General features: G+C 34.9%; 5 protein-coding genes and 1 pseudogene across 5 annotated transcripts; 3 read left to right on the plus strand and 3 right to left on the minus strand.

Moving 5' to 3' along the window:
• Nucleotides 1-8,607: 8,607 nt before the first annotated feature.
• LOC114196246 (palmitoyl-acyl carrier protein thioesterase, chloroplastic-like) lies at nucleotides 8,608-12,716 on the plus strand. Its single transcript, XM_028086829.2, has 7 exons — nucleotides 8,608-8,864; nucleotides 9,404-9,909; nucleotides 10,153-10,286; nucleotides 10,889-11,002; nucleotides 11,369-11,537; nucleotides 11,622-11,690; nucleotides 12,125-12,716. Exons 2-7 carry the CDS (start codon nucleotides 9,421-9,423, stop codon nucleotides 12,392-12,394), a joined length of 1,245 nt encoding a protein of 414 aa, XP_027942630.1. The 5' UTR covers nucleotides 8,608-8,864; nucleotides 9,404-9,420; the 3' UTR covers nucleotides 12,395-12,716.
• A 930-nt stretch (nucleotides 12,717-13,646) lies between these two features.
• On the plus strand, nucleotides 13,647-17,526 carry LOC114163807 (serine/threonine protein phosphatase 2A 57 kDa regulatory subunit B' kappa isoform-like). The gene is made up of 3 exons (XM_028048143.1): nucleotides 13,647-13,927; nucleotides 14,730-15,893; nucleotides 16,703-17,526. Exons 2-3 carry the CDS (start codon nucleotides 14,748-14,750, stop codon nucleotides 17,060-17,062), a joined length of 1,506 nt encoding a protein of 501 aa, XP_027903944.1. The 5' UTR covers nucleotides 13,647-13,927; nucleotides 14,730-14,747; the 3' UTR covers nucleotides 17,063-17,526.
• Nucleotides 17,527-19,355: 1,829 nt separating this feature from the next.
• LOC114164212 (tudor domain protein (DUF1767)) lies at nucleotides 19,356-22,914 on the minus strand. Its single transcript, XM_028048790.2, has 6 exons — nucleotides 22,509-22,914; nucleotides 22,188-22,355; nucleotides 21,515-21,731; nucleotides 20,607-20,873; nucleotides 19,926-20,194; nucleotides 19,356-19,808 (listed from the first exon to the last, which is right to left on the minus strand). The coding sequence occupies exons 1-6, from the start codon at nucleotides 22,770-22,772 to the stop codon at nucleotides 19,638-19,640; spliced, it is 1,356 nt and encodes a 451-aa protein (XP_027904591.1). The 5' UTR covers nucleotides 22,773-22,914; the 3' UTR covers nucleotides 19,356-19,637.
• An 8,160-nt stretch (nucleotides 22,915-31,074) lies between these two features.
• Nucleotides 31,075-33,861, minus strand: CRR21 (Tetratricopeptide repeat (TPR)-like superfamily protein). The gene has a single exon (XM_028046511.2). The coding sequence runs from the start codon at nucleotides 33,698-33,700 to the stop codon at nucleotides 31,244-31,246; it is 2,457 nt and encodes an 818-aa protein (XP_027902312.1). The 5' UTR covers nucleotides 33,701-33,861; the 3' UTR covers nucleotides 31,075-31,243.
• Nucleotides 33,862-34,658: 797 nt separating this feature from the next.
• LOC146883482 (WUSCHEL-related homeobox 4-like) lies at nucleotides 34,659-35,204 on the minus strand (annotated as a pseudogene).
• A 16,533-nt stretch (nucleotides 35,205-51,737) lies between these two features.
• Nucleotides 51,738-54,436, plus strand: LOC114196296 (myb family transcription factor EFM-like). Its single transcript, XM_028086895.2, has 4 exons — nucleotides 51,738-52,156; nucleotides 52,619-53,215; nucleotides 53,434-53,510; nucleotides 53,711-54,436. The coding sequence occupies exons 1-4, from the start codon at nucleotides 51,967-51,969 to the stop codon at nucleotides 54,173-54,175; spliced, it is 1,329 nt and encodes a 442-aa protein (XP_027942696.1). The 5' UTR covers nucleotides 51,738-51,966; the 3' UTR covers nucleotides 54,176-54,436.
• The last annotated feature ends 17,653 nt before the right edge of the window (nucleotides 54,437-72,089 follow it).

Genomic DNA, 72,089 nt, shown 5'->3' on the forward strand with positions numbered 1-72,089 from the left:
AATGATTATCAAAAGTGTTTACATATGTTTGTGATGCAAGTATATATAGCCTAGGTATCACAAAAGATGGCTCAAAGACGTTGGGCCCATAACAAACGTGAGAATTCAATGTTGCAAACACAGACTCTTCACCCAACGAGTATACAAAAAGTAAAATAGAACGTACAAAAAATAAAACTCAAAATATTTTTAAAAGCTAAAAACTATTATATAAGTGGGCTCCAAGCCATGATCTTCATCTTCTTTGAGTTCTAAGCTTCATGGAACATCAAGAGCTTTAAGGAGATTTGTTCTTTCAAGCTTTTGGCCTTTGACTTTGTCATAGGTCCTTTGAATTGCAATGATTCCTTCTTAAGTTCTTCTTGTATTGGATCAATGGATAGTCCTCTACATTCCCTCCTTATTGAAAAGATCTCATCATTATCCCTTTCTTGGAAATAATTTGACCATGAATTCTAGAAGATTCTAGAAACAAACCCAAATATAAGTCAAAGAACACAAATATAAAATAATCCAAAATAGAAATTCTAGCTAAAATGATATTTGAATCTGGGAAGAGACAAATCTCTTATTATCAAAGGATTTAGGTTTGCCTCCAAGATCAAATACCTACATGCAAAATATACCAAAAAGTTTTAAATCAAGGATGTTGTGCTCAAAGAAAAACAAAATAATATTGTGTAGACAAACAACCAAACTATAGGTATGACTTTGGGTGCCTATAGGTTTATTAGGGATGGACAAAAACGCTAAGTCATGCGCATCTTTCCAAGCTTGTGTCCTCCTTCTCGATCATCCTTTCTTCTTTCCATTGTTGATGTCATTGTTCCTTGATGAACAAGTCTTCCCTAGGCAACAAAACAAGAAGATATGAGTTAGTATATCTTTCTAATGAGAAGTCAAGACGTTGTTCTTTATTTTCTACTTCTTCTCTTTTTCGCTTTTCCTCTCTCTCTCTCTCTCCTTCTTCTTCTTCTTATTTCTCTCTTTTCTTTCTCTTCTCTCTCTTAATTCCTTCTTCTCTTTTTCTCATAGCATTTTCTCCTTTTTTTTCTCTCATCATGTTTGTGTTTTCTTCTAAGCTCACATATTTAGCCATTTAGATGTATTATTTGTGTCATAAATGCATTGACTGTCACAATATCACGGTATGTGAAAACATACTTCAATCCAATACTTCAAGATTGTATTTCAGAATGACTTGTCTTTGATTCTGCAACACCCTTTTCTTAAATAGGCACTGCAGAATATCTTTACATTAATATTCAATAAAGGGGGAGGGATTATAGGAGATTTCCTATTTACATGGAGTAATTGAGGATCCCTAACAGCTAGGTGTTACATGTATAGAATAATCTATTAAATACATAATCAATTATATTTATACACACTAACATCCCCCCTCAAATTGATGCTGGTAAATCAACCAGCAACAATTTGCCAACAAGAAACTGATGGCGCTGTCGAGTCATAGCTTTGGTAAAGATATCTGCAACTTGAAAATCAATAGAGATGTAAGGAAGAGAGATGACATTGTTGGTCAAGGCCTCTCGAATATAATGACAATCCACTTCAATATGCTTGGTACGTTCATGGAACACTGGATTTGCAGCAATCTGAATAGCACTTGTATTGTCTGCATGAAGAGGTGTAGAGGTAGGTTGGGAAAACCCAAGCTGGTCCAAAAGACTACGTAACCATATAACTTCAGCACAAGCAGCTGACATTGAACGATATTCAGCCTCAATAGAAGATTTAGAAACACGATCTTGCTTCTTACATTTCCAAGAAATTAAGGCATCACCAAGAAACATACACCAACCAGTAGTAGACCTACGAGTATCCGAACATCCTGCCCAATCAGCATCACTATAGGCCATAAGCTGTAAAGATGAGGCTTTGGGAAAGAATAACCCACGTGCAGATGAACCTTTAAGATAGCGGATAATACGACGAACCGCAGCAAAATGAAGATGACGAGGAGAAGACATAAATTGGCTGACCTGGTGAACAGCATACGAAATGTCAGGTCTAGTAGTGGTGAGATAAATAAGACTGCCTACCAAACGCCAATAGAGAGTGGGATCAGGCAAGAGATCTCCTTCATCTTTCCTGTACTTGACATTTACTTCCATAGGAGTATCAACTGAAGTAGTTCCAACTAAACCCGCCAATTTGATTAAATCTTGAATATACTTTTGTTGGTTTAAAAAAATGCCATTGGATCGATGATGAACCTCCAATCCCAGAAAATATGTGAGTTGTCCAAGATCTTTCATGCGAAATGTTGCATGGAGCGCAGTTTGCAACTTAATAATTAACTCATGATCAGTTCCCGTAATAATGAGATCATCCATATAAACCAACAGGAGAACGATACCGATAGTAGACTTGTGAAAGAAGAGAGAATAGTCATATTCACTCTGCGTAAAGGAGAACTTAAGCAGAGTAGTACGAAACTTCTCAAACCAAGCCCGAGGAGCCTGTTTAAGCCCATACAAGGAACGTCGAAGTTTACAAACATCAGAAGAGGAAGAAGGAAGCATACCAGAAGGAAGTTTCATATAGATTTCTTCTTTGAGATCACCGTGAAGAAAAGCATTCTTCACATCCATTTGATGCAATGGGCAAGATTGAGAAGCAGCAATAGCAAGGATAGTCCGAATTGTAGTCATCTTAGCAACAGGAGCGAATGTCTCCTCATAATCAATCCCATACTCTTGTCTATTACCAAGAGCGACCAGTCGAGCTTTATAGCGATCTAAAGAGCCATCAGATCGAAGTTTGATAGAGAACACCCATTTACTTCCAATAGGTTTTACCGTGGGAGGACAAGACACAATATCCCATGTGTGATTTTCTTGAAGTGCTTGTAGTTCTTCTTGCATTGCCTTTTTCCAACAGTCATGTTCCATAGCCTGGGTATAACTAGAAGGAATAGAAATAGACGACAATGTAGTGAATAAAGAAATAGGTGTAAAGAAGCCATACCAATCAGGAGGTTTTGATGATCGAGTGGACCGACGAAGAGGTAGAACAGAGGTGACAGGATCAAGTGCCGGCGGAGGGACAAAATCAAGTGTCGGAGCAGAATCAGGAAGGGTACCAGAAGGAAGACGACGTCTTGTATACACCAAACCAGGCTTGAACCGTTCCATAGTGTGAGAAGAGTCTAAAAATTGTGGCATAAAGGAAAAAGATGAAGATGATGGTGCAACATAAGAGGGAAAGAAAAACTGATTTTCAAAGAAGACTACATTCCTAGAAACTCTAATGCGACGAAGCTGCGGATTATAGCAAACATAACCTTTTTGATTAATAGCATAACCTAGAAAAGCACACTTAACAGATTGATTAGTGAGTTTGTGACGTTCATGGAGCAAGATGTACAAAACAAACACAACCAAAAGTACGGAGATTAAAGTAAGAAGGAGAATACCCAAACAACTTATAGAAAGGAGAAACATTATGGAGAGTAGGAGAAGGTAACCGATTTATTAAATGAACAGCAGTGGAGAGAGCTTCACACCAAAAACGAAGAGGAACAGACGATTCTAGCAAAAGAGTGCGAACAACATCAAGAAGATGACGGTTCTTTCTTTCAGCAACACCATTTTGTTGTGGTGTAGAAGGACAAGAACGCTGAGATAGAATTCCCTCATTTTGAAGAAAACTTTGAAATGTGTTAGACATATATTCACCTCCAGAATCTGATCTTAAAATTTTTATGTGAGCAGAGAATTGAGTTTTAAGGAACGAAACAAAACGTTGAAAAACAGAGAAAACTTCTGCTTTAGACCGAAGAAAATATACCCAAGTAAATCGGCTGTAGTCATCTATGAACGTGACAAAATACTTATAACCTGCATGAGATACAATAGGAGAAATCCCCCAAACATCACTATGAATAATGTCAAAACAATGATTTGCCCGAGATGCATTATGAGGAAATGGTAAAGTTTTACTTTTACCAAGTTTGCAGGTAGTACAATCAAATGAAACATGGGAGTTTTTATAGCCCAAAGAACCAGATTTAAACAAGGTACTAAGTACATGAGAATTTGGATGGCCTAAACGATTATGCCACATTTTATTTAGTTGTCTATCATCAACACAAACTAGAGAAAAAACAGGACAATATGTGGAAGGTGGGATGCATAGCGGAAAGAGTCGTCCTACTTTAGGTCCCTTCAGAATGATCTTCCCTGACACTTGATCCTGCACAACACAACCAGAACGAGAAAATTGGACATTATAATCATGATCAACTAATTGGCCAACGGATATGAGATTTGTGGAAAGATTAGGAGACACAAAGACATTAGGCAAAGAAGGAGAAATATCACCAATAGCACTAATAGGTAAGGAGGTTCCATTAGCTGTGTAAATTTGTTGATTGCCATCATAAGATTTCACATTGGATAGGGACACAACATAATTTGTCATATGGTTAGACGCTCCAGAATCAAGATACCAAGGTTGAGAAGAAATAGGAGTATTACCTGAAAGACCAAGGGCAGAAAAGGCTGACACAATCATTTGTTGTACCATTTCTGGAGTAAGAGTGTTGACAGGAGGTGTAGGAACAGAAGTTGGAGCAGGCAAAGCAGTAGAACTCGAAGCACCAACTGAGACATGATAAGCAGTGTCTTGTTTCTTTGCAGGGCGAATAGGACAAGCGGAGATAATATGCCCCTTTTTCTTGCAATAATTACAAAATTTTTGTGAACAATCCTTTGCAAGATGACCAAATCCCTTACAACTGTAGCATTGGACAGAACGCATATCTCTGGGCTTATTCTTTCCTTGGGCAGCATAGGCCACACTAACTGGAGCAGAAGAATTCATATTTTGTTCCATAACTGTGTGCGTTTTGATTCGTTGTTCTTCTCGGAGAAGCTCACTCAAGCAAGCATCCAACGTAGGCACAGGGTCACGATTCATCAGATTGGATCGAGTAGCGTCAAAATCAGATCGTAGCTTCATCAAAAATTGATCTCGCTTGCTAATCTCGTGCACCGTTTGGACAGCTGATAGGGCTTCACCAGAAATACCCGCATAAATAATATTTGAGTATTCAACCCAAAGATTTTGAAAACTAGAATAATATTCCTCAATCGATAGACTTCCTTGTGTGAAATTAGCCATCTCATACTCCAATTGAAACCTTCGAGCTGCATTGGCTTGATGATAAACCTTTTTCAAATAATCCCACATATCCTTAGCAGTGTTGTAAGGCCGAAGATTCATGATAAAATGAGGCTCAACAGAGCTAAGAATCCAGGTCATGATTTGGGCATCTTTCGTTTCCCACTTCGCGAAATCTGCTTCAGCCGTCGGTGCGGGAATTTTTCCATCAATATGACCCCATAATTCTTTGCCTTTGACAAAGAGCTTAAATTGGAACTCCCAAGCAGCATAATTCTTTCCATTAAATCGAACCAGAAAAGTGTTGACTTTGTCTGAGGCCATGACGAACAGGGATGCAAAGAATGGGTTTTCGAAATCAAAACCAGAGAAGACAAGGGTCTGACGAACGTCAAACCAGAATGAATCGAAGAGTGTAAACGAGCAATAACAAGAACCAACCGTGAATCGAAGCGAACATGATAATCACAGTGACGAGAACGAGATTCACGAACCACCACCGCCTGCGAACCGAACCGACCAAGAAGCGCAAAATCGCGAACAAGAATAGATTCACGAACCACCACTACTCGCGAACCCAAACGACCAAGAAGCGAACAGGTTGAAGAACTCCCACCGATTGCGAACGTCAATCACAAGTTCGAACCAGCGACTGCGAACAACAGTGTGCGGAAAATGGATTCCGAACAGTGTGCGGAAAAATGGATTCCGAATAGTGTGACGAAGATGGAGGCAGCGGAGCTCGATAATAGCGTATCAAAAAAGAAGACCCGGCAGCGGAGCTCGATAACAGGTCGAAGAAGAAGCGGGATGGAGAACAAGAGTGACCCACGGTTCAGAGCGGGATGGAGAACAAGAGTGACCCACGGTTCAGAGTTGTAGCTCTGATACCATGTCACAATATCACGGTATGTGAAAACATACTTCAATCCAATACTTCAAGATTGTATTTCAGAATGACTTGTCTTTGATTCTGCAACACCCTTTTCTTAAATAGGCACTGCAGAATATCTTTACATTAATATTCAATAAAGGGGGAGGGATTATAGGAGATTTCCTATTTACATGGAGTAATTGAGGATCCCTAACAGCTAGGTGTTACATGTATAGAATAATATATTAAATACATAATCAATTATATTTATACACACTAACATTGACATCCTCCCCCAAGGACAAACAAACACTAGGTGCATCCCTTTGTATCACTTTCTCTGTACTTTCAAGTTCTCTAACCCATATCTAAAATCACTTCTAGAAGAATGTTTCTATTGGAACATGTTAAATTGCTCAATATTTTTTAGCAAAGAGTTATAAAAACAACAATTGACACAAAACAAAGTAAATGGTTAGCTCAAGTAATATAGACAAAAGATTTAAAATGGACCTCATCTTTCATTAAGTGTTTACACTCAAACCACTCATGTTTTACTCAAAAGTTCACTCATGTATCGCACTTGCGAACTCCTTTTTGAAAGTACTCTCTTTGCCTTTTCCACTTAAATCCTCTTTAACACTTGACAAAGAACTCAGTAGCTTAAGCAAAGAGTGACAAATATCAATGTGAAAATGTTGCGAGATTTAAATCTTGACTCAAGAGGTCACATGTAAAAGAAAACTCTAGACAAAATGTCAAGAAATTTTAAAAGACAAAAACAATAAAGCTAGAAAGAAATTGGACTACCAAATAAAACTAATTGAAAAAATGCAGAGACTCTAAGGAAAGATTGAATGCAATTCATAGATCAAACCTTGGAAATTAGGATTCAAACTTAGATGACTGAAAATCTGCCACTGGTTATTATGTTTATCTTGGATCAAACCTTGTTTCATGGGTCTCTTAAGAAAATAGTTGTTTCTCGAAGCAATATTGAAATTGAGTACCATGTTATTCCATCACTCTGACTGAATCACTTGAATCACCACCCTTCTTCTTGAACTTCACATGCCTTCATCCTTACCCAAGATATATTTTGATGACCTTGAAGTTCTTCTCATCACAAATCCTATCATGTACTCCAAATCAAAATATTTTTAGCTTGATCAACATTTCGTTTGTGTTTGCGTACAATTGATTCATTTACTTACAAGATTTCAAGTTGTTAATATCCTCACCAAACCAATTTCTGCAACCATACATGAGGGATATTACATAAAATTCATGTATTGCGTGTTCCGCATGCATATCCTTCTCTTATATTTTTCCTTTGTGTACATATATAAGAGGAGGCTTGCTCTCTCTCTCTCTCTCTCTCTAAAAAATGATTTTACAGTCTCATAAAATTGTTTGACAATTGTACCTACTCGGTCCATATTTACAATATTATTATTGTTGTTAGGCCCAAAACAACCCAATAAGCATAAAATCGGAGTGTGAGATCCATATGATATATTAACCTCCCTAAAAAGAGGGAAAGGTAATAATATCTATGTGATAGATGATATTATTTATGATATAAACTAAATCCATTAACAGTAACATAATCCATGAACCATGTACTCATAATCCTAAAAAGGCTATAAATACATGACATAACAGGAAGTATCTCATCTTATAATTGTTTTTACTCACAAATACTCATCTAAAATCTCTTACTAACTTGAACATAAAAGAACCTTTGTAGGTGAACTTTTTTCTTGTGGTGATTTGAAGTTCAATCACATGTTAACAATATGGTCAATCCACTCCAAAGACTATTTTGCCAAATGCGAGAAGAACAACAACGATAATACAAAAAGTTTCTCTCTTTTTTACTCATTTTCTCTCTTTCATCTATCTTCACATATTTGCACCTATTTAAGCTATAAATTATTTTTTTTCTTATTAAATTGTGTATATGATACGTATAACTCGAACATGGTATTTCTATATATATTAGTATTACATATATACATAATTTTTTTATCTTATTCAATTTCTTCTTTCCTATAAATTTACTCTGTTAGTTGAATTATGATGGATAAGAATAAAAAAGTTAAAAAATGAATATGAGAAGTCTTTATCACTTCTAGAGTAAAGATTGAAGATGAGAAAAAAGACTTTGAGGAAAGACCAAAACAGGTAGTTGGTACGTAGTGTTAGTTTGGTTTGATTGCAACATATTATAGAAGAGAATATATATAAACATATTAGTTGTGGTGAACATAATTAAGAAGCTACTAATAGCAATACGTAAAACTTCATTGAAAACTAAATTATTACAATTGAATCAGTTTCTTTAATTCGATGTCATAATAATTAAAATAAAATTATATGTTGCTGCTTACTAATATGTGGGTTAACTAAATCACTGAATATTTAGCAGAAAAAATACGAGGAAGTTTAATCTGTAAATTACTATTATTTTATTTATTATTTCGAACTTATTAAATTATTTGAAAAAAAAAAAGTTGGAAACAGAAGAGAGGCGGGCGGGAGGGCGAGTTGGTGTGTTGTATATAAGAAAGCGTTTGGAGTGTAATTGGGTTTCACTAACAATCGCTGGCCCTATCAGACACACGCCTTATTATTAATATTCTTTCTTTACCTTTTACTTTTGGAATTCAGAAAATACCACAACAACATCCATAATTTTTGGATTCCCTTCCCAAAACGAGAGAACAAGAAGAAGGAGAGAGAGAGATTGGAACGGGAAAACGAAGGAGTGCATTCTTTCTCTTTCTTCGCCATCCACTTCCTCTCCCCTCTCTTCTTTTCTCCCCTTTCATTCATCAAGGTATCAACATAAAACGCTGCGTTTCTTCCCGCCACCCTCCTCCCAACTTTCCATTCTTCGTTTTTTTTTCTTTCTTTTTTTCCTTTTTAATTTCGCTTCACAAATCAATGGAACATTCGGGTCTCTCAAATCCAATGTAACACACCCCGGGCTTTCTATCCATTCATCATTCTTTCAATCGCTTTCTCCTCGATTCTCATATGCATTGCCTTGCAACTCATCATTTTTCTGTCAATTATAATATACTAATACCAATGCTTTCTTAAAATTTTCTTTCAATAGCATCAATCTTGGTTTGTGGTGTTTCGTTTTCTATATTCAAACTCAGATCTGCACCGACTTTCGCATTTATTATACATTAATTCACCGATAAATTGGAGTCTGAAAAATCAGTCGTAACTTACACTTTATACTTTTTTTTTTTCTTTTTGTAACTGAAATTTCCGATTGATGTTGTTGTTTTCTTCAAATATTCTTGGCCTCACGATTTGGATGTTAACATGTTTCTGTTTGTAATGATGTTTCAACTTTCCATGCAGGCGTAGGAGTATTCACGATGGTTGCAACAGCCGTAACGGCGTCGTTTATCCCTGTTGTGCCTTCGCCGGACTCTGGAAAAGGGAAGCAGACGCAGTCGGGTGGTGGCTCTGCGAGCCTTAGAGGACTCCAACCGAGAAATGGTTTATGCGGTGGCTTGCAGGTGAAGGCAAACGCTCATGCCCCTCCCAAGGTTAACGACACCGTGAAGGTTGAGGATGATTTGCCATCTTCATCGCCACTCACTCATGCTCCCAGGACTTTCATTAACCAGTTACCGGACTGGAGCATGCTTCTCGCCGCCATCACCACCGCCTTCCTAGCTGCGGAGAAGCAGTGGATGATGCTCGATTGGAAGCCGCGCCGCCCCGACATGCTCGTTGACCCCTTTGGGATAGGAAAGATTGTGGAGGACGGGCTTGTGTTCAGGCAGAACTTCTCAATTCGGTCCTACGAAATTGGCGCTGACAAAACCGCGTCTATAGAGACGTTGATGAATCATTTGCAGGTCAGCTCATGAAAAAACAACTTACCAGCGGTGTTTCCCGTCAGAATTGGAAATCTGTATGATAAATATTCGCATGCGACTTCAAAGTTTAAACTGTAACTTTAATCCTATTTTATATAGATAATTGGTATACTAAATGTTTGTTTGCATGCATGCTACGAAATAAAACTCCAATTCTAAGTTTTGTCAAGTTGTATGTCGGTGTTTTTATTTTATTTTATTTTGTATCTGTCTTAACAACAGGAGACAGCTCTTAATCATGTTAAGACTGCGGGGCTTCTTGGTGATGGCTTTGGCTCCACGCCTGAAATGTGTAAGAAGAACTTGATTTGGGTGGTTACCAAGATGCAGGTTGTGGTTGATCGGTATCCTAAATGGTAAGTTGGTTTGACTTGGCTTTGTATAGAGTGAATTGCAAAAGCATCCATGCTCTCGTCTGTCGATATCTTCTTTTGTCTTTGTCGTCATCTTTTCTTTAAATTTTCATAATATCTGGTTGATTTTTAATTTATTTCTGCAGTTTTGTTGCTTGGGCATCCTGTTTTTGCAAAAAGTGGCATATGAGTTGGAAACTTGGGATTTAATGCGTGCTTGGAATGGATTATAGATCATATTGAAAATAATTTTATTTTTCGTTATCTGAAGTTGTGAATAAAATACTTCTGCCATGCACATGAAATTCTTCCTGGATGGTAGTAAATATAATAAACAAGTTTTATACATAGAGAGTTATGGGAAGTTGCCGTACCTCTGTTAGACTGGATATGAGAGGGCAATAAATAAACTACTATGTATAGATATTTTTACCTTTCATAGTAAAATTGTATATTTCGCTTTTATTATGGTAATAAATTCGGTGCATACACAGGTTTTCAAAAGAAGCAACTTATACCATGTGCCTATTTTTACATTTACTCTGTTCGACGATAAATAATGATTCTGTTTCATCTGAAGCTGACTGAATCTATGTTTGCTTCAGGGGTGATGTTGTTCAAGTCGACACTTGGGTTTCCGCATCAGGGAAGAATGGTATGCGTCGTGATTGGCTTGTGCGTGATGCCCAAACGGGTGAAATCTTGACAAGAGCCTCCAGGTACCAGTTTCAGGAATCCTTTTTTCTGTTGCATATATACATGTTTTGAAGTGTTTTTTCGGAGTCTGAATATTTCTCTAGTGATTCAGCTCTGCTTGTGAAGTTATGTGTTATCATATTTACTTAATCTTAATAAAATATTAACATTCAACTTGCTTTTTTCATGCCTTTAGAAATCTTGATAAAGTCGATCAATTGCAGTATTTAGATTTTTTGCCGATGAGAATTTCTGAATCCACAAACAGTATTTAATACAATCTTAATTTGCTATGAAGTACAAACAAACTCATCTATCTGCTGCACCTTGGTGCTAGGAGATTGTAACAGTTTTCTGATTGGTTGATTTTTTATTTTGACGTTCTACAGTGTTTGGGTCATGATGAATAAAGTGACAAGGAAACTGTCTAAAATTCCCGAAGAAGTCAGGGGAGAGATAGGCGCTTATTTTGTGGATTCTGCTCTAGTTGTGGAAGAGGATAAAAGAAAGCTATCCAAACTTGATGATTCAGCTAATTTCATTCGCACTGGTTTAAGTGTATGCGAACTCTTTGCTAACATTGATTTATTTTCTTAAGTATATCAGATGTTTTCCAATTCTGTTATTTATCTCTATTTACAGCCTAGATGGAGTGATCTAGATGTTAACCAGCATGTTAACAATGTGAAATACATTGGGTGGATTCTGGAGGTAATTGATCTTCTATTATTGAATTCTTATTTAATCGGTCCTTAATTTCTGGAGGTAGAGCTCGTTTGACCTTTTTTAAAGACAGGTTCAATGGTGATACATATACTGTTATTATGCAACACCCACAGTGTGCCAAAGCAACTGACAGTTCTTTTTTTTTTAGAGTAAACTGGGCTTGAGTCTCAATACTTTTGCAGGTTTAGCTTACAAAAGTATTGCATTCTCAGATTTCCTGTCCCATCAAGTGAAAGTCGTTCGAAAATATCAATTTTTTGTATTATAGTTTTGCCTCGTTTCATCTTTTCGTGTCCTACTTTAGAGTCCCCTTTTTTATTAGTGTTTTATTTGTAAGGGTAAACAATAATTTTTATTCGTTTAGTTTGGATTTTGTTGAATCCATTAAACCAAAAATATTTTGCTTTTGATTACTGCAGAGTGCTCCACAACCACTTTTGGAGAGTCATGAGTTGTGTGCCATGACTTTGGAGTACAGAAGGGAGTGTGGCAGGAACAGTGTGCTGGATTCCCTGACTGATATATCTGGTGCTAATGTAGGCAGTTTAGCTGACGGTGGACTTTTTGAGTGCAAACACTTGCTTCGGCTTGAAGATGGTGCTGAAATTGTGAGGGGTAGGACCGAATGGAGACCCAAGTCTGCAAACAACTTTGGAGTTGTGAGTCAGGTTTCAGCAGAAAGCACCTAAATATTGATTGTCAATAACTGGAGGAGTGGCATAACTCCCTTTCCCATGTGCAGATTGGATCAAACCTCGTCAGAGCTTCGTTTTTGTTTTTATCAAGATCTACATGTCTTAAATATATAAAATTTGTGTTACTTGTAAAGAAGGGAAAGGGGAAAGTTGAATTCCATTTCATTTATGGTCATGCTACTCTTAGGTGTCATCAATATTCAATTGTTCGTCAAAATGGCTAAGGCTGTATATTAGTATAATTTCTTTTTCCTTTCCCTTCAAAGGAAAGACGCAACATACCAAAACCAATAAATGTATCTATAGGTTGCAGGCTGACTTGGGTCTCTCATTTGCTGTTTTTATGGTAAGTTAAGCCATTTCTTCCGCTACTTCCATAATTTCAACCTGGACCTCCTTCAAATTTTGTATCCTAGAATATATGAATTGAAATATAATTTTTATGTTTCGGAGAATACAAAATATAAAAATTATATATTTTGAAATATAAAATTTACATTTTGATTGGAAAATACAAAAAAATTATTGGAGTACATATATGGAGGTGCATAAAGAAGCTGATGGGATGTTATGATTAGCTACGCTCGTGAACATAAAGTTAAATTCCAGCGAAGCCCCTTCATGTGCCTCTCTACTGGCGCCCCCATCTTCTTCCTGCACCTCCATTGAAGCAACATTGAAGCAACCAACAATAACACCTTCTTCAACCTCATCAACATGGGTATTGCAGTACTAAGATTGAAAAGAAAATAAAAGGGCAGTGTTGATTTGATGATCTATTCTTATGGGTTGGAAGTGTTGAGAAATTGTAAGTACCTGCATATGGATGATAAGGAATAATGAATGTGTATCATAAAAGGGTGATATTGTTACGTGTTATGTGAATGGGTCCTTGAGAGTTGTGGCATGGGTCACTACTACATTTGTCTGCTACCACCACACAGTTTTTTAATTCCCTTGAAATCAAAATATATTTTGGATTATATAATTAAAATGTAAAATAAGTTATATTTCGGGTGTACATTTTGAAAAGCAAAATCTTAGGAGGTGCCAAAATTCGGGGTATTAATCACAATACAATCACCGTTGTATTAATACACATGTTTTTCTCTTCATTGTGGGCTCAATATATAACATTAATAAAAAGAAGTTGTAAAAAAAAAGAAAAAAGACTAGTCTGAATAAACAGAAAATTAAAAGTTATAGCATGAGACGTTAATTATTTAGGGAGTGGGGTTAGGAAGCGGTAGAATTGTAAGTAACATGTCGCATCGGTTGTCCTCTTCAATCCAGGAATCGGTCATGGAAATCCCCAGATAGGGTCTCACCTCTCTCTATTCCCCAAACAAACCATAAACAAATCTCTCATTTTCTACGTCAAACTCTCTTTCTTTTTCTTCACCACCCAACAAATAAAACACCCTCTTTCTCTTTCTCTTTCTCTTTCTCTTTCTCTATAATGCTTCTTACTTCTTTGACTACTTCTCACTCTCTTCTCCCCAATTTTTTCTTTCCCAAACGAATCAGGTTGGTCGTTTCTGCTTCTCTCTCAATTACCACGTTTTCAGATTTTTAAATTCTTAAATGTACTGATTTCTGTGTTTTGTCTTGTTTGTTCGGGACTCTCTTTTAACTATTTTCTTAATGGATAAAATTGTCTGGTAATGGTCACGTAAGGTTCAAGGATTGTGCCGTGCTTTATTGCTTCCTCAAGTTCTTTGTAATTTTTTTAACTTACACCCCGATCTTGGTTTTTGCCATTCACTGTTGCTTAAAGTTTTTAAATTTGTATTAATTTACTGTTTGTTGATTCTTGCTCTTCTCGATTTTATTTAAATACTTGTTGAGATGAACTTCATCTGGCTTTAAAATAAAAATTATGAAACTCGTCCTTATCTACTGAATTCTGCAAAGGAGCCTTAGATCTGGTTAGAACTTGTTGCTCTTTGTAGTTAGTTCTTTAGAAGATACCCCGAATGCGTTTTTCGAATTACTGTTTATTACATCGACACATATTGTGCAAGGAGTGATGTCTCCCTATTGATTTTGTCTGTATTTGCTGCAGTACGTTCAAGATTGGTTGTGCTTCTGTATTTTTTTTTTAACTGGATTTTGTTTATTTTTTTTCTTTAGTTGTTATCCTTTTGTTCTTGGGTTTAATCTATAAATTGGTCCTCGATGCACTATGAACTCTCATATGCGGGTCTTAGTTTGCTTTTTTTAATATGATTGCACATTTTCGGGTGCTCTTGTGGTTCATTTCACCAATAAAAGGAGTGAGTAGGATTTCGGTTGACTGATAAACTCATACTGGTATTCTATCTGTTAGGTTTGCTGCATTGGCACCATGTTAAAGCAAATTCTTAGCAAATTGCCAAAGAAGTTGCCAAAATCTGACACATCGGATTCTGCCCAGAGTGATTCTGGGAGTGCTACTACTTTTGCAAATGTCTTTCAGTATTCGAATGTTGGGGTTGCCATTTCAAGTAAATTAAATGCAGTGAAGCGGGTATCATCTGTGGTATTTCCAGCTAGCTTGAGTGCTGGAGTGGAAGCAGTTGATCCCCATATATCTTTCAAAGATGTTTCAAATATACAGAAGCAAAACCTGTTTATCAGTAAGTTGAATCTTTGCTGCAGTGTTTATGATAAGAATTGCACAGAGCAAGATGTTAAACATCAAATATTAGTAGAGCTTGTTGATTTTGTTTCTTCTGGATCTGCGAAGTTCACAGAACCATCAATAGCTGCAATGTGTAAAATGTGTTCAAGTAATTTGTTCAGGGTTTTCCCACCTAAGTTTCGTCCTAGTGCTTCTGGTGTAGAAACAGAAGATGAAGAGCTTATGTTTGATCCTTCCTGGTCTCACCTGAAAATTGTTTATGATCTTCTCCTTCAATTCATAAATTATAACGCGCTTGATCTAAAGGTGGCAAAATTGCATATTGATAATGCGTTCATTGTTAGATTGCTTGACCTTTTTGATTCTGAGGACCCTAGAGAAAGAGATTGCCTGAAAGCAATTCTGCATAGAATCTATGGGAAATTCATGGTACACAGGCCTTTCATACGGAAATGTGTCAGCAATATCATCTACCGATTTGTTTTTGAGACTGAACGTCATAATGGAATTGCTGAGTTGCTGGAGATTTTTGGGAGTGTGATTTGTGGGTTTGCGTTGCCATTGAAGGAGGAGCACAAAATGTTTCTGTTTAGGGTTTTAATGCCTTTACACAAACCTAAATCTGTTGGTAGTTATCATCAGCAGTTAACATATTGTGTTTTACAGTTCATTGATAAGGATCCAACACTGGCTAGCACGGTGATAACGGGGCTATTGAAGTACTGGCCTGTAACAAATAGCCAAAAGGAGCTAATGTTCATAAGTGAGTTAGAAGAGGTTTTGGATGCCACAATCATGACTGAATTTCAGAAGGTTATGGTCCCACTGTTCCGACGAATAGCTTGCTGTCTCAACAGCTATCATTACCAGGTAATTTCGGTTAATCTGCTGCTCTTTTAGCATCATTTTCATATGAAAGAGTAAGCTTGTGTCGATTAAACTTAATACATATTCCTGTCACCTTATAGAGAGAACTTCCGTGTAAAATAGTAAGAAATTGGATTCAGCTTGTAAATACCATTATGTTGTCAATCCTTTTTTCTGGCTCTTTTGATATTAATTAGTTTTTCTGATATACTTGGATATATAAATTGATGTAGCCTTGGTGTCATGCAATGCAATTTCCAATTACATGGTTTTGGAGCTCTGGTGAGAATGGTGTGATGGATGAGTGTACATATGAGACAAGATTAAGACTAATGCATTAAATAGAAAAGTTGTAGAAACAATCTCACCTTGAATGATTTGAACATGTCACAAAACTGTAGCAGCAAACTATTGGAAACCATTAAGAAGGGTTTAGAGATCAATTGCTTGTTCTATAAACGTGATATATACTATGGCTTGTTTGATCAATGCAACCGATCCCAGCTTGCAGTAAAAGACTAGATTGTTGCATTGTTTCGGTGATGATAACTGTGATGAAACACTGTCTGACTGACCATATATTTTTCAACAAACTTTTTCTGATACGTTCTTTATTATTAGTTAGTTAAAAAATTTATCAGAAATCATGAATGTATCTCATTGAACACGAAGTGAGATGTAAACAACACAGTTTTGTGATTTTCAGTAAAATTTTCAACCTTAAATAGAAAGTGTATCAGAGGGCATGTAGTTAGTATTTCTATTATGAAGAGTATCTATCTATCAGTCTTCTTATTAGTATCTTTGTTCAGGTGGCTGAACGAGCTCACTTGCTATGGAACAACGAACACATCTTCGATGTTGTCTCCCAAAACCGGGAGGTGATTCTGCCTCTTGTGTTCACAGCACTTGTACATAACACCCAATATCACTGGAACCGAGCAGTGCTCAACCAGACCGAGAACATGAGGAAGATGCTGTCTCAGATGGACGAGGAACTGGTGCTTGCCTGCCAACTCAAGTTGAAGGAGGAAGATTCAAGGTCAAGTGCCGCAGCTGAGCAGCGAAGAGTGACATGGGAACGTCTTGAAGCTGCTGCCACTGCCAACATCCAACCTATAGCTGTAGCAGGTGATGTTTTAGCATCTCCTGCATGTTCGGTGGCATGTTAGTGTTAATGTTCCAAATTACTCAGCAACATGGTTCTTGCGTTTTTCCATGTTGTAAGATGAATTTGCAATGCCATTTAGGTTTGTAAATCCTAGATGTTTGTCTCCCAAAATGTGTTGCTTGTGTTGTGGGAATTGAATAGGTATTTGTTTGTGGTGTCGGTGCAGTCACGCATGCAATTATTTGGTGTGTCAGCACCATCCACTTCTCACTACCTAATGACCTGGCTGGCCCCCACTTTAGCACTTGTATTGGTTCAGTGGTATTGCACTGCACTGAGGAATCGATGTGGTGCCATTGCTGATATTCCTTCACCATACGCTAACACTATGTATGTAGATGGTAGATGTCTATGCATAATGCAGCCTTTTTCTACTGGAGATACCATTCTGTCGTTTTGGGAAAACTAGTAATGGTACTGTAGGTAATTTTATTTTTTATAAATTGCTGGGGTAATTTTCTTAAAGTTTAGTTTTCATGTTTGGTGAGAATTTTGTAGTGTGAACGAATTGGGGAAAATGGTTTCTAATATAATTTCTAGAGTAATTATTTTGAAGTTAATATTTTCATTATAAATCTACTTGATCCTTTTTGTCTGACGCCTTCTTCGTAAGTGCCTCCGCACTGAAGATAATTTCATATTTAGGGGATGCGTTGTAGTTTTATAAAAGAATTATGGTGCTGTTTATAATACACTTCTACAAAGATTCTACTAACTGACAATTCGTTTTAGAAAAGGGTGATGATGTTTTGATACCTGTATTTTTTTTTTTTTTCATACACTCAAGTTACAGCTTCATAAATTATTATTTTATTATAATTTTTTATATTTATTTTATTATTATTATTTTAATTTAATATTTTATTATGAAAAACAGTTTCAAATTGTCCAATGAATGTAAAGAAAATGTGAGTGTCAAATAATACTTTTTCTTTAGAAAATCAACAAATAATACTTTTTCTTTAGAAAATGTTAGCCTTTTCATAACATTCACAATTCACAGTGTTTCACATCAGGTTTCTATTACTCCTTCAACACCATCTAGTTAGAATGAGTCTCCATGTAATGATAATAATTCTTCTTCATTGTTCGTTCTTGGACATTTAATAGTTCGGCTACTGATCATTTATGTCCATCTTCATCTAATCTCACTTCTTTTAATTAAACATGCTTGTACGTATTAGGCTACCAAATGAAAATGAAGTCATAAAAAATTATTTTAATCTGTAACGAACCTTAACCAATAATTTTGATGTCCAATATTCAGGCAAGTTATTAAAATTCATTCTCTACATGTTGTGAGTAGCTTGAAAGTTTCTTTTGCTCCTACATACATTGCATCACTTGTACCTTACAAGTGAACAAATATATGGAACAAGTGCATTCTCCTTAATCACTATCTACACTTGTTTGCTTTCGTCCCTATAAAGCTTTGCCACTGATTTTTATTTTCTGCTCTTTTAATCTTACCGTTATCTGTGTTAAGATAGATATAGAAATAATTTGAAATGAAGCACTAATGAATTAATATTTCTTTACATATGACAAATTAAAGTAAAGTTGTGTTGTTAGAATTTGTCGTTAAAAAGTTAAGATGAATCTTTACTTTTAATCATAATAAAGCAAAACAAAAATAAAATAATATCTTTTTCAATAAAGATTGACTAGTATGCAAAAGAATTAATAACATTTCAACGACATTGAGACTCTAATAATTTCAACAACCATTCGCAGCCAATAGAATAGTATTTAATGAGAAAGTTTAATGAGAAAATTCGTCCTCCATACATTGTTGGGTCTTCTTTTCTTGACAAATAAGGAATATCTATAGCTTATCATTTAAGTTTCTTATGACAACTCAAGCCAAATCGATATAGAGAGAGAGGAGAGAAATAGAAAAAAAAATGTTTAAAGGTTGGATCATTATATAGTAAAAATAGAGATAAAATTATGAATAGACATATAAGAAAAATTATAGTGATTCCACAATTTTTTCCTTCTATCTTTATTATTTTTACCAAAATATACAGTATCTCACTCTTTAACTATTTCACTTATTAAATCCAGCGTCTCCTTATTTGTATATTATTTATTTTGTTTTGGTGAAACAAATTTCTTGTAATTAGGGAATATAAACTCTAAAACACTTGCAACGACTGATTCAAACCTTGTCATTCATATGTTATATCTTCATTCCAGAATTTCTTTAAGTTGCACATTTCTCTTTACTAATGCAAGTATACAAGAGAATTCGGTTGGGTTCGGGTTCAGAATATCAGCGAGGCTAAAGGAGATAAGACTCATGGCTCAACTACATTCAAAATAAGAAACCTGATGATAAATTCACTGATCAATCTATGTGGAAAAAAAATGCAATAAAATAACCAACAAACTATGATACATGTAACAAAGAAAACCTAAAGGTTTGTCACAATTTTTTTCAGGATTCATCACCTTGAAAACTGAACCCAATGCTATAGTTGGTCTGGTCATTGGATTTTACCATGGAACCATTACCACTATGAACCACGATTTCCATCTCCACAAGAAAAAGAAGAGGAAAAAGAATATTTTAGTCAACCATATCTTCCTCTCCCCCTTCCTCTTCCCCTTCCTCTACCCCTTCCCCTTCCTCTTCTTCCTCCTTGTGCCATTTGATGGCTGCTTTCAGAATCCCTTTCATATGTGAACATACTCATCCTAATATCTTGTGCCTTGGCTTCATGAGTACCCACGCCCCATCCTTCCTAAACAAGTCAAATCATATAAGATAATAAGACATTGGACCAACTATTAGTGATGAAGAAAAAAGAAAAACAAAACAGCATAATCCACAAATATTACTAAAAGTATAAGGTACTGACCCGAGAATCCTCAAGGTTTAGTTGATTTTGAAGTTGCCTAGCAAGATCCTCATCATGACTGATATATAGATCCTTGTCCATATTAGTAAGCTTTGTCTGGGCCTTTCTATTTTCATATTCTTCCAGAGTGAATACAACTGGATCTTCTTCTTTCCCTTTGCCCCTATGTTTCCAACCCCTACCACGTCGATCATTCTGATTTGGTTGATTCAGCTTCTGAAGTAATTTTTGGGCAGCTGCTTGATTTTGCACAGGAACAGATTCCACAACTGTAAACAGGGCAAACATCAATACCACATTAATACCATCGGAGACAAAGAACATTGAATAATAAATAAAAAATGGATTCGGTAGGGTTTGATTCATATTTTATATTGCATATGTAACTTCATTGTTAGTTCATTCCGAAAGAGATGCAGAAAGTCTGATTGTTCATATCATATAAAACATCCAACCAATGAGGCACTTTCTCCAGGGCACAAGTATGCCGGTTTAGATTAAGCTTTGCTTATTAATAGAACCTGGCCAGTAAAACCCATTTCAACCAACTAAAATAACAAGTGAAAAAAGAATACCAATTCAAAAAGACATTTTCCTGTTGTGGACTCAATTTCAGATGCACTTCAAGATTATATTATATATACCAAAAGCACTTGACAAAATATACGACAAAGGAAGCACCTTCTTTTGGCCTTGTGCCCGAACTACTAGCCTTGTCTTGAGCTCTTTGTTGAGGTAGATTGGATTCTAGATTTACGTCCAAAATATCTGCTTTCTGATTGGGGCCTTGCGGGATATCAGTTGGTCTCTTCTCAGTTGTACTGAGCATAGCAGTTTGCTTATGATTTCTACTAGAATTATAATCTGCAATACCTGTTGGTCTCATCTCAGCTTCACCAACATCAGCAACTGGCTTACGACTTCTACTAGAGTTATAATCTGTAATACCTGTTGGAGATCATGTTTCTGTCAATTCCATGCAAACTATCATGAAAAAACACCACATTTGGTGTTTGAAGGTCTATTGTTAGAGCACCAATAGGATATCCAGATTTGTTCCAGAAACAGTTAAGACTAGTAGAATTCACAAACTTCCCTTGAAATTACTGAATCCTGCAAATTAGCCATTAGTTTTTTCCCTTGACGGATTATTTCAATGGAATGGAAATCATATCAAAGAGAAGTTAGTTCCAGGAGTCTCTTTTATCTGTATAAAGTGGTCTGTTAAACATTAATAGGAGGTATCAGTATTACAAAAACTAACAATGTGATGGACGTTCAATATTTGAAGGGTTGCTTCCATAAGATTTCCAAATGTTGGAGGCCAGTGTAATTTACTGCACCAAGCAGTTCTTGCAAATAATCATCAAAAATATGAGTAGCCTCAAAAGAAGGCAGGATGAACATCAATAATCATCATCCATATAACAATTTACTTAGTTATCAATTCCAATTCCGTGCTAATAACAAGAATCACTTGATTATGAACAATAATGACAAACCAAAATCACAATCAATCTTCAAGAGAAAAACACTGCACATACTAAAAAATAAAAGGGAAAGAATGACAAAAAAATGTTCCTTTTGACCTGAGTAAGATCCAACCTGCAGCTTCACAAACTGTGGAGGACCACCTGTATCACGATTCTCTAGCTTTCTTAAAGATGACCGGGAGAATCCTGAATATTTTTTATTCATCTCCCATTCATCGTAGAGTGACTGAACAACACCTCCTAATACAGTCAATACTTTAGGAGTTAAGCAAACAATTCCACTGTGAACTGCAACTTTATTTTCCAAACGGATCTGTCCAATGGAAACACAACAGTATCATAAAAGGTAAAACTGATTTATAATTGACACATAACACGAGACAGAGGCAACAGATCACATAATCACAAAGTACAAACATCCCACACACTATAATAACATAAAGCAGGTCAGCAATCAAGACATATTAATGATAGTCAACAGAATATAGCAGTTGTTATAAATCATTTCCCGTATTCCAGAGCGCATCCTATCCTAAATTTAAACATTTCCCGTATTCCTATCCTATGAGCATGTCGTACAAAGTATCTTGTCTTCATGTGTTCGCAATATCTCACTATATCAAAGAACAGGGTTTCCCCATTTATAACATTGTTATAAATCAACGAAATTTTCAAAGGTTTATTATAGACTATGCCATGCATTCGATCACAAACTCACAATCATAAAGGTACACGCAGTTGCTGCAATTCATAGCAAGAACGGCATTACCTTAGTACCCGGAACAACATTGTCGGGTATAGAAGGAACGTGAGAATATTCCACGGCAGTTATTTCGGAGTGACCATCAGTGAGACACAATCTGAGAACTCTCCGATCACCTGAATTCCTCAAAAACTCATCCACGCTGCTCTTAGATATGTCCCTCACCGAATTTATCTGCTAAAGCCAACAAATTTCGAATTTTAAAATAAACAAACAAATAATACGAGTTACCAAATCCTATCAGAATTAGAAAAAAGAAAAATTAAAATAAAAAACACATTTTTCACCCTCCAGTAGTTTTAATAGGTGGAAAGGTGAAGAAATTGCCTGAAGAACTTTTGGGCCGTGAAGAAAAGATGAAGCATTGCGAAGAAGAGAGGGTTGGGGTAGAGACTTGGCGCCAATGGATCGGAGGTCCGAATTGAGGAGCTCTGACTCGACAGAACGTAGGAATTTGGAAGGTTCATCAGCGAGTGCGGATTGAATGACGATGATGGCCTTCAAATTGTCTGTGTCTTCCAAACACCAACCTCTTTGCCTTAGGGTTTCCATCACCATTCCGGAATCCCAACCTCTCGAGTTCTCCTCCATCCCCAACTCTGTTCAACTTCCACTGTGCTCCGGTTTCAACCAGTGGGCGAAACGCTACGCACAACCTTTCCAAAACGCGAACGTTATTGGTGTTAGGGTGAGAAACTTTTCGCTACAGAGAGAGAAACTGAGTTTATGATTTTCAATTTCTAATCATTTTAAAGTATAATGCATTTAATAAAAAAAATAATTACTGATTTGCTCCTTACTTATGTTTATCCTCTCTTCTATCCATTTTAAAAAATTTGACAAAAAACTAAAATACATTAACTTTTCAAAAATCGTCGATTTTCACAAGACAAAATCAAATTAAAATTAAAAAATCAGAAGAATCAACTTAATATTTTTTGAAAATAACAAGAATCAAATAAATAATTAAACTTTAAAAAAATATTATCAATCTGTCTTTTTAGTTTGAAAAGAATTTTAAATAGGCTTTTTTTCCTGCAAAAGGAAAAATATCTTTATTTTATAGTCTCTTTAATTCCTTTTTTTTTAATGATATTAAAATTTGTTGATGAGTAAATTTTGATATTCATCTTTATAAAATATTCTTGCTTTTCTTCTAGAATAACTTATAACGTTAGTTTTGTTTTTAAATTTTACTTTAAAACAAAATATAATATTTATATTATGGATTTCAAACTTTTTTAATGGTGTTTTCTTGAATGATAGTAAAAATACATAATAGTTAATGTTATGTAGTAATGAACGTAAACACATAGAAACTAAGTAAGTTGGGATGTACAAAAAAGCTAAGCAGGTTGGAAAGTACAAAAGAGCTAAGCAGATTGAAATGTACAAAGGAGCTGAGCATGCTAGGGTGTACAAAGGAGCTAAGCAGGTTGGGATGTACAGAGAAACTAAGCAGACTGTGATGTATAGAGAAACTAAGTAAGTTGGGATGTATAGAGGAGCTAAGTAGGCTGGGAACATGGAGGCACAAGGGGCTGAGTATATCTCAACCCATTCCAATATTGGAGGTGTAGGAGTGGTTGAGAGGTGTATAGAGGAGCTTAAGGGCCGAGTATATCTCGACCTATTCCAATTGGTGCGGTGTAGGGTGGCTTAGTTAGGATGGTCAAGATGGTCACCATTAAGGGTCATATATATCTCGGCCTAGCCAAAGGGTGCAAGTGTATTGGCCCAACACGGGCAACTTACGAGCATACTAGCAAGTGGAAGTTCCAAATGAAGTAAGGAAAAATAATGGGGCGCTCGACAATATCGACAATTATGATACGGTATTGATAAAAGTTATTAACATTTATGAAAGGATATAAACAGAACGGAATGTAATAAAGAGGTAATAAGGACATGATTAGTGACAAGTAATATAAATATAAAGGTTCATGTTTATAGAAGGTATGCTTTTCTGAGTTCAATCATCCCTTAGATATCTTATCGAAGTATTCCTAACTTGAGCGTTGGAGTGTCTGTAGGTACCCACCCTTTGGGAGTGTCGTTAGAGGAGCAGTTCAAAGACAGGTCACGAGGAGCAGTTCAAAGACATGTTACGAGGAGCATAAGTCAAAGAAGGAGACTCTTGATATCGCTTAGATCTCTATACAAGAACATTTTGGCGCCCACTGTAGGGCCAAGCTTATCTCAAGAGACATGGTGTCAATGAGAACAAAGACGGATTACAACGCGGCACTGGCTGAAATGCAAAGGGAAATATAGCACCAATTGGAGGAGGTACAACATAAGAGTGGTGAAGAGGTTAATGCCCTTAGGGCAGAAAACCAAAGAATTTGTAGACAGGCGGAGCAGCCTTCCTAGAGGGGAGAAGGGTCACGTGAGGAAGAGGAGTGGGAGAAAACATCAACACAGGAAGGGTCTAGGGCACTAACTCATACTAACCAAACAAGGGCAAGAATAGGGGCACCAAGACGTCATCCTTTCGTGGATGGGATCTTGGACGTTGAGCTTCCAGCATGATGGAAGGGACTAACCATGAGTCAATACGATAGTACTATCAACCTAGAAGAACATATCAATGTCTTCACCACCCAGATGGGATTATACACCTTGGAAGACAAAATCCTTTATCGTATATTTCCAACATCACTGAAAGGCCCACCCTTAGTTGGTTTACGAGGCTCTCATCTAACTTAATTGATTCTTTCAAAACGTCGACAACACGCTTTGGCATCCAATTCATCACTAGTAAACCTCACTGTCTTACCTCCCTAGCCCTCATGAATATACGCCAAGAAAAGGAGGAACCTTTGAGGGAGTTCATAGAGCAGTTTGCAAAGATTTCGCTGAATATCAGTAACATGAATCCAAAGGAGGCAATGCATCACCTCATTAGAGCCCTCATGCCATGCTTGTTTGTCGATAGCTTATGCAAAAGCCTATGGTAGATCTCGATGAGCTCAAGACAAGAGCGATTAAGTTCATGCAAATGGAGGAGCTCAAAGAGTTCTGCAGCACCAATAGAGTGGAGAATGTTGATCGGAGGAACATAGGGAAAAAAAGGATGACAATTGTTTGACCGGGAAGCAGATTCAGGGAACACAAATAGTCGAAATATAATCAATACACCAGGGAATGTTCCTCACTTGAAATTTTATTATAGTTAGTTTGTGTTTACTTTACAACATTTTACAATGTACTCTTTACTACCTTGATATTTTTTTCCCTAAGGAGGATTTTGGCCAAGGAGGTTTTAACGAGACATCATGCCAATAAATTACGAGACATTGTTATTATTATTGTTATGTCTTTTGTCTTTTTACCCAAATAGATATTAAAAACTTGGAGACTTTCGTTGTAATGTCGTGAAAAGACAACTCTATCAAAGCTTTTCTTAGCAATGGAAAGGAAGTTTCATTTTACAGAATGATCCCTCCTATAATGGGTAAGGAAGTTTGATTGTCTGAGATGATCCCTCCCTCACCTATGTAAAGAAATTCATGACACATGCAAGTGAATCAAACAACATTCACGATGGACAAGGATGTTCTCATCCTACAATTTGGGATATTCTTGACCCACTTGCGGGTCAAGATGCTATATCCCTATATTTTGTTTTCCACTTTTATCCTTCTTAAATAATTTCATCCTTTGATTGATTTATTTATTTTTATTTTATTTAAAAAAAACAAATATATTTGAAAATTATAAAAATTACAAATATAGAAAAATTCAAAAAAATGTTCTCTTTTTTTCTTTTATTGTGTTTGTCCAGCAGTTCGCGTCGTGTGACACTTTCTTCCAAATAATTCAAAAATACTAAAAATAATTTTATTTCCCTTTTAGTGTTTGTCCGACCGCTCGTGTCGTGTGACACATATTTTCAAGTAATTCAAAAATACCAAAAAAAATATAAAATTTCAAAAAAATACAAAATATCAATGTTTTCCAACATATATCTTTTTAAGAACTACGTGATCCTTGATTCTCCCCTGTGAGATACGTAAGAGCAAGGCCAGTCCTTGTCAGGTTCACCTCCAAAAAATCAAATCATTTTCTCAATTGTTTTCCAAATCGTTTCTCCTAAAGAACTACGTAACCCTGATTTCTCATTTTTAATGAGAATACGTAGGACCAAGGTCAATCCTTATCGGGCCCAAAAACTTAAAAAATATTTTTGTTTCTTTTTAATATTATTGTTTCATTATTTTTGGGGAAAATTAACATTTTGAAAATCACATCAACTTTGCATATTTAATTAAAGGTACCGCCCTGGGGCGGGCGTTGTAGGGACCTAACACCTTCCCTATGCGTAATCAACTCCCGAATCCAAAATCGAAATTTTCACAGACTTGTCTTATCTTTATGGTTTTCCATAGTTTTCCATAATAATTATGGTGACGACTCCAAAATCTCTTTTTCAAACTCGTTTTCTTTTTGGTTCGTCGTCCCATCGCGATTCTGGTTGTGACATCTCCCCATTAGATAGTGCCTCCATTTCTGAACCACCATCACCACAGCCATTAACTCTTTCTCATAAACAGATTTGTTAAGTTTTCTCTGACAAAGTTTGACTCATATAAGCCACGGGGTGCCCTTTTTACATTAACACAGTGCCTAGTCCCTGGCTTGATGCATTAGTTTCATCCACAAAATGTTTGTTAAAGTCAGGTGCAGCCAAAACTAGAACTCTTGTCATGGCCACTTTTAACTTCTCAAAGGCTTCTTTGGCTGCTGCATTCCATTGGAATTGATCTTTCTTTAATTGTTGCGTTAAAGACCAAGCAATTTTCCCATATCCCTCCACAAGTTTTATATAGTATCTGGTTAAACCCAGGAACCCTCTCAATCCTTTAACATCTTTGGTGTAGGCCATTCTAACATTGCTTGTATTTTACTAGGGTTAGCCACTACCCCCTGTCTGGATATGATGTCCCCAAATACTCTATTTGGGGTCGACCAAATGAACATTTTTTTTGTTCATAACTAATCCATGATGCCTTAAGGTTTCCAAGACAGATTTGACATGGTCAACATGGTTATTCCAATTCTTACTGAACACCAAAATGTCATCAAAAAATACTAAAGCAAACTTCCTCAAATAAGGATGAAGAACCTGGTTCATGAGATCTTGGAAGGTGGATGGTGCATTGGTAAGCCCAAATGGCATCACAAAAAATTCATAATGTCCCTCATGTGTCCTTAAAGCAATTTTGTTGACATTTTCCTCTTTCATTCTAATCTAGTTGTAACTAGATTTCAAATCCAATTTAGTGAATACCCGAGTTCCTCCTAACTCATCCAATAGCTCATCTATAACGGGAAGAGGGAATTGATCTGGCATGGTCAGCTTGTTAAGAGCCATGTAATCTATGTAGAATTTTCAACCTCCATCCTTCTTCTTGACTAAAATTACGGGGCTACTAAACAGATTGTTGTTGGGTCTTATAATACCAACAATCAACATCTCCTTCACAAATCTCTGAATTTCATTTTTTTTATAATAAGGATATTTGTAGGGCCTGATGTTCAAAACCGTTGATCTTGCCTTGTGATTGCATGATTCTTGGGGGAGGTAATCCTGTGGTTCCTAGAATAATTCAACAAATTCTTCTAGTATGACCATCATCTCCTTATCACAGACACCCTCTTCTTCCTAGTGTATGGCTTCCAAGATTTGATACGAAAGTATGAACCCCTCTCATTCATCATTGAGAGCCTTCAGTAAGGCCTTCTATGATGTTTGTGATTTGCACAAAGAGGGATCACCCCTTAGTTTCTTTTTCTCTCCCCCGTGGCCCCATGCTAACTCTAGATTTTTAAAGTTAGCTCTCACTTCTCCCAAACCCGCCAACCACTCCAGTCCCAACAATATATCTAATCCTCCTAAGTCCATGAGGAGGAAACGTTGTTGTATAATAATACCTTTCACCTCCAATCACAGTTGTGGCAAATTCCCCTGTTCTTCAACTTTTCCCTTGTGCCCACTTCCACTTCAAACTCTGTAGTATTTTGGACCTTCAAATTAAGCAATCGAGTCAATTTTCGGGATATAAAATTTGTTGTAGCTTCGCAATCTACCAGTACAACCACTTCAACATCATTAATTGTCCTTTTCACCTTGAATGAATGGTTAAAAGTCAGACCCACCTCCTCTGCAAGGAGATTTGTAAGACTTTCATTGAAAGCATCTCCGATTTCATTTCCTCCTCTCCATTGTCCTCCGAATCCGCACCTTCCGTCCTTTTCGTCAGCACGAGTTATAAGTGTTTCATCTTGCAAACATGTTTGCAACCCCACAATTCACCACATTTAAAACATAACCCTTTACGACTCCTTTCTCTGAGCTCAGCTTGGGATAACCCCCCCTCCGTTGATTTTCTTATCCCCTCCTTCGATCTCCAATCCTCTACTAGAGTTCCCTTCTTTCCCTCCTCCTTGTTCCCACCTAGTAAACCCTCTATTTGGTTTCACCAACAGTCGTTCCTGCATTTTTTTTTCTAGACTCAACAACCCCACTCGTAGAAACGCTTGGTTCTTCTCAATAGTGCAAAAATGGCTTATACTGTCACCTATTCCATGTCTATTCAAGAAAATCCCAACGTTAAAAATGACTGATGACATTTTTGTAACCCTCCACCTCCGACGTTGAGTAACATCAGTTGACTAGCAACAAACGTTTAATAACGTCGGTGCTCCTAGCAATAGACATTGAGTAATGTTTGTGCACACATGGTCTGACATCAAATTCAATTTGCAGTTTTAAAAAACACAAAATCCTTTTCTAGTTCCTATTTCTTTGCCCTTTCCTCCTTCTACAGTGACCCAACGACGACAACGAGTTTTCCACCACCGCAAAAGGTGATTTTTAATTCGTTTAACTCAAATGAAACTTGATTGGCACCTTTGGTTTACATTTTTTTAACATTTTTACCGTTCATTTAGGCTAGGATTCACATGGCAACAGTAGCAGCGAGGTTGTGCAACTCCTCTGACGACCTTCAACAACATCAACAAAAGACGACTAGCTTCTCCACGACCACCCTAAAAACACTTTTCTCAAACGTTGAATCTTCGGATCTTCTCCTGTCAACCCTTAGCTTCCAATTAGTAATGGTTTTCTTTTAGGGTTTCATTTTTTTTCACTTTGCCGTTAATTTCTCACTTTGGCATCTTTGTTGTTTATTTCTGTGAAGAGATTCAGTTTTAGGTGCTGTGTTTCGAAATCTCTGGTGCATTTAAGACTGGCTGATTTGCCCCATTCAGTGGCCATGCCATCTCTGTTTTGGGTTTGGTTGATTGTGGTTACTTCATAGTCGTTTCACGTGTTCAAACAAAGCAAATTTTTTCCTTCTTTCAGCGTGAAAATGGACGTCTATTGTCCAATCCTCCGACGTTAACTAACGTCTGTTGTTCAATCCCCCGACGTTAACTGACGTCGATGTATATTTCAGACGTTAATTTTGAAATCACCCAATACGACGTCGGAGTTTGGACAAACGTTAAAGGCCAAATATATCAGACGTTAAAAGCCTTTTTGTGTTAGTCTCTCTTCTATTAGTAACACACGATCCATTAGTTCATCTAGAGACTTTGAATCATATAGTTTAAGCTCGACTTGGATTTTCTCCTTCAACCCGTTTAGGAAAATTCCCTTTAACATTATCCTTTCTTCTTTTTTTAAAGGAGCTGATTCTCTTTCGAATTTTTCTGATACTTCATCACTAGTGTCGTTTGTTTGATGCACAATAATGGTCCAAATGGGTTTTGGATTACCCTAGGTTGAAATCGTCGCACCAGAGCACCTTTGAAAGCTTCCCAGTTTATCTCTGAGTTTTGCTCCTCCCACCATTGGTACCAACTGAAGGCTTGATCCTCTAACGCTATCACCACCTCGTCCAACTTGTCTTCTTCTTCGAGCATGTTTAACTTGAAATACCGCTCCACTATGATTATCCATCCATAAGCATCTTCTCCTCTGAAAATGGGGATTCGCAGTTTTCATCCCCCGAAATCCCGTGAAGATTCCCTACTACTCAAGTTGGTCGTATCACTATCGCCATCTATGTTCTCCACCTCATCGTCTTTGGTCGCCTTCATACCCCTTCTTCTGTGTGAGTGTCGCTTGTGGGAATGTCCCCTACAAGAAGGGCTTCTGGCTAGTATCAGATTCTTTAACTCTAAAATTTGGAGTTCAATTCCTTTGATGCGTTTTTCCATAGTGTTCTGTGTAAGAACCATGCACCCCAAAACTGTGTGTTGTGATACCAATTGATACTACACCGTGGGAGTAATAGAGAATTAAGAAGAAAAGGACAGTAGGGATATAAAAATTATTGTTTTATTAGTTTGTAAAGAAAGATAAACATAACAATGACTCTCGAGAAAGAGAGAGAGAGCACACTGCAACCTCAACCCAAAATCTTCTAAAAGCCCTTCCTCCTCTCTCTACCCATTCGTCTCCTCCCTATATTCCTTTCATCTCCCACACCAACAAAAAGATCTACAAGATTCTATTTTCTCTCTCTTCTTGCCAGATCAACTAATACCGTTAGCACCCTCACCGCCCTAATATGTGCTAGTGGACCCCAGCTAATAGGTTTCCACTTTCTCCTTTCATACACTTTAGTAATCTTTTCCTCTTCTCTCTTTTTCTTTTGGGCTTGGGTTTGTTTCGTAATAGTATGCTTTTCTAAATTCAATCATCCCTTATATATTTTATCGAAATATTCCTAACTTGAACGTCGAAGTGCCTGCAGGTACCCACCCTCTAGTAGTATTGTCAGGGAAACACTTTAAAGAAAAGTCATGAGGAGTATAAGTCAAAGAAGGAGACTCATTGAGATCGCTTGACTCTTTGTACAAGAACAAAAGTAAAATAGGAAACACACATTTTCGAACAATAAAATATTGTAATTAGTTTTAAATTATTTTAATTCTTGTTACAATGATTTTGCTGAAGATATTAGTTTCTTTCCTGAATGTGATTTTGCTAAATTATTAGTCACGATGATGCTGGCTCAGTATTGTACATAAGGGGATTATTTTGCTTAATGAATTTCGAATCCCAACAAATCCAATGTAACATATATCTCTTCTGTTTTAGGGTGTGATCTATCGCCAGCAATAAAATAGTGTAGTTCTTGGCCAACTTGAATCCAGCTACACCCAGGAATCTTTCGTAGACCCTTTTCTTTCATGAATCTCCTTATATTTGACACTTCATCCCATTTTCCGACAGTTGCATATACATTTGAAAGAGCCACATAATTCCCTGAATTATGCGGGTCCAATTTCAACAACCATTTTGCTATATAATCTGCTAGTTCTATATCATGATTTTGTCCACACGCCGCAAGCAGAGATCCTAATATATGTGCATCAGGATGGCTTGGCATTGTCAAAATAGTCTTAAGAGCTTCATCTAACTGGCCATCGTTGGCAAAAAGTTTGATCAAACAACCATAATGTTCCTGACTCGGTGACATCTTGAGATCAGAGACCATATACTTGAAAATCTCGATGCCCTCCTTCACCAACCCCCCGTGGCTGCATGCAGACAACACACTGGTAAAGGTTATGTGATCTGGCACGATTCTTTTTCTTCCCAACTTTTTAAAAAGCGCAAGAGCTTCTCTAGCTTGACCATGAGATGCATATGCAGATATCATTGCATTGTACACAGACAACTCCTTTGTTGAACACATACTGAACACGTACTTGGCATCATTCAATGCTCCACATTTAGCATACATATCTATCATAGTAGTCGCGATATCAAGAGACTGAAACATATAATGCCTCATAATGTACCCATGAATTGCCCTTCCATATTTCAACAATGCCATACTGGTGCAGGCTGAGAGCGCAGAAGTTATGCTCATGTTATTAGGTCTGATTCCCACATCCTGCATCTCCCTGAGAACCATCATAGCATCACAACCAAGACCATTCTGGGCCAAACCAGACATCACCGTCGTCCACGTGATCAAATTAGGCGTAACACCAGAGGAGCACATTTCCGCAAACACATTTCTAGCTTCAGCAACCTGACCATTCTTAAAGAAACCAAAAATCACAGAATTCCAAGAAACCACATTTGGAGGCACACTCTCCAGCTGCATTTGAAAGAACAATTTCAGGGCCTCCCCACTCAGACCCTGCTCAGCACAAGCAGCCAACATCGTATTCCACAACACAATGTCCTTCTTTCTGGTAGAGCTGAAAACTCTTCTTGCACAATCCATCTTCCCACACTTCGCGTACATATCAATGATTCCACTTGAGACAACCACATCATACTCAAAATCATTCTTAACACAATATCCGTGTGCCTTCATGCCCAATCCTACATCTCTTGTATCAGCAGCAACAGCCAACAAAGAAGACAATGTAACACAGTCAAACCTCAAATTCTGTTCCCTCATCATAACACACATCTCAAGCGCCTTCCCAACCATCCCATACTGCACATAACCCGAGACAACCAAATTCCACGCCACCATATCTCTCATCACCATTTCTCCAAAAACCACTTCACCTTCCTCAACCAAACCAACCTTGAAATAGAAGTTCATAATTGAACTCCCCAAAACGTTATCCAACTCCAACCCTCTCACAACAGCAAGGCCATGCCCTTGTCGTCCTTCTCCAACGGCCTCCAAATTCGCACATGCCGTAAAAAAACCCGACAAAGCAACGGGAGTTACTTCCACTCCTTGCAACCTCATCTCCCGAAACATCCCTATCGCCTCCTCATTCATTCCGTTTTGCGCGTAGGTCACAATCATGGAGTTCCAAGCAACGTCGTTTCTCTCAGCCATTCCATCAAACACCCTCTCCGCATCCTCCAAAGCCCCACACTTCCCATACATGTCCACAAGACTAGTCGCAACATAAACACATTCACTTAACCCCGGTGTCTTCACGACGAACGCGTGAACCCCTTTACCAAATCCGACCCACCGAAGAAACCCGCAAGCCTTCAAAACATTGGGCACAACGAAGTTGTCGGGTAAGAACCCTTGGTTTTGCATTTCTATGTAACCCAAAAGCGCTTCTTCGCAACGGCCCGTTCGCGTGTGCAACCCGATAATGGCCGCCCAGGAGAAGACGTTCTGGCTTTGGGCATCGCGGAAGAGGCGCGTTGCCACGTCGGAGGCGCCGCATTTGGCGTAGAGAATGATTAGCTTGGATTCGACGAACTCGTTCTGGTAGAAGGAAGGACCTTTTTTTATGAGGTGGGCGTGGATTTGAATGCCGAGGGGTAGGGCTCTCTCGTAGACGCAGCCCTGAAGGAGCGTTCCGTAAACGTCGGGGCCCGCCTGGAGGTTCCGCCATTGCATTTCGGAGAGGGAATCTACGGCTTCGCGGATTCGGCCATCTTTGCAGAGCAAAGAGAAGTGGTTGTGAGAGAATTGTTTGGGCGTGAGGTTTGTGAGGTTTTGGGGTTTGGAATGGGGAAGGTGGAGGGGAGGGTTGGGGACTGAAGGAAGGAGAGAAGCCATGCATGCATGGAGGTCACGGTGGTCGGAATTTGCAGAGGGAGGAAGAGCGACGTCGTGAATTGAGAATTTGAACGGTGGTGATTGGCTCTGAACAGATAATTCAGCACATGTAAATAAATGATCAAGTTCAGTCTTTTATGAACTAAAGTGAGGATAGTTACACAAATTTTATCCTTTAGTTTCTATATATCTAAAATTCATTTATTTCGGTTAACTATTTCCCTGATATTAAAGAAATTATGGTTAGATCAATAGCATGTGTCAGGTGGAGTAAAGTAAAGTTTTTGCAAAAATGCTGTTAAATTGCTTACAATTAGATAATAATTTGAAAAATGTTGTTTTCACAATCTCTTACCGATAAACAACCAATTGAACTATCTGATAACAAGATAATAATGACAAAGATTAAAAGTTATTTCATATGAATAGTTATTTTTATAAAGTCTTTCTAAGGTAACGTTGATCCATAACTATATTGGATATATTGTTTATTTTAGAAGGAGAAAGAAAAACAAATTGAAAGGGAAGAAAAAGAAATGCAGAGTTGAAAAAGACGAGTAATAAAAAGGAGCAATGATACATATTTTTACTTATTACATTTTAATTCTTTTTCTTTTTCTCTTTTCTTATCATATCGGTTTTTTTTCTGTAATAGATAAATTACTCTCCATAATTATGAGATTAGGCAAAATTTTTAAAAAATTACGAATTTAGGCAAAACGTGATGGAGAGACGTTTCCTCATGAAGAAATCGTGAGGGATGTATGTTTTTGGGTCAAAGGAGAGAAATCATGTGGGGATTAGACGTTTTCAGCTGAAATCGTTTAGGGGGACACGTTTTGTATATTGTGATGTAATCGATTACTAAATGAGTCACAGGATTTCTGAATTAATGTAATCGATTACGTGGGATTGTAATCGATTACAATCTTAATTAAAAAAAAATTTGATTTAATGGTCAATTTCTCAAACCCCTTCAACTTCCTTACGGGTGCAATGAGAAAAGTTCCAAAGTTCTATGTTCCTCCTCTTCGTACATGACGACATGCTTCCAAACAATTAAATACCCATCTCCTACACTTCTTTTTGTAGGGACTACCTTCCTCCTCCTCTCTATCTACTACTCCCCTGCAATATAATTCATTAAATTAATTCCATTTTTGAAAACAAAATCTCGTATCATTACTAGGTTAGTGCATACAACACATACCTTTGTTGCCTCTAAAGTAACAACAGTATGAATTGTGGAGTTCGAGGAGTATGAGAAAAGGCAAGGCTGTTACGCTTCTGCTTTTATCTCTCGCGTGCTTTGTGATTCTAAAACCAATAGAACACATTCTTCCCTTCGATCTTACTTTCCTAACTGAACAGTGATCTGCTCTATCTGTTGGGCATTTGGAGTTCTCGTCCCACCTTTGTACAGCATCTCCAATATACCAATCTGTTCTTGCGTCGGATTCCACCGCGTCCCTCCTGGATGCGTTTCAACCTGTGCATTAACCATACCACCCAACAATTAAATCAACTTCTTTTTAAATAAATAACGATACTTGTGTAATTGATTACATTAACCCAGAAATATTAGATAATCGATTACAATAATATGTAATTAATTACATTGTTCCAGAAATCCTGCAACTCATTCAGTAATCGATTACATCATAAAATAATCGATTATAACATACAAAACGTGTATCTCCTTAACGATTTCAGCCGAAAACGTCTCATTCCTACACGATTTCTTTCCTTTGACCCAGAAATGTACATTCTCTCACGATTTCTTCATGAGAAAACGTCTTCTCCCAACACGTTTTGCCTAAATTCGTAATTTTCAAAAAATTTGTCTCGTAATTATGGAGATGTGATTTACCAGAAAAAAAAACCTATCATATCATATAATCTATAAACCTATATTCTTTTCTCTCTCTCTAAATATATGTCAAGTGTTAATGGAACTTTTTTGTGTTCATAAATCATTTTTCAAACATTGAGCACTGCAACATTTTTGTCTTACTACGTAAAAAAAGAGAAGATTGTTTATTCTTAGAAGCCATTCTCTTAAGATTTTTGAAAACGATTTTAAAATTTTGGTAAGATTCGTGTGAGACGGAATTCTCAAAATGAACAGCTACTTCTGTGAATAATATTGATACAATTTCATTTGTAAACTTTTTTAAATGAGTTTTTTATGAAAAAAAAATCAGAATAATTTTTTAATTTAGATCCAAGGCTAATTCATGGTTCCTCCGATGATGATACAATTTGACTTTTTTTTATTTATTCAGTTGTGAATTCATGTGATTTTCTTTCTTTTTTAATTTCCGGTTCTTAATTTAATTTTTTAAATATAAATGTTTTGAGTTTCGAACTAAATTAGATAAAGATTGATCCATTTAAGGTTAGGATATTGAATAATGCGTCTAAATCACTGAGTTCCAAAATTTGTATTATTATAGAGAAATTTTTTTGTTCTGATCATTTCATCTTATCAAGAATTTCTTAGTTCTTGTGCACATCTTCTAAACACCTATCTTCATATTTTTCTTTTATTTTATTTAATTGTAGTTCTACACATCAAAATCACTATTTTCTAATTCTTCAAATTTAGATTTATTACTCATAATAGCATTTATGCAAAATTTTGAATTTGTTCGTCAAATTTCCTTAAATTATAAATCGAGTTTTAGAAAGCTTGTTTCAATTATTTAAAGGTTTAAATTACATGCTAAATCGTAAATTTTCACATTGTCTAAAAGTCATCCAATTTTGAACTTTGTAACATGAGATTAACTTCTTCGGTAAGTCTAAAAGTCATTGTAGTTAAGAAGAATCCTCATCACATGGTATCAAGAACTTGTTCTCAACACCAATTTGGCTAGCAAAATTTAGTTTTGCTAAGTTTTCTTGTTCTAGTTTTGTTTCTTTTGGTTATGAATTGTGTTTTTGTTGTGCTAAGTGTGAGGTGTTTTTTGTAATAGGTTTTTTCTTCTTGTTTGTGCCATGTTTATCTTATTTGTTTGTTGGTAGTGAAATTGTTCTTTTTATGTTGGTTCTATATTTTAGTTTTAAACCATGTTTGTGCCACTTTTAGAAGAAATTATTAATTATAAATTATTTTATTCTTATAATAATCTTAAGTGCAGAACGAGTGAAAAAGGACAAAAGTGTTTCATTATAGAAAAATCTAGTGAAAACACGAGTGAATCCATCGAGTGTAAACATGTGAGAAGATACGTGATGTTCAATATTTTTCTAGACAATTTAATTTGAAGTATGACGAGAACAAGTGATGGTAGTGGTGATAGTTCTCAACTTGATAGAGCTCAAAGGCTACTACTTGATGTTATGACTACACAAATACAAAGAATATTGAGAGTAAACTAAAGCAGTTAATTTGACCCATGGCCCCTTTGAAAAGGCCCTCTTTTAGGGGCCCTCACCTCCCAAAGCCCATCTCAAGTAGGTTAGGGTCAACGCTAAGGTGGATTTGACCCTACTACAAAATTTTAATTAATTCTTAAAATAATACCTTCAGCCTAAATCATATATCGATTTTAGTCATCTTAGGACAAAGGCCAAGACAGACCAACCAAGGGCGAAGGTTAAGATGGAAAATTTGAGATAAACTCTCTTGGACCGAAGGTCAAGAAGATTCAACTCGAGCTGAAGGTCGGGACAGACTAGCTAAGGTTGAAATTCGAGACCGATTGACCTAGGCTGAAGGTCGAGACGAGCAAACCTTGGCCGAAGGTTGAGACAGACCGATCGAGTCGAATGTCGAGACAAATCTAATTGAGCCAAAGGTAGAGACAGATTTGCTCGAGCCAATGATTGATATAAGTGAACCCAAAATAAAAGTCGAGACGAACCTAGTCTGAAATTCGGCCAAATTAGGGCGAGTACACCTCGGCTGAAATTCAACCAAGTACACCGCAACAAAAATTCGGTTGAGTTGGCCTTGACCAAATTTCGCCCGAGGCAGCCACGAACGAAATTAGGTTCAAATTAGGCCAAATTTCGACCTTGGTCGAAATTTGGTCGGTTTTAGCCAAGTTACTGAGTCAACCTCGACCAAATTTTGGGCAAAGTCAATTGAGTCAGCATCGACAAAATTCGATCGAATTCGACCGAGTTGGCCCCAACTAAAATTAGACTGAATTTTGTAGAGTCAACTTTGGCTGAATTTTGGCCGAATCATTCCTTGTCAAATTTCAGTTGAAATCGGTAGATTTAACTCAATCAACCTTGATTAAATTTGACCAAAATTTTGCCAAGTTCGACGAAGTTAGTCCCAACCAAAATTCAGTCGAGTTAGTTGTTAGGTGAAAAACGGCAAGTGCACCAATCACACGTAGCAAGTAATAAATATCGTTCTCTCCACAGGGACTTGTGCAACACATGACAACTCTCACAATTCACAACTCAAATAGACAATAAAGCTCACAAAAACACAAAAAAACTATTTTTAGTATTTTATCAAATAGTTGGTGTGCAACATAAATTTAACATAGATTATATACAATTGTCAATACTAGATTTCATTCACTTTATTCTCATGCATTCACAAACATCTCAAATCCAATTTCATGCCAAAATCAACTTACAAAAATGCTCAAATCCTATTCCTAGCGACTTTGAGTCTATGATAACTCATCAAGTTTCATTTCCTTGAATCCTCAATAAGTGAAATCATGCATTAAGTTCAAGAGTCTTAAGATTACTAATGAATCATGTTCTATCCCTAGATACAAGCTCCATTAGGCATTCAATTTCAGTTCTAGGTTCAAAAGACATTTTCCAACACCTCAAGAACCACAAATTATGCATGGGTGGCCAAACCAAAGCAAGCATTAAGCATGGAAATCAAATGCTAACATAGAAATGGAAAATCATATTGATTAACATCACAAAATGCACAAGAATTTAGTTCATTACATCTAATCTCAACAAAATAGGCTTAGCTCTCCATGGTGGAGAACTTAGGTTTTACAAATTAGAGAGATAAGGAAGAGATGGAACCAAAGAGAAGATGCAAGCCCTCTCCTAAGGTTCTTAGCAGCTGCTTCGTGCTCCAATTGCGCCTCCTCTTCGCATCAACACCTCCATTTCGTAACCCATATTCCTATCCAACCCCGAAAGGGGAAAACACCACCATGAATGGAGGAGAAGACCCAAGGAGAAGTGGGAGAGCTTACCAACACCCCTAGTAACCTCCAAGAGGCTCCCCAAGCACCCAAAAGTGTTTCTCTATTGTGTAAAATGAGGAATGGACCAAACCCTCATGAGAAACAAGATTAAAAACCCATTTTTTGACATGTCAGCGACGCCACCACTCAGCCTTGTCTCAGCAGCACTCAGCACCATATTTTGCGAACTAAATGACGCTCAACCCCACTTTTCACCGCTCAGCCTTGTGGTGCTCAACCCCAGTTCGCCACTGCTCAGCCTTGGGCAGTTTGATAGCATTATGTATTTGAAGCACTGGGCGTGATTCCAGTGGGGTACTAAATTGAACAAACCAAAAATATGGGGACCAAATTGAACTTAACCAAAAAATTGGGGTACCAAATCAGTAATTATACCAAAAGATAAAAGGGAAATAAAAAAATTAGATGTCTTAAAAAAATTATTACAAAATGACACTTTAAAATATCATATTTTTCATTATTAATATGATAGTTAATAGGGATGGCAACGGGGCGGGGCGGGGACGGATTTCGCTATCCCATATCTATCCCCGTAAAAAAAAATCATCCCCATCCCCATACCCAAATTCAACAGGTATCAAACTTTTGTTCCATCCCCATCCCCATCGGTAACAGGTATAATCTCGTACTCATACTCATATCCGTTTTCTTACTACTTTAATATTAATTTTTATAAAATAATAAAAAATTACCTTAAAGGAAACATAATATTATCAAATATCTATAACAATATATAAAGAGGATTCTCTCTTTTGTGTTCACATTTCATAATACCAGTTTTACCCTTAATTATTTTAAAAATTAATTATTTTATAAATAATTTACTTTTAATCGTTATTCTAAAAACCTTTTTTGTCTTAAACCATTATTTTAAAAACTTTTTTTGTACATATCTCTTTTTTTTTAATTTTACATTTAACAACTATTTTAAAAATTAATTATATATTTGTTATTGATCTTAACTTAAATTTCTTGAAAATAAAAAAATGCGAACACATAGGTGCGACAACGCCTGTGTGTTCGCTAGTTCAATATTAGGAGGATGATTGTTTCTTCGATATCAAATACTTTGAAATAAATTATAATTCTTTATATTTTATATTAGAATACCAAATAAAATTTCATAAGAACCAAAACATTTATTAAATTTGCAAACATTAATGAAACCTAGTTGATAAAATTTAAAAATATTTTAAAAAAAAATATAAAAGGAAAAAAAAATTCAAATTAAAATATATTTTAAATGTTTGTTTACTTCAATTTTTTAAATTATAATGAATCTCTTTTTTATACACTAATAAAAGTTATAATACATCACTTGATCAAAATGACGCAAAGAATAAATAATAAATGTTATAAAATTTTAACATAGATCTTGTATCTTTCGAACTCAAGTATATGTTAGATGGTGATAAAAAAAATATTCATAGCAATTACATTAAATTTTTATATTGTAGTAAATAAAAATTATTTATACAGTTATAGTGAAAAAATTAAAGTATGATTGTAATGAGTTAGAAAATAAAAAATAATTAGATAAAATATATCGAAATAATATTCTACATGATGAAAATAAACAAAAAATAAAAATATTAAAAATTAACAAATGTGTGTCTTATAAACAATTTGGAGACTATTGAAAGGAATCACATAAAGAAAAACAAATGTATAATTAAGGGTATGATAAGATGAAAAACATCTTAGAGATCTAAGAAAAAATTTCAAATATCAACATATATACTCAATAGTTGAGAAATAAGAAAAATTGTTTTAGTGAAACAAAAAAGTTCTTCAAATGAAACAAAAATTAATAATAATAAGTAATTTTTTTTTATATTATCTAGTAAATGAAAGGTTTATGCTATTAAACACTTGAATTGAGAGTATTAAACATTCTCATGTGAAAGAAAAATATACAATAAATAAAAATATTTTAAAATAATAGAAATATTCAAATGTTAGAAATACAATTTTTTTAATTGACATACATCATTTTAACATAATTACATAAAGGTTATGATAAGATAAAAAATATATTGGAGATGCGAATGAGTTTCATAACAAACAAAATAATTAAAATAAATAAAAAATAGAAAGTGTATATATATATATATATATGGTTACTTAATTAATTGTGAATATTTTAATAATTTAAACGATAATAGAGATATGGCGGGGACGAGTATTATGGCGGGATATGTACATCCTCATCCCATATCCAATTGAAAAAATCGAGAATTTTCTATACCCTTACCTATACCCAGTCAATGTGAAGATTCTCCGTCAAAATGGAAACGAATTCAGACAATACTCACATAGACAAATTTATTTGTCATCTCTAATATTTAGTAACAGTTAAAACTACCATACAATACATAAATGTTATGACAATTCTCAAATTGTTGTATTATACTATAAGTTGCTACATATTCTAAGAACCGTCGTATTAAAACTGTTATGATCTTTTGTAGTTTTTTTAAAAATTTATCTTAAGAAAGAACTGAATTTAGACTATAAATTTAGTTAATTAATTATGTGTTATTAATATTATTTGTTCGTCAAATGATCTAACCTAATTATTCGTAATATATATATATATATATATATATATATTAATTAGTATTTATTCTAGTGTAAAACATAACACTAGTGCAGAATGGGGTTTTTAACTCGCCTTATAGGCTTCGGTTACTGCGGGACCGAAGCCTATAAGGAGGCGGTGGCATTTTTGAAATTTTTCTCAGCATTCTGCCTCGGGTCCCAAACTAACCGAAGCATATAACCAGTTTTATGCTTCGGTTCTCAACCGACCGAAGCCTATAACCCATCTGTGTCACCCAGATTTACAAAACTGCCACTGACAGCGCACGCTTTGGCCTCGGGTGACAAAAAACCGAGGCCTATAACAGAGATTTGGCCTCAGGTGGCGAAGAACCGGGGCCTATACACTTCCATTTGGCCTCGGGTGATTGACAACCGGTGCCAAAATGCGTGCCCTTTTTTCTTTTTCTTCTTCCCCGCCGCAGTCTCCATTTCTCTAAACAACTCCATTTCTCTCTTCTCTCTCCCTGCAACCTAGCCAGCCTTTTTTTCTTTTTCTCCTTCCCCGCCGCAGTCTCCATTTCTCTCTTCTCTCTCCCTGCAACCTACCCCTCCACCGTCGCTGGTTCGTTGGTTCGTTGCCGCCGCTGGGTCGTTGTCGCCGCTGGGTTGTTGTCGCCGCTGGGTCGCTGTCGCCGCTGGGTCGCTGCCGCCGCTGGTTCGCTGCAGCCGCTGGTTCGCTGCACCTCCATTTCCTGATTCCTTGATTAAATTTTATATGTAGTTTTTAGGGTTTGTTGAAAAGGGTGGCTGAAATGCAAAGTGAGAGAGGGGCTGAAACCAGATTTGGAAGGATGTCCTCAGAGATGCTGAGAGAAAGCAAATAACAAGTCATGCCGTGAAGGATTGGCTGCAGAAACTCACGGATGAACTTTCAGATGACCCAGATGAACTTTCAGATGTGGATGGTAATGAGGATGATACCACAGAGGGGTTCTTCCAACTGCAGTGGTGCTCGAACGACTTACCACAACTGCAGTGGTGGTCCAAAAAAATGTCCCCTATGGCCTCGGTTCTTACGTTACCCGAGGCAGAAAAAGCGTTTTATGGCTCCAGTTAACACCCGAGGCCAAAAGTCATACCTTTTGGCCTCACCCCAATATGCCTCGGTTCTAAAACCGAGGCAGAATAACAAAAACAACCGGGGCCAAAAGCCCTTACTGCACTGGTGTAAGTTTTGATAAAGTGTTGATGAAAAAATTAATTAAACTAAACTAAAAATTCATGAAAACTCTGAAATACATTATAATGATAGAATAATTTTAGTATTATATATATAGAATGATAAATAAGATTCAAAGACTCAAAGGATGGGAAATAAAGTGAGGATTTTTGAAAAAGAAAAAGAAAAGTGTGAGTTGCACACCTGTTTAGGGTGACCAACTCACATAGAATCATGTTTGAGAATGAAGTTATATTTAACTAATTATAGTTTATTATAAATTTAAAACGTTGCCTGCACGGTGGAGGTAGAAAGGAAAACAAATTAGTTAATGTAAGTGCCAATATTCTTCAATTTTTTTTAAAATCTTTACAAGACCAATAATCGTCTTCAAAAGGTAGAACCCTTCTTTCAACTTTGTTTATGCCAAATTGATTCCTTATTCGTTAGGGTTTTGGTTTTGTTAATTGAAGGTTTGATTAATTAGATTTAGAAGGAAGGAATATTGTGCGTGTGTTGAAGGAGGAGACAAAAGGGATATTCAGAAGAAAGAGGATATGGAGGAATATTACAGTCTTCTTCTTTTTCAATCCTAAATATTTCTTTTGCTTTTCCTTTGTAACAGAGAACAAAAAAAGAAAAGAAAAATGGCAATAAAAGGCATGGCTTGAAGGAGAAGAGTGAGGGAATTTGATGCACTCTTTTAATCAACACTAAAACTTTCACTTTTTCATTTTTTTAATTAAGAATCTCACATTATCTTTTCTTTCTAACTTTTCTTTTACTTGTTAGGTTCCTTTACGTGCGTGTTGCTCTTCATTTTCTTCTCATATTTTCATCCACAAACTTAAAACAAAAAAATTAAAAATTAACTCTTTCATACGTATGCATAAATTGAAACTATATAAACAATATATGTATATATTTATAAATTAACTTATAAATAACTAACCTAAATTTAACTTATAAAATTAATTTTATTAGGATAGAAACTTTTAAGTCTATTTTAATTTTACAATGTCGATTTATAAAATAAGGTTACATTTATATATTATAATTTAGTTATATATATATAGTCAATGCTGAATATTCAACATGCTATCATATGTTAAAAATCAAAATAACTAAATATTTGTGAATGATTAAAGTAGTAAGTAACTTGATAGATATAATAAATTTTTCTAAAATAGATTATGATATTATATTAAGAAATGAACGCTCAATACAATTTTAATAAAAAATCAGAGTTCACAAAAAAAATTATATATGTTAAATACTATTTTTTCTGAATTATAAATATACATGTTAGTTATTTTTCTATTCGCGTTAGTATGGTTAACTATGAATGAGAACCACTTTTGAGTTTTGGGATATGTCAATCCAGAAAAAGAAATTGTGTCAAGTTTTCAAATATAGTTATTTCTTCCAAAAAAAAATTATATTGTAGAGGAAATTTCAAATTAACTAAAATCAAACCACATAGGTAATAGATTTTGTTAAGCAAAATTTAATAGGCCATTTGATTTTGATTAAGTGCTTTACAACAATATATAAAACATTATTTTATAAATATTAAATCTTAATACACTACAAAAAAAATTATTATCAACGGTCCGAATCTATTGGAAACAACCAATATTCGTCGATAAATATGTATTTTTGACGGATTACCAACGAACCCTTATCTGTCGGTAAGAGAATCATAGATAATATTTACTGACGGATTATGTTATTCGGTAATTACCAACGAATATGTCTTTCAATAATTATCGGTAAATATGTCCTTCAGTAATTTTCGACAAATAAATTTCATCATTCACTTACAAATCTCTTCGTTGAAGCGAGATGAAATAAACGATTTTCTTCAATTGTTCTGAATCTTCGCTTTCCTCCAAATACACAAACAAACACGTGAAACCACGATAATGTGCATTCAAAGTTCTCTTCTATGTATTGATCCACACAAACAAACACATTGTAAAATTAAGAAATTAATGAAAAATTTAGGAAATATATTTTTAGGTGAAATTGTATGGAAAGGATGACGTGAATAAGTTACGCGTAAGATAGGTAACATCACCTAATTATTTTCTTGAAGTTAAATTAAATTTGTAATGTTTCTTTTTAACTAGGGTAATGATAAATTTAGGTAGTGTTTATTAAAAGTCGTTGCAAACTTTTTATGGCATTAATAGGGGTTTAGCAACGTAGGTAATTTGCATGTTCTTAGCAACTGTAGTAAATAACTTGCCGTGATGCTTTTCCAACAAATTGACCAATACATTTGGGTGAGATTTAAACCATTAATATAAATTTTCTTTCCTTCAATTTTAAATAAAAAAAAAGATTAAAATTCATATATTGAGGAATCGAATTTTAGATTAATTTTCTGACGAAATTACATTCATTCATGTTGAACATTCGGTTTCAATGGAATAATGAAATCAAACTCTGAACCAATACAATAAACCATATTTAGATGATTATTTAACATATCGAATTATTTGAGATAAGATACTATTTAGTTAAAAAAATAGGCTTAGTTACTATTTTGGTCCCTTAATTTGTTGATTTTGTTCATTTTGGTCTCCTTATTATTTTTTGGTTCAATTTGGTTCTCTAATTTTTTAAAAGGTTCAATTTGATCATTGTCGTTAAGTTGATGTTAAAACCGTCTTCGTGGCCACATGTCATTTTGTGGAAATTTCAAAATTTTTTAATTTTTTTTCAAAAAATTAAATTGCTACGTGTCACATAGTTGTGTCACGTGTCAACTTGAGAATTTTTTTAATTTTTATTTTTTCTAATTAAAAAAAATTGTCACGTGACAGGTTATGATTGTACTACGTGTCAAATTAACATTGGTGGTTTTCAATTTAGTCCCTCTATTTACAATTTTGATTCAATTCAGTCTCTCATTTTTTAAAATGATTCAATTTTATCCTATGTAATTTGAGACCAAATTAGTAATTAAGTTTAATTACAACTTATATATACATGTTAAAATAATTTTTAATATATTTATAGATCAAATTACTCCGCCTAACTATTCAAATTATTATTTTTTTACATGTGTACAAAATTTTATGTGTAAAAAATTACAAGTGAAAAAAATATATTTAGTAAAAAATGTTTTTTTTTTTTTTGTAATTTCCTACTTTCCCCACTTTCATCCTAGTTACACACACTTCTAATTAATCCCCGCATGCAAGAAACAAATCCCTCCACCACAAGCTTTTGTCATTTTTTTAGCACTTTTTACCTGACTTAAAATTACTTTAAAGTGAAAGGTTGAGATTAGAGCTATAAAATAAATAGAGAAAATATTTGAAAATTTTGTATAAAGAAAAGAAAAGTAAACTCAATATCTCTAATTAGTTTATACAGAAGGAGGTAGAGAATGGTTTGATAGGGTAGAAAAGGTTGTGTTGGGCATGTGTAGGGCAAGGTTGTACTTGTGGGTGTCCTTACCAATGTATACAAATTGGTGTTATTAATGATTCTGCCATCATTATTTAATAGCCACCACTTTGAGATGGGAGAGCATATACCATCAACATAATTGAATAAAGAGAAAGGGAAAAAGAGAGAGAGAGAGAAACCACATAAGTTTTAGTATCAATCCACCTTCCAATACTTTCTCCCACTCCAAAAGTTGCACAATTCTCCTCAATTTCATTGCATTCAAAGAGAAAAAGAAGAATATCTAATTCTAAAATAGAATATAATAGTTCCACACAAGCAAGGAATATCTATGACTCACGAGGCTCTAAAAGAGTGGTAAAGGAAGAACAATGGAGAATCCTTTTCTACTGCTACCTCTATCTTTACACAAGTGGGTATGAAGCCAACGCCATCCTCCTTTTACAATGTAAAAACAACGAATTTATGCTTTTCTAGGTCAGATTACATTTCTTCTACATGCTTCGAAACAGTGTGCGAGACATATTTAATATTCATGAAAAAATTAAGAATTTTTTTTATAAATTTATTATTTTAAAATTTTGGATTCAAAGTGATTTCGATTCTTTAATTGGATTCAGATTTCATTAGTGTTATATCTTAAAAGTAAAAATAAAAAAGTTGAAAACGATTTATAATTTGTTATCTTAAAATTTTGTATTCGAAGTAATTGTATTTATTTTAGATTGAATTTAGGTCTCATTGATCTAATATCAATCAAAATTTGTATATAATTTTTTTTTAAAAAATTTCTCCTACCTTTGTATATAGTCTATAGTAAGTAAATTAAATATTTGGGGTTGTGAATTTCATATATTACATTAGTTTAAATTTTAACTATAAAACAATTTAAAATTTAATCCTTTAGACCAACATTTTTTTAATAGCATTAGTGTAGGAAGAGATTTTGACACTAGTTATTTTAAAATTTTTACTTCGATTCTTTAACCAAAGCATATTCAAGTGAAATAAAGGAAGAACTTTAAGATTCAATTTATAATCGAAGTCTCTTATTTATTTTATACTTTTATTTTTTTTCTTGAACCGAAGTCTTCCTATTTTTTTTTTTTAAATTATTGTTTCAAATTCTTCCCATAATTTTACCTGCTCAAAAAGAATCATTGACAATATTAAACAGAAAACACAAACAAAATATGATTCTTTGTCAATTTACTTTGAATTAAATTTATGCAATGTACATATATAAAGCAAAATAAAACACAATCCAGAAACTCTATCAAATTGTTATACACTATAACTAACTCAATAACAATCTCAGAGTCAACCGCAAGCCTTATAAATGTTTAAAGCACCAAGTGAGGAAATACGTCTAGTGTGAAGAACCTGAACAAAAAAATACTTGCATTAGAAAAAAAGGACTACGAAAAACAAACTGCAAGACGGGAGAATGAATCTCTCGCCACTTTCGAAATAGGAAGGAAAGGGAGGATCACAATAGCAACGTGACAACATAGGTCGCATTGGCGCCAAAAACTTTTTATAAGATTGGTAAGTGTACCAAATCACACAAGTAATAAAATGGAAAGTCCAAGTATCATTTTCCAAGATACTTGTGCAACATTTGACAACTCTTGCAATTCAAAATTCACAAAAACAAAAATAAAACTTTTTGTATTTTTATCAAGCATATGGTGTGCAACAATATATGATAAAGGTTTCACTGAGATTGAGTTTCACGATTCAATCCAAAGCAAAAACACCAAACAATATACTTCTAACTCCTTCTCTAGCACTCACGTCTTTTGTAACAAGTCCTATTGTGTTACAAACAAGTCTAAACTTGAATAATAAAAATCTTATGTCTAACAATTTTTATCATAAATTTGCATTAATATCAAGATTTTGATGTTATGAATGACTAAATGTTCCACATCTATATCTAGCAATGTGAAATCTATTAGCTTTTCTATCTTAATCAGGTTTCCCAAATTATCTTTCAATCAGTAGGTACTTCCACATATACAACCAATTTATAATATGCAGATTAAATAAGAATAGAACACAAGTGTGGTGAAAAAATAGAATTCTATTGAATAGTGGAATTCACAAAGTTAAAAATACACTACATCAAACCCCATGAATAAGGCTACTCCTTAACATTTTGAATACTAGAGTAATGATGAAGATCAATGTCTTCAAATGTGTCTCTACCTTCTCACCTTTTAGGTCAAGTGTCCTTCTCCTTAAAAAAATTAGTTTTCCCTCCCTCTCCCAAAAGGAGTTTTCCCCAAAAGGGGTGTTGTTTTCCCAGAAGGTTCTTTTTCCATATTACTTTTTAATTTTGTGAAGTCTTCTATTTAAAGACTTTCTTAACTTGGACTTAGCCTGAAATTTGTATTTGATTTTATACTTGAAGTAACCAATTCTACTATAGATGATTGATTTTGTTGATATATTCTTTAATCTTCAATGTTTTTCACTTATCTGCCAAATTGTAAAGCAATATTTACTTTTTCAAAATTATTTAATAAACCCTTAATTATTTAAAAAGATAATAATAAATAAAATAAAAAACATGATAAGAGGAATTAAATGAATTTTGGTTTGATAATTTAATATGAATTAAGTTAAATAATATTTTTATTCATATCTATGGTCCAATGGCGTTTGTTTAATTGGTCAACATGGATTTGAATATTTAGAGAACAATGATAAAAAGGAATTTAATGAATCTTGAATATATGGCTGACCTTTCTTTTGCAATTGTTTTCGTTTTCAATCTCTTTTTCCATTTCTTTAAAAATTCCCTAGTTTACTTTCTATAAAAAACTATTAGAGATTTAATAATAGATATATGTCCTTTGATAATCAACATAAGTTATGATCTTTTAGATGTTTAGATCAGAAAATGAACTTACAAATCAGTGTCCTGGGAAAAATCAACACTCAAAGTACAATATAAGATTCTAAAGTAGAAAATCACTCTTACAAGTATCTCAAAAATCTCAAATTCTAATTAATTTCTAACCCGTTAATTAGTATAAAGAGAAGGATAACTATATATAGCCATTTAGACCAACCTTGACCAAGAATTGCTAAAAGAAAGAAATGAGGACAAACAAATTTAATCTAGGTTAATGTCTAGAACTAGCTCCATACTTTCACATGCTTATCACTTTTCATGTTATTATCACATTACCCTTTAGCTCACTCTTTCCTTGCCTAGCATTTTCCTTGGCCAAAACTCTCATTGGTCTTTATTTGGCTTAAATTAATGGTTATTCTATTATTCTCTTCTTCTCCTTCTTCTCACACATCTCTATTTAATTTATATAAATATTTTACCATAATTGATGAAAAAATTGGTGCTTATTTTAATGACAAATTTTTGAAAAACACAATTACCAACAAATTGATCGATGAATTTTCAAAAATACAATTACTGATAGATTTATCGACAGATTTTCAAAAATTTAATTACCAATGAATTTTCAATTTTTTTTTATTGACGATGAATTTAGCAACAAATTTTATCATGACATGGTTAAAGATGAAGCAAAAACTTTGGTGCTCATTTTACAAACGAAATTGATGAACAAAATTATCTATTGGTAATAAAATTTATGAATTATCGATGAATTTTACAGACAAATATTTTTGTATGTAATTAAAATCCTAAAATCTGTCAATAAATTTTATTTTATTAATAAATTTTATTTTGTCGATAAAGGTAAATTATTTTAAGGATAAATCTTTTGTCGTTGGTAATATATGATACCTTTTTTTTATAATGTTTTTAGCTTGCAATCCTTTGGTAGTGGTCCCTGTCTCCTTTTGGCTTGATAGTCTTAATTACAATCTAGACTATAATTACTATTTGAATTTATTTTACCAAGAAAAATAAAAAATAAATTTTACATTTTGAGTAAAAGAAAAATATAAATAAAGAACTAAGAATATTTATGTCAACAAGAAAGTGTTCTTTTATCATGCCCCCAACTTAGAAAGGTAGGATCAATAAAAAAAATGACTTACAACCAAAGAATATTTAAGAACTCATATCAAATGGGTTTAGCACACAAAAATAAATCGGTATAAACTTGTGAACAAGTATTAAAAACAACACTTATTGATCATTTGAAGCCACTTGAAGCATTAATCCTTAGGAATCAAGAATTTAATTGGTGGAAATGGCTTTTCTCATCTTGGATGTTCTTATGTTTAACTCAGTATTGAAGCATGAGTTTAAGAACTCAAGAGCAAATCAATTCAAGATAAAGATGAAAAATATTATCGACATAATACATGATATGCTTAGAATTGAAAACAATCACACAAGTTCTTAGAATCTTGCCACTTCCTGAATTTAGAAAACTAAGATTTAGGACTTACCTCTTGAACTTACAAAAAGAGAAAAAAGCTCAAGACTCATATATTCATTTCTTGCGAGTTGTTATAATGAATTTCTTACATTATATAGGCATGTTCGCGAAAGTTGAAAGACAAGGGACATATTTGTTTGATGTTTTAATCATTTCCAAACAAGCTTGTAACCAAACTACTTGTCCTTCTATTCTAAAAAAATGAACTATCTTATCTATACATTTATTTATAAGGAGATTACAAGAATTATTTATGTTTCTAATGTCTTGTTCAAACTTCCTTTTCATTTCCTTTTATATCTTCCTCCATATACTTGAAAGTATTTCTTTATTTTGTTTTTCTTTCTTAACTCTTGTAGTACTCCTCTTTGTAGTGATTTAAATTCCTCTTGTACTGAGATCAAATGAGATATGTTATTTCCCTTTTTCTTTATTTTCATTCTTGCATCTATTAGTCTTTTAAAACCATATAATTTTTGTATGAAAATTTCTTTGGTCACATATGAGAAAACATGTTCAAATCTCTTTTGATAGCCAAGAGATTTTATTTCATTTGAGAAAGGATAAACTTTCCTTTCAAAGGAAATCCAAATTTCAACTAGAGATTCCAAGTCCTAAAGAGAATGAATAAATGTGTGAGATCTACCACATGATTATATTGTTAAGTCCACATTTAATACAAGGAATCACTTATCAACTTATTAACTCCATTCCTTTTGTTTTGTGTAGTTCTGCTTAAGGATTGTTTTTATCCCATATTTTTTTTTATGGAATCTTTCATTGAATTTTGGAATGTCATTCCAACTTAGATGTCAAGATTCATAATAATTCTTCTTAACATCATTTTTTTTAAACAAATACAAAATTTATCTATATATTTTCGCATTATTATTTTTTCATTTAAAATTAGAAATCTTTACGAAGAAGATGTATTCACATACCTAGCTTCTCTTTAGAGTAAGTGATGAATAGAAAGTGTGATAAAATAAACATTAATAGAAAGCTAAAAATTTAGGGAGGTAGATGAGGATAGAAAGAAAGAATATGGAGTATAAAGTGGAAAAAATACGAGTAACAAGAAGAATCATCTTTCTGTTGATGTTGAATTAATGCAATAAAACTCAAACTTTAGCTAAAACCAGGCTCTAAGCACAAGACTCTCTGTTGTCAGATTCTCTGATTCTTTCTTATTTATTTTAAGGAAGTTACATCCTTCTTCTTTATCTCTTACTTTTTCTTCTTTTCTTTCTCTCTCCTAAGCCCTGCTTTATTCCATTGAACTCACTCCTAAAAAGAAGACGATCCTTCTTGTGTTCACAAACAACATAACATTCCTTTTCTCTCTCTCTCTCTCTCTTGCCCTAGAAATTAAGGAAGAGGCCAAACACCCTCTTTTCCTCTTCTTTGTTCCTACTTCCTTCAGTTTTGTCATGAACATTTCCTCCTAAACAGTTTTTTTGTCATTCGTTATTCTTAATCACACGTGAAAAAATGGCATCTCAAGCAGAACATAGCATGGATTACAAGCCCTACACCTATTCCACACTTCTGAAATCCTTTGCAGACCAAACTGATCAGAGCTACAAGCTCCAAGACTTTCTTTCTCGCTTAGAGGAAGAACGTCTCAAGATCGATGCTTTCAAGCGCGAGCTTCCTCTCTGCATGCAACTCCTCACCAACGGTACACCTCTCAACCAAACATCATTCCCTCTTTCGAAATTCCAATGAACCAATTAGAACACAGAATGTCCTAAACCCTCATGTTTTTCTTTCATAACAAACTAGTATATTCATTTCCTTTCTTCTCATCTTACGAATGATGCCTTTAATATTTAGGTCTTCTATTTTTTTTTTTCACCAGAAGTTTTCTTCTTTTGCTTTTGCTTTCTGGTATAAAAGTGAGAGACAGATATTTTCTTTATTGTTTTTCTTATCGCTACGGTATACAGTTTTTTTTGGACAATAGTTAAACGAATTCAAGCACACCATGAGAAAGAAAGAGATAATTTCTCAATATACAGTAGTAGTACCCTTAAATTTCTAGGGTATCATACAATTTCTCTGATTATTTTGTATTTATTAGAACACACGACCTTTGAATCCAAAATAAAAATCTCAATTTTTTTCTTCTCTTTTTGCGTAGCTGTGGAGGCTTCAAGGCAGCAACTACAGGCTTTCAGATCCAACCAAGGTACAAGGCCAATTCTGGAAGAATTCATACCCATAAAGCATTCAAACTCTCAAGAAAGCACTGAAAAAACGTCAAACATATCAGACAAGGCGAGTTGGATGACATCAGCACAATTATGGAGCCAAGCAAGCGAAGGAACAATACCAAAATCCTCAATTACATCACCAAAAGAAAGTGCTGATACAGGGTTTAGCGTGAGCCCTAAGCTAACCCTAGACAGCAAACATAGGAATGGAGGAGCCTTTTTACCATTCTCGAAAGAGAGAAACTCGTGCCAAGGAATAGGGGTTCTTCCTGAGTTAGCCCTTGCCTCTTCTGAGAGTGAAATGAAGAAATGTGAAGAGGTAGAGAAATGTTCCAAAAGGGACAATTCAGGCAAAGGAGGGAGTTTTGAAGGGATTGTTGATGCTGCAATAGCAACTGAGGCACAAACAACTAACACTACAACCACCACAACTAACACCACTGGCCGGAAAGCAAGACGGTGTTGGTCACCGGACTTGCACCGTCGATTTGTTAATGCTCTTCAAATGCTTGGTGGATCTCAAGGTATAATTAATCAATTATTTTATTTTTCTGCTTTTAAATTCCATCTGTTTTATTTATTTCAAGTGCTTAAAAAAGATAAAAAGAAAACTATCACTATATATAAGTATATAATCATATACATAATTATGGTTTTAATCATTACTGCAATCGAATTATAATCATTGCAGCAATCACTCATAAGTGTTTTCTCTTCCTTTTTGTTCTCTGTCACTTTACAGTGGCCACCCCAAAACAGATTAGGGAGTTGATGAAGGTTGACGGTTTGACCAATGATGAAGTTAAAAGCCATCTCCAGGTACTTCTATCTCTAGGAATGAAAGATCCACTTTGTTTTTGTACTGTGCTAATTATCACTGTGTTTCACTGACACTTAGTATATATCACTCTGCACAATACACTTAGAAACCAACGTGTTTCTTTTGTTTTCTTCTTTTTATGGTTCCTTTGTCTGTTTTACTGCACTTTCTCAATTTTCATGATAAACTTTATCCACAGAAATACAGGCTTCACACTAGAAGACCCAGCCCAAGCCTACATGCAGGAGCAGCAACACCACAACTTGTAGTCCTCGGAGGAATTTGGGTGCCACCGGAATATGCCACTGCTGCCGGTGGCCCCAGCCTCTATGGCCCACATCCCACCTCACACGTGCCACCGCCACACTACTGTGCAGCCACCCCGGTGGCTCAAGAGTTCTATAACTCAGCTCCATCACTGTCGTTGCCACCACCGCACGACACTCTCCATCACCACCATTTTCACATGTACGAGACAGCACCACACACCCAAAGCTCTCCGGAATCCGATGTTCGGAGCGGTGGCGGGCGATCTGAGAGCATCGAGGATGGGAAGTCGGAGAGTGGTAGCTGGAAAGGAAGTGGAGAGAAGAAAGGGTTGGCTGCACTGAGAGATCAAGAAGGGGAAGACAGCACTGGGAGTGAGATCACTCTTAGATTCTAGGGCTTATGTGGTCACTGTGCATTGATTATTATTCGTAGAACTAGGGTTTTTTACTTTGATCATTTTAATCTTAACAAGAGTGAATCGAAGTAACGTGAAGGAAAATATATCCTCATAATTTGAACGGTTCAGAGATTTTTTTTTTTTCTTTTTCTGTTTGTAAAGTAACTGCATGGTATGCTTCTGTTTTGTTTCGCTTTGTGTGAATACGCGATGTTATAACACAATATGAGAGGAAGAATTCTTCCATGGTTCTTGGCATTTTCTTCTACTCTTTGATTTTGTTGATAACTATGGTAATGGTGGACATAACACTCACTATTTCCGAAATGATTTATACGAATATTTCTCTGTACTTTTTGTTGGGGTGGCATTAGAATCCATTTTGTTTCTGCAAAAGACTCACCATGAAAAATGAAGTGAAAAAACCAGACATTCACGTAAAATAATCGTTATATTTGGTAATCACTTGGCTACTACCACGTGAATCTTCAAAAAGTTGGCAACATGATGAGAATGGTAATAAATGAAAGCAAGTAATTCATGGATATGAATTGTTGGAATTTAAGGATGCTAAAATAGTTTAAAACTAGTTAACTGTGTCTTTTCCGTTCTTTATTTAGTACTGTGTTCTGTCTTCTGAGTAGGATAGCGCGCTCACTACCCACGATAAATGCCAGATTCCGACACAGATCTGGTTGAAGATGGTCTTCGTCCATTTATTATTTTTTTTTCTCAAAGAATGAGCCATAAAAGAACCACCGAAAGTAAAGAAGTGTTTTTTTTTTCCACCATAGGTCTTAGTTGCACTTTCTCGCTTTCTTTGGCTTTTGTAACATCAAAGCGGAATTAGTTTGATTTTTTTAACAATAATTTAGAATCTACAAGAAGTTAAAATTTGATAATTAATGTTAGAGATTAATTTAGATTTCAATTAATAAATTAATTATAATTTTTTTATTAATAATAGAGAATATTTTACGCTTTGTGTTTGTCAAATATAAGAAGTACTTATTTATGATGTAAGAGTTTATAAAGACACATTTTACACTTTATTGTAATTACTTGAACAAAACAAACTTGGGATCTATTGGATTTTGTTATAACATTTTGTTTTTCTTCGACTTTCCTTGTTTGACTTCATTGCATCTTAGTTGAAAATTGAAACTTCTATAATAGGCTTGATGGAACTTCATGTTTCTACGTGCTTCTTTATTTCCTATTACTATCACTACTAAAACTTCTCATATTCCATAAAAATTTTCTTGCAAATTTGTTAAAAAAATTTACAAAAAAAAAACTTTTTCCTATTATATTTTCTAAGAAGTTAAGAAATTTAATTGGCAGGTAATTTCTTCGTGGGTAATTATTTCATACAAAATTATAAAATTCGCAAGTGTTATATACAAAATATTTTGCAAAAAAATTGGTAACAATTTTCTACAAATTATTTTTCATAATAAAATTTATACATATTTCCTAAAAAAAATTTAAAACAAAATTAACAGAAAATATAAGTTTTTTTTATTACCGATGGAAAACCATTTATGAAAGAAAACATTAGTTAGGCCTCAAAAGGATAGAAGAAGATGAAGAATTAAAAGAGAAGATTACTACTTTGGAGATTAGAGTAGTAACATTTTCTTTTTTTCTTCTTAGTCTTGTACAAATTGTTTAGGTTTACATATTTTCTAATTTTATAATTTAATAGAGATATAAATGGTCTACCCTGCCATTATTGACCCTTAATTGAGCTTCCAATTCGGCCATCATGAGATGCCAAAATCCTAGTAGAAAACCTCCAAGGGTTGAAGAAAAACATGGAATAAAAGCAAGGAGTAAAAATCATTTGTTGCTTTCAATAATTGAAATCCACTTTATAGGATTTTCTTCTGGCCATGTCGAGAACTAACCCCAAGAGACTTATAAGAAAAAAAAAAAAAAAAAAACCCAACGATCAACATCAGAAAAATAATCTTGATCTATATCCGTCTAAATAAATGCGTTTGACATCAATAGAAAACAACATTAATAGAAAAAAAGTTTTGTAAATATCAGTTAATAAAACCTTGACGGTATTTTACTAGACAATAACATAAACCAAAATCAACTATAAAAGATAATTCAATTTTAATATTTTTAAAATTTTATCAATTATGTGATATTCAAATACTTTTATATATTTGGTAGTAATGAAAATACTTTATCTAAACAAAATTAAAATTTACTAGATTTGAAATATATTATTCACACAAAACTTTTTAAAAATCAAACTATTTAAAATAAAACCATCAGTTTAAATTCAATGCATTTGAATGATTGGAATTTATGTTTAGAGTGAAATTCCCTATCCAAATAGATCATAATATTTAACTCCTAATTGTGTAATCCTAAAATTTAATTTCAAACAACCAAAATTCTTTAACAATATCTCGTGGTAAAAGTATTTTAAGAAAAAATTAAAAATTCAGAAGAAAAATTATGAAGAAGATACTTCAATTACAAGATGGAAAATATTTAAACAAACGAAAGGAAAAAAAGAAAATAAAGACGGCTTCAATATGAATTCTCGTGCTAATTCAGCACCAGCTGCAGAAGAAATCAGCAAGGAAACCAGCTCAACGCTTGCTACGAATTCAAGGTATTCTCTTCTGAATTTTAAAATTTTGAATTTGTTCAAAATTTCAGCTGCTGTATCTTAAATTTTCAAATAACTATAAAGCAACTGAAACAGTTTTATGCTTCCAAATCACAAATTCAACTACGAATCAATTTCACTCTCATGCACGCCTTGTGTTTGACAAAATATGTCAGTTGTTTGCGCCACAAGGTAGAACAAATCTGCACCAAAGCCAGAAAGCTGCTTTCGATTCTCTCAACTAACTGTGAATTTTTCCAATTGCAACAAACAATTGTTGCAAATTAAGTCACCCCTTCAAATTCGCTTGGCACTGATTCATCTCATGCCGACTCCATTTGGAAATATTTAAGATTTTTCACTGAGGAGGTTTCACTAGAGAGAACAAACACCAATGAAACCTGAGTCCAACCACATAAGACATTGACACTGTTCTGAACCTAAAATCTTAAGATAATGGATTTATGAGTGATTTTAACCATCGACTCTGATACCAGATTTCTTAGGTTTTACGAAGGGAGTTTCACTGGAGAATAAATACCAATAAGACCTAGCCCAATCACATACGACATTGACACCACTCTCAACCCAAAACCTTAAGACATAAGTTTATGGATTTTTATTTTTATATAGGACTCTACTTTATAATTTCTAGCTAATATGAGATTTAGACTCACTTGAATTCCTAACCAGATTCACAATTGCTCCAAAATTACTGTGATGCTTCAACATGAATCAGCACGCATGCACGTAAACCGTGAATAATTGATGATTCCCAGTAAGATTTCAGAAATTTTATGGAAAATGTCAGATCTCTCATGGAAATGTTGGATCTGTGATTTGAATAACTAATTAACGATTAGGAATAATAAATTGTTTCCTGACAATTCCGAAAAGATAGAAAATGCACGAGGATAGACGAATAAGACCTCGCTGGCAATCATGAATGACTAATAAGTTAGGGAAGATTTTAATCTTGAATTAACAATTCAAATAAAAAAGTAAATTTTTTTTACTAAAGAATTTAAAATAAGTTCTCACACAAGGCACAAACTTCATTCAACATAAGTTTAAAACTCATTAAAAAAGATATCACAAGTCTTTGTAATAGACCAAAACTATTAGGCTCATCCACTAATTCCGCTCATAAGTCATTTAATTAAGTAATGAAATTAATGTAAGTAAAAGTCTCTAACTATAAAAACATAGTAACAAATACAAATGACCAATAAAAAGGTTTAAGAGTGTGTTTGGATAGAGTATTTTAATGAAGCAATTCATTTTTTTTGAAGAATTTAGATTTCTTTGTAATGAAATATTTTGTTTGGATAGAGAAATTAAAAAACATTTTCAAATGCAAGCATTTTTTTGAAGGATTTCAATTAGCTAAATTAGTAGAAATTCAAATACCCTCAAAATAGGTGAAATTTGAAATTCTTCTCACTCAACCTCACATTCTAGACGATCTAGACAGGCACGACCACCCGAACGTGCCCGACGACCCGGACGTGCCTGACGACCCGGACATGCCCGACGACCCGGACAGGCCCGACGAACCGAACGGGCCCGACGACCCAAACGGGCCCGATGACTTAGACTGGTATGACGACCCAAACGGGCCCGACAATCTAGACGGGCTCGATGACCCGGATGGACCCGATTACCCGAACGAGCCTAACAACCTTGACGGGCCAGACAACCCGGATGATCTGGAAGGACCCGACGACCCAAACGAGCCCGACGACCACATACAATACAACCATACAAACAAACGGGTAAGCTAGAGCCAACACATATTCATCATACAGTCAAATACATTATCATCATCCCATGTCCATATGACAACCAAGCATGTTATGACTCTTCATTCAATACACTACGACTCAACTCGACTCATCCGGATACGTATAACTTAGTCGGATTCAGCGGATGCTTGCACTTGTGGTGGATACCTCTGCTCGACCCTGAGCTGCTCATCTCCGAGCTATGTGTTACAAGTGTTACGATGAATCAAATCTCCCTCACCACAAGGTTAGCCCTTAATGAATTTCAGGCCTCCTGCTACTCTCACTACAGGAGTCAGTCCGCTCTAAGTGAGACTAACTGGCTCCTTAGAGTGTCAGGATGCAACCTTAACTTGAATTCTTACCTAGTTATACAGATGGGGCACCACCATGGACACCCACTAACAGGGGCCATGAAATTACGTCTCGACCACTGAAGCGTGACCCTGAAAGTCTCACCTAGAGACCCCAAGAAATTATGCACTGACACGAACCAGCATACATAAACAACCAAGAATTTATACATACATCGCACATAAGATTTCAACCCAAAACCCATAACCAACCTCTGTTTCTCATGTGTTGAATCATAACCAACTCTTATTCCCGATCATGAGTAAAGTGTTTCTCCTCATACCAACCATACCAAAGGTTTACAAACCACCAAGATTCATTATTGCTCATGCCAAGTTTGTAACCCCGCCCATATACATATGTAACCAACTTATCATATACAATTCATGTAGAGATCATGCTAAGCTCATAATTCCCCATATATATTCTCCTCCAACATGCATACCCATTCCCCCATACCATCACATAATAGTACAATAGAATACAGTTCAGCCACCAAAAGACATGAAAACCCCAAACTGCACGCATCCTCACTCAAACTGTCGCTCAGGCTGAGGAGTCTCGCCCAGGCGAGAGTCTCTCGCTCAGGCGAGTCCTCTCCGCCTAGGCGAGAGTTCGCGAATCTGGAACAGGGGCCTCCACACGTTCTCGCTTAGGCGAGACTTGCCTCGCCTGGGCGAGACGCTCGCTTGCTCGAAACTGAGCGAGTCGCCTAGGCGACCATTTGCGCGAGAAGGCCTGGGCGAGCCTTTGCTTGCCTCGCCTGGGCGAGACGTGCTCGCCTGGGCGAGTTTAACAGTCACCGCCACTGCCATGCCTGCAACAGTCGAAATTTGCACGAACCAACAACAACACCAACCATTTCAAGCAATCTCCACAACATACAAGTTCAAGAATCATAAGGTGTACCGCAAGACAATTCACAAACACAATAACAGTGAGGTTCTAGCTTCCCGTACCTGGACAAGCTAGCTGAAACCCTCGACACCCAACTGTGGAGAACGAACAACTTCTAGGAACGGACTCGAAGCTGGAAAACAGTGAGAGAATGGGTCATTTCGGAACCCTAACAACAACCTACGAAAAATAGACCAAGGAAGGAAACTATGAGTCCGACAGCACTTACGTGAGTTATGAACGGCCAAACGGGAGGTGGACTGTCAACACAGTGGAACCCTAACGGACCAAGGTAGGCGAAATCTGAAAAGTGTGAAATTAGGTCAGACTCGGGTGGCTTTATCTTTTGGGCCAGCCCTAAAGCCCAATAGCCCAAAGGCAGCTCTTAAAGCTTTAGGGTAGGAAATCTGGGCCTTACAATATTGATAGGTATTTAGAGAAAAAAATTCTTACATATACATAATACCAATGAAAAGTTAGTCTGAAAAATTGATATATAACTTCAAAATCAAAATATTAAGATAATTCATGTTGTTAACTTTTTTTATTTGTACTAACAATTAAAAAATTCTCAAATAAATACTTCCTTAATAATTAATATTTTTTATCTCTTTTATCCTATCCCACGAATGTTTCTCCTTAATAAAAATGGAGCTATAGTTGGTGGGACATGCATTACAAAGATAAGGCCTTTTAAGTACAATAATTTAGGTGGCATATATTTGAAGTGGAAGATAGAAATTACGTGAGATGGTAGAATAAAATTAAAAAGAAGAATAAGAACAAAGAGGCCCATATTTTGTTATAAAGTGAAAAACGATGAAGAATGCATGAATAATAAGCCAATAAATTGAGTTAATCAATGTCGAAAAAAGAAAAAGATGATTGCGAATATGATATCCAAAGCCACTTTCCAGATAGTGAGAGTGATTAAACGGGAATGTTGTTGCCTTCTTCATATATGCAATCCAGACAAAAGCTTTTAAGCATTTGTCTTATACATAAACAAGTACACGTTAAGTTCCTATCACAATTCCACTCTCTCCTCGGACATATTGCTGCCTCTATGTCAATGGAGGGTATAATTTCAGTTTAAATTTTTATAAAATTAATTTATAAAATGAAAATTATTTGTTGAAAATAATACAATTATGAGTCTAATTCTCAAGTTGAATAGAAAAACCAAAATTAAATAATGTATCGTTCAAAGTTATGTTGAACTATGACCGACTTAAAGATAGTTATCTTATTTCCCACCTTGGCTCTAAATTCAAGCATGAGAACAAAAGCTGAAAGCAAATGTTATTGGGCCGATGTCCGACTATGTGAGTCTCACTATGTGTCTTTGAGCCGAGATAGGTCTATGTACAAAACTTATGAAGACCGACCTAGAAGAATGAGTCAAAAATTGGGCTAGGATTATCATTATAACTGAAATATTCTCTTATAATTTTGTTTAGAATAGATTATTTGTAGCTGATTTGCTTTCAAACAAAATAGTAACTCACACGACCAAGGGACAAAACTATGTTGGCCTTAGTATTATTTATTGAGTTAAGAGAGTTCTCTATATCTTTTATTTTCGATTTAATGCACCCAGTTGGAATAAATACCGTATAAGAAAAGATTCGTAAATTCTTTATTTTATAATTTTGGATTAAAAGTAATGTCAATTTTTTATAAAAAATTGTTGAACTCATATCACAATTGTGTAATTTCTCTAATAAAATCCTAAAGAACTCGTCATTGTCTCCACATATAAATATAAATTACAAATTAATTTGATTTTTAATTTATATGACATTTTCAACACATTGATCTGACACATAGATATATACATCTTATATATAAGTTTAGTCTGATAAATTTAGAAAAGACACCGAAAGAGATTACATATTCAATTCTTCTATTAATAAAAAAATTAACAACTCACATTTGTCTTAAAAAATATATATATTCTATATTTGCCGTTAAAAAAATATAATCTAAATATCAAGTATCTAAAAATAATATAAATGACTTTATATGTTTAATAAAGCCAAAAGTGATTTGAATTATTAGCCTTACAGAACTTTTAAAAAGAGTAGGGTTTATAGTGCCTTTACATGTAAAATTCTAGGGAGTAATGTTGATGGGTTTTTCAATTTTTGCATATATGGCTCACCAACCATCTCAAACAATTTAATCAATCATGTTTTTCTTCTTTTCTTTGGTTTCATCCTAACTTTTTGTCTCCATTATTGTTGTCCATGTCTAAGAGTAGGTTTACAAATTCCCTACAACGACTCCAACAACCAATTTTGACTTCTTAATACTTCTTGATTTCAAGATTTCAGAATTTTAATTTTGTTGTTTTTTCCTCAACCGAACATAAATGAACTATTTCAAAACTTGACTGTCTTTCTAAAGAAAGATAAAAGTGAGAATAAATTCTTAATTTAAGAATATATGTTCAAGAGCTGATGGCCTGAATAAGGCATGTATATTGGTGGAAGAAACCCTATTTTATATATATATATATATATATTGGTTTATGAAAACAAAAGTAATAAATTTTACAAATAATTAATTAATTAATTAAGAATTGAACGTAGAATTGTACCTGATCATTGGAAATAATAAATAAAAAAGATGGTATCTAGTCTTCTAAATGCAGAGCACCTTAAAGTTCACTTCTGATGGAGAGGAATAGAAAGAAGCAAGAATAATAATGTCATCTGTTCACATACGTGACTATAACACTTTTATGTAAATTCTGTCATTTACTTATTTAATTTTAATATTTCTAATTCAACTCATTTACTAAATTAGAATATTACTAACATTTACAATATATCATGACATGTATATATTTTTAACCATATATTTAATTAATTAGATCAATTTAATATTTTAATTAATGATATGATGACCTTTATATATATATATATATATATATATATCAATTGCTATCACTTCCATCAATCACTTCGGCAGGTTTCATACCAAACATATGCAGCAACTGATTTTATATCAGAAAAATCAATCAATCCACGCATTAAATTTAACTATCGAAATCAAAGCACTTATCTAAATTTAATAAATAAATTAAGTGAACGCTCAAACCACAAAGAAAATTTTAATGAGGAAAGACATTTCAAGGAATAGAAAAGTGCTCAAGCGATCTGATTCAGCTAACAATAAAGTAAAAGGTTCAATTTATCTCTTCTTTGTAAGAGTACGTAGTACTCTTCTAATAAATAAGAGCAAAGCAATAAACAACTTGGGAAACAAATCCATTGTTACTTTGATGATTGATTTTTATATATATATATATATATATATATATATATATATATATATATATATATTATCATGTATCACTATTTCGGAATTAAATTTATTCTTTTTTCCTGATTACAGAGAATAAGTTGTTATTATCTTCTATATAATACCGGGGATTAATTTGTTTAAATACAATCATTACTAACTTAAAAGAGTGAATCCTAGCCTGTATTCATCACTTCTTTTAGGCACAGAGACATGAGTGGTTATGTTTAAGGGTGACAAAAAATCTAATTTTTATGATCCAATCCATTTTTTCTATGATTCAATTCATTTATTATCCATTCTATTAAAAATCCAATCCATTTAAAATCCAATTTATTGGATCTGGATATCAATCTAATCTACATTTTATATATTTTATAGATTGGATATCCATTCTCAAAATCTAGATTTTCAAAATATATAATCCAAAATATTCGATCCAAATTTTCACTTTATATTTTTTGTTAGGTTAGGCTAAAGGTTGAGACGAACTAGCCCAAATTTAGTCGTATTTGATTAAGTTGGCGTGACCCTAGACAAAATTTGGCCGAATTAGGCCAAATTCTGTCAAGTCGGTCCCGATCGAGATTTGACCTAGTTGGTCCTGGACAAAATTTGGAAGTATTCGGCCAAATCTATCAAATTCTTTGGTGTCAATCCTATGGACACAAATTTGGATCCAAATCCATTATTTGAATCAAAATGGACGTGGATTAGATTTTCGATAGGGCTGACACCATAGAATTTGGCAGATTTTTTGTCGAGGCCAAATTTCAGCATGGGATGAACTTGGATGACTTTCGAACGAATTTCGGTCGGGGACGACGTGACCAAATTTGGGCTAAGGTCGACTCGACAAAATTTCAGTCGAGATCGACTTGACTGAATTCGACTGAATTTCGGCCAGGGCCGATTTTGCCTAATACGACCAAATTTTGGCTAGAGTCGACTTGGCCAAATATGGCCACATTTGGGTCAGGTCCTGATCAGTCAAATGTCGGTCAGGGTTGACTCCACTAAATTCATCGGTCGGGACCGACTTGATTGAATATGACCAATTTTCGATCACAACCAACTAAGTTGAATATAGTCAAATTTCGTTCGGGACTTAGTTGACCGAATACGGCTAAATTTGGGCAAGTGCCGACTTGACCAAATTTTGGTCATGACCAACTCGACTGAATTTGGCCAAATTTAGGTTAGGACCGACTTGCCTAAATATGATCAAATTTCGGTCAGGATCGACTCTGCCGAATACGACCAAATTCAGGTCAGGACCAACTCGGTCAAATTATGGTCGATGCCAACACGACCGAATTTTGACCGGAGCCGACTCGACTGAATTCGGTTCAATTTCGATCGTGGCCAACTCAATTGAATACGGCCAAATTTTGATCGTGACCGACTCATTTGAATACGGCCAAATTTCACCCTAGGTCGTCTCAGCCAAATATGACCAAATTTGGGTCAGGGCCAACTCGACAAATCTCAATCAGGGCCAACTCGATTGATTTCGACCAAATTTTGACTAGAGCCAACTAGGCTGAATATAGCCAAATTTTGGTCGCGGTTCTTTCAGCCAAATACGGTCAAATTTTGTCTAGGTCGACTTAGGTCAATGTAGTCAAATTTGGGTCGGGGTGAACTCAACCGAATACTTCTAAATTTTGTTCAGAACCAGTTGGGCCAAATTTCGATCGAGACCGAATTGACAGAATTCAGCCAAATTTTGTATAGGGTCACGCCAACTCAATCAAATACGACTAAATTTGGACTAGTCGGTCTAAACTTTTAGCCTAACCTAACCAAAAATATAAACTGAAAATTTGGATTGGATATTTTGGATTATCCATTTTGAAAATCTAGATTTAGAGAATGGATATCCAATTCATAAAATATATAAAATATATATCAGATTGATATCCATATCCAATAAAATGAATTTTAAATGGATTGAATTTTTAATCAAATAGATATTAAATGGATTAGATCATAGAAAAAATAGATTGGATTATAAAAAATGGACTTTTTGCCCACCCTTGATTAGAATTTTGTACACATCTCTTCGCATATTGAATGTCAGAACAGAAAACCAATAAAAAAATATTGCCTGCCAACATGTAAACACTTTTCTAAAATCATCCATGTAATGATAATAGACATCTGCAAAAACTTCAAATTATTGTTGTTGCATAAGGTTAGCTTTCCTATTTCCGATAAAATAATGTCATTTCTCTTCTTTCGATCAATAAGAAACTTAAAGAAGGATAAACAGCAAAGAAGAACCTTAGCTATACTGCAACCAGTAAACCAAAACACCAATATTTTATGAAAGAATCAAGTATTTCAGTGCAATAATGTGAGACGTGCGACGTGCGACGTGAGACGTGGAAAGTGAGACGTGGGCGTGATACGTAGGATGTAGGACGTGCGACATGAGACGTGATACGTAGGACGTGGGACGTGAGACGTGAGACGTGGGACGTGGGACGTGAGACATGGGACATGGGACATGGGACGTGGGATGTGAGACGTAGGACGTGAGACGTTGAACGTAAGACGTAAGACGTGAGACAAGGAACGTGAGACGTAGCACGTGTGACGTGACACGTAGGACGTGCGACGTGAGACGTGACACGTAGGACGTGCAACGTGAGACGTGACACGTAGGACGTGCGACGTGAGACGTAACACGTAGAACGTGAGATGTGAGACGTGAGACGTGGGACGTGGGACGTGGGACGTGAGATATGGGACGTGGGACGTGGGACGTGAGACGTGAGACGAGGGACATGGAACGTGGGACATGAGACGTGCGATGTGAGACGCGAGACGTGAGACGTGGGACATACGATGTGAGATGTGAGACGTACGATGTGGGACGTGAGACGTAAGACGTGGAACATAGAACGTGAAACGTGGGATGTTGAACGTGAAACATGAGACGTGGAACGTGAGACGTGAGATGACGTGGGACGTGAGACGTGTGACGTGGAACATGAGACATAGGACATGGGACGTGGGACGTGAAACGTGACACGTGAAACGTGGGATCTGAGACGTGAGACAACGTTATACGTGAGACGGAGGACGAGGGATGTGCGAACTGCGACGTGAAACAAGAGACGTGAGACGTGAGACGTGAGACGTTGAACGTAAGATGTGAGACATGAAACATGGGACGTGGGACATGGACGTGTAACGTGAGATGGGAGACGGGAGACGGGAGACGTGAAACGTGAGACGTGGGACGTGAGGCGTGAGACATGAGACATTATACATGAGACGTGAATGTGGGACGTGAGAGACGTTAGAGACGTGAGACGTGCGATGTGCGACGTGCGGCGTGAGACGTGCGACGTGAGACGTGAGACGTCCGTAAACACTAAACCTTAAAATTTATATTCATAAACTTTAAAGCTTATAATTTAATTAAAAATTTTAGAAGTTTAATAAAAGAATTGTTAATGTATCCATAAATTTGTACTAGAAAATTTAAATTATACTCTTGTAAAAGAATGTATTAATAAAAAGAGATTAAATACATATAAAATTGAAAGAATAAAAATATGAGGGTAAAAATAATAATTAATGTTTATTTAACACATAAAAATAAAAATTTTGAGGATAACAACAATAATTTATATTTATTGAACTCTTAAATGAACGGAAGGAAGCAGAGGATGATCTGAAAAGTTAAACTAAAGATGGGCAAAAAATCTAATTTTCATGATCCAATCCATTTTTGCTATGATCCAATCCATTTAGTATTCATTTTATTAAAAATCCAATACATTTTATTGGATTTGGATATCAATCTGATCTACATTTTATATATTTTATGGATTGTATATCCATACTCTAAATCTAGATTTTCAAAATGGATAATCCAAAATATTCAATCCAAATTTTCAGTTTATATTTTTGGTTAGGTTAGGCTAAAGGTTAAGATGGACTAGCCCAAATTTAGTCGTATTTGATTGAGTTGGCGTGACCCTATACAAAATTTGGCTGAATTAGGCCAAGTTCTGTCAAGTTGGTCCCGATCAAAATTTGACCCAGTTGGTCCTGGACAAAATTTGGAAGTATTCGGTTGAGTTCACTCTGACCCAAATTTGACTGCATTGGGTTGAGTCGACCAAGACAAAATTTGACCGTATTCAGCCGAGACAACCGCGACCAAAATTTGGCTGTATTTAGCCTAGTTGGCTCCATTCAAAATTCGGTCGAATTCAATCGAGTTGGCCTCGATTGAGATTTTGCTGAGTTGGCCCAGACACAAATTTGGTCGTATTTGACTGAGACGGCCTAGGATGAAATTTGGCCGTATTCAACTGATTTGACCACGACCAAAATTCGACCGAATTAAGTCGAGTCGACTCCAGTCAAAATTCGGTCGTGTTGGCCTCGACAAAAATTTGACCGAGTTGGTCCTGACCTGAATTTGGTCGTATTCGGCAGAGTCGATCGTAACCGAAATTTGGTCATATTTAGGCGAGTCGGTCCTGACCTAAATTTGGCCAAATTTAGTCGAGTCGGCACTAGCCCAAATTTAGTCGTATTCGGTCGAGTAAGTCCTGAACGAAATTTGACTATATTCAACTTAGTCGGTTGTGATCGAAAATTGGCCATGTTCAGTCAAGTCGGTTCCGGCTGACGAATTTAGTGGAGTCAACCCTGACCGAAATTTGACTGATCAGGCCTTGGCCCAAATGTGGCCATATTTGGCCAAGTCGGCTCTGGCCAAAATTTGGTCGTATTAGGCAAAGTCGGCCCTGGCCAAAATTCAGTCGAATCCAGTCAAGTTGATCTCGATTGAAATTTTGTCAAGTCGACCTTGGCCCAAATTTGGTCACGTCGTCCCCGACCGAAATTCGTTCGAAAGTCATCCAAGTTCATCCCATGCTGAAATTTTGCCTCGTTGGCCCCGACAAAAAATCTGCCAAATTTTATGGTGTCAGCCCTTTGGACACCAGTTTTAAAAATTTAATTTGAATTTATTTTATGAAAAATGGATTTTGGATTTTGAACTTGATCCAATTATTTAAATATGGATTTAAACTTGATCTAAATATTTGGATCTGAATTTTTAAAAAATTCAATCTACTTTTTTTGAAAAAATGTATTTGGATCGAAAATATAATCCAATTATTTGGATCCAAAATGGATGTGGATTGGATCATTAAAAATCCAATCCATGATCATCCCTAGTTGTGTCTACTTGTTGTATGAAGGGATGACAACGGGTCGGATCTAATTCGGATAAGGCCTACCTGTAATAAAAAATCTACCTGTCCCGTTACCTACACAAATACCTGTTTAAAAAATACTCGCGGGTTTAGGATACTAGTGAATACCCATAAATATTTAAAAGAAATTATAAATTTTTAAAATAAAATTTAATTAAAATTACAAAAAAAATGAAAAAAATATAAATTATATTTTAGTTTAATTAAATTAAATTTAACTTAATAAAATATAAATTAATTTTAATTTTTTGCGGGTAACGGATACCTACTAACATGAATATTTTTACCATCTATGGTTGTATGGCCAGAAATGGCTAGATGATTATATATAGCTTTATTATACTTGGATACCATAGACACAAATATTTTTACCATCCCTAGATGATTATATATAACTTTATTATACATGGATAATAATTTTGTGTTTGTAATTTAGACAGTAGTGTAGGCAAGTGTTTCTGCCGCGATTATTTTAGTCATTTGGCCTCGGTTTAAGAACTGAGGCATATCCAGTCGAGGTAAAAAATAGTGCATTTATGCCTCGGTTATGAACCGAGGCATATTTAACCCTTACTGCCTCGGTTTCGAAGTCAATCGAGGCACAATATGCCTTAAAAATTCAAAAAAAAAAAAATTGAATGACCATCAACATCCAACCACTGTGAGCAGAATATGTGAATGAGCCATCATTGACACCGGCAGTTGCGTCATCGAAAAATGTTTCACCAACCACCGTGCCCACGCACATGGAGAAACTCACACCAATCACCATTGCAGGTATGCACGTGAGACGAACCACCACTGTCACGTTTCTTCCACACGAGCAACATCTACCCAACGAAGCAAGTCTAAGTTCACGCACCATACCTTATCATCGCACATGTGCAACAAGCCACCACACATGAACAAGAACGACTTAGTAGCAAACCATTGTTGGCCACTGTAACTTCACCATTAAACGCAAATCCTAACTCACGCATGAGCGACGAAAATGGAGGTAGCGCCTGAGCTCCACACGTTATGCAACAATCAGGAAGGGATGTGTGCTCTGCAACAATGGAAGAAGGGAACCTGTGTGGAAGAAGAGAACCTACACGTTCTGCAGCTATTGGAGATGAAACGCAACAATAGAGACGTTGTTGTTGCACCACGTGAAGAAGACGCTCCAACAATGCACGATTCTATTTTTAACCCTAACAAGACTTATTGCCTCGGTTGATTTTAAACTGAAGCATAAACAAGTATATGTCTCGGTTAAGTAACACCCACTGCATAAATTTAACCACATATGTCTCGGTTAAAATTGGACCAAGGCCTAAAAGACTATCTGCCTCGGTTAAGTGTCCACCCGAGGCATAAAACTTTGTGTTTAATTTTAAAAATTGAAAATAGTGGGAAAGCATAAAAATTTTTGGACATATATATCTCGATTGTCTATAGAACTGAGGCATAAAAATGTATATGTTTCGGTTGTCTATAGAACCGAGACATAAATGCCACCGTGTCTTTATATGCCTCGTTTGCGCTAGAACCGAGGCATATTGGGCGTTGTAAAAATACAAATTGCACTAGTGAGAATTCAAATTAGTAATGAATTGAATCTTGATTTGATAATTATATATACAAGATAGATTGAATAATACTGTGATTTAAAATCTTTAGAAGAAACAAACAACATTGACACCATTTCCAACCACTTCCAACCCAAAACCTTAAAATAATGAATTTATGAGTTTTGATCCTTAAATTCATACTTAAATTCCCAACAATCTCCTCTTAAAGAATGAGATCATTCCACATTAGTACCCCTCAAGCAAAAGACATTTTCAACCATGAAACATGCTTACTTAAACTCTTTGTAACCATCAACTATTGATAAGTATTTAGGAAGAATGTTCACTGCGGAGACAAACAACACCAATAAAATTTGAACTTTACCCATATAAAAAATTAACATAACCCACGTAAAAAATTAACACTATTTCTATCTTATTTGAGATTTATATTTATACTTAAATTCTCAACCATTATCATGTGCTATATCATTGCTATTATGTACAGTATATAATCATATCAAGATTCTAGTTGGTCATAAGTACTAAGAAATATTATTTTATACTTCTGATTTAGTTCTCAAAAGTTTTCCATATCTTGGAGAGTATCGTCTTGTATCTATACAACAAAGGGAATGTCGGTGAAAAGGAAAATGATTAAAGGTAGAAAAGCGATTTTTGTGATGATGATTTCTCAAATATTTGAACAGAACACAAGAAAAGTAATCTCAAAAGTGGTTAATAATGAGCATATATGTATATGGTTTTAACCCTAGCAAATTTAGCGATCTTTTCTCCGTTAAAAAGACAAAATAGAATTCAAACCCTAACCTTTGGGATGCAAGACATCTCCAATAATCTCACCTAAAGTACTTATTAAATCTAAAAACCCTAATAAGTACAACTTTGAAATATCATGAATTAATAGATCCCCGTAATCATTTTGATCCCCTTTTCAGGGTAATGTTAATCCTTTTTTTCCAATCATTTGAGTTGGTGGGGCAAGTGTGAATAATAAGGGACCATAGTCTCTTAAGGGATCTTCCAATTCATCTAAGGTTGGTTCTTTCTGGCAACATTAGTTTACTTCTATATATTTTCTGACCATTTTAATTTATTAACTAATTTATTTATTTTAGTACAAATACTTTCTTTAGTCAATTAATTTTGTCTTCCTTTTGAGCTTTATTCTGTTGTGATTTTTTTTCCTACATTGTTTGTCTTTCTTTTTTAATATTTATTACATTATTATATTTTGTAATGTTACAAGTGTTTTTGTATTTATTGATTGATGCTATTGTTTCTTACACTATCACAGTATTCTATGTCATTTCATTTTTATTTTAAAATTAGCTCAAGTGAGATATATGATGAGTTTAGATTTTTTATTGATTTTTTGGTGTTAATACATTGTATTGATATTTTATTGATTTTTTGATGTTAATACATTGTATTGATATTTTATATTGATATTTTAAATATTTTTTTAATATATTTTAAAACGTGTGATAATCAGTATATTATGAAAACATAATAAAAAATAATACACAAAAAATTAGCGAAAAATCCAAATTCGTATATGACTGTTGTAAAAAGCAATTTTTGCTTAAATGAGATACGTTTTCACTTGAAAAAGTTCTCCTTATGCACGTTATAACATTCATTTTAGTAATACTTGTTAAGCGAGATTCTATATGATGGACACTAGTGATTTTAAATAAAATATAGAGCATAAACTATAAAATATTACAAATTATAATTCAATAATACGGTTCATTTACAAATTGTTTTGGAAATTTTAAGGATTGAGAACAGAAAAGGAAAATTAAAAATAGTAAAACAAAAATCAAGAAAAATCAAAGAAACCAAATGCATTAGTGTATGAAAATAAATTGTTGGACATTTAAATGCAGAGAATTAAAATTACAAAAATCTAAAGTGCAAGAAAATTAAAGAACAAGAAAATTAAAGAGTGAGAACATTAGGAAAAAAAAAGGACATTAAAGAATTTAAAATTAAAGAGTAGAATTAAATTGCAGAAACAAGAATAAAAAATTTAAACAGATTAACCATAAATTTAAAAACAAAACAAAAACTATAAATATAATTATTTTTAGCGGAGTTATTTAA

Source organism: Vigna unguiculata, chromosome 9 (assembly GCF_037176805.1).
Source record: "Vigna unguiculata cultivar grain cowpea cultivar isolate G323 ecotype 2 chromosome 9, ASM3717680v1, whole genome shotgun sequence".
Classification (NCBI taxonomy): Eukaryota; Viridiplantae; Streptophyta; class Magnoliopsida; order Fabales; family Fabaceae; genus Vigna; species Vigna unguiculata.

Bases quoted from the DNA above. Each gene is read 5' to 3' on its own strand.
- LOC114196246 (XM_028086829.2), top strand. From the start codon at position 9,421: ATGGTTGCAACAGCCGTAACGGCGTCGTTTATCCCTGTTGTGCCTTCG. The intron at 9,910-10,152 runs GTCAGCTCATGA...TCTTAACAACAG, and splicing joins CGTTGATGAATCATTTGCAG to GAGACAGCTCTTAATCATGT. The intron at 10,287-10,888 runs GTAAGTTGGTTT...TGTTTGCTTCAG, and splicing joins GTTGATCGGTATCCTAAATG to GGGTGATGTTGTTCAAGTCG.
- LOC114163807 (XM_028048143.1), top strand. From the start codon at position 14,748: ATGTTAAAGCAAATTCTTAGCAAATTGCCAAAGAAGTTGCCAAAATCT. The intron at 15,894-16,702 runs GTAATTTCGGTT...ATCTTTGTTCAG, and splicing joins TCAACAGCTATCATTACCAG to GTGGCTGAACGAGCTCACTT.
- LOC114164212 (XM_028048790.2), bottom strand. From the start codon at position 22,772: ATGGAGGAGAACTCGAGAGGTTGGGATTCCGGAATGGTGATGGAAACC. The intron at 21,732-22,187 runs GTAATGCCGTTC...TCCATTGGACAG, and splicing joins ATGTTGTTCCGGGTACTAAG to ATCCGTTTGGAAAATAAAGT. The intron at 20,195-20,606 runs GTGCTTCCTTTG...CCCTGTTTACAG, and splicing joins GGGCACAAGGCCAAAAGAAG to TTGTGGAATCTGTTCCTGTG.
- CRR21 (XM_028046511.2), bottom strand. From the start codon at position 33,700: ATGGCTTCTCTCCTTCCTTCAGTCCCCAACCCTCCCCTCCACCTTCCC.
- LOC114196296 (XM_028086895.2), top strand. From the start codon at position 51,967: ATGGCATCTCAAGCAGAACATAGCATGGATTACAAGCCCTACACCTAT. The intron at 53,216-53,433 runs GTATAATTAATC...GTCACTTTACAG, and splicing joins AATGCTTGGTGGATCTCAAG to TGGCCACCCCAAAACAGATT. The intron at 53,511-53,710 runs GTACTTCTATCT...CTTTATCCACAG, and splicing joins AAGTTAAAAGCCATCTCCAG to AAATACAGGCTTCACACTAG.